Consider the following 72089-nt stretch of genomic DNA (forward strand, 5'->3'; position numbering starts at 1 on the left):
GGCATAAGGCCACCAGCCACCGCGTAGAACCCTACTACCTATCAATCATCAATAAATCTTGAAAATTTTGGCATGATACATGCACAAAACGATCACTTTTCCTATAGTGACCTGTCAGGATTATCTCAATATATGCAACAACACTCCCTATCAGAGCAGCAATCACATAATCTGTCACATAATGAATCTGGATATATATCAATACATCATCACAGGCATGTAACTCATCTGTATAAAAATCTGGTTCCCATTCCATCCATGGTCAAACCCATATCCACAACAGGATCTATGACTGTAACTATGTACACTATATACAACAGAAGGTTTATAATACACCAAAAGGGTATAAACCTCTATCTACATTATACTATACTATGGAGCGGCACAGCTAGCAGGCAATCTCTAACCCTGCTCCTCTCTATACAATACCTGCCCTGCAGTCAAAAACACCAAACTAGGGGGTGAGTATATGAATACTCAGTGAGTGGAGTAGAGAGTACTATGCACATAAGACAGAATATAATCATGGCTCGAGATGAAATCTCAAGATCAATAACAAGATGAACATGAACTCAACATAGAGAATATAGAGTAAATCATCAATATCACCACAATCAATATCAACTCATCGGAAGCATATATGCAATAATCAAGTAAACATATATGCTACTCATGAATATGCTCAACAGATCATAATGCTGGAACATACAAATCATGTGTCAATATGCTGAATCATCGATAAATCGCTATCGAGAGATGGGTCTTACGCCCCAAGTGAACCACAATAACTTCCTACTGCCATATGCATACATAGAATATGACATCACACCAATATGTAAATCAGGGTGTCAATATGCGAAATCATCACTAGACAGCTGTCGGGAGGTGGGTTTTACGCCCCAAGCGAACCAGCAACAACTCCCTACTGTCACATGCATATGCAGGATAAAACACCATATTGATAATGTAAATGCTAGACAGCTGCCGGAAGGTGGGTTTTACACCCCAGGCGAACCAGCAACAACTCCCCACTGTCACATGCATATGCAGGATAAAACACCATACTGATAATGTAAATGCTGGCCAGTATCCAGAACAGAAATCCATCTCACATCTATATACTAAACGGCACCTCGCGGAAATTCTATATCCGCGGAAAGCCATACTGCACCTCGCGGAGTCTTACTATGCCCGGCGGCAAGCAGAATATAAGTCGTAGAACCGGCCGATCCTACGCCTAGGGCCGTGTCCTCCCTAGGAAGGAACTGGGCTCCGCCCACCCAGAAGGCTACTATGTGCACAAAGGCCGATGTTCAACCCCATCGACTATAAGTGTCATGCAAATACTGCCAAGCCATGCATAAATGCTATAATGCACCCTCCCAATACTCTACTAAAAAGGAGTATGATCAAGACTATCACTCACTTGACTCCGACCCAATCATAAACTAACATCAGGGTTGGGAGTGAGGGGTCAAGGGTGTGCAATGCAACTCAATATACCATGAGAAGGGCTCTACAAGTCTTTGAAATGGAGGAAATGAAATCAATTTACAAAAGAAGTCATTTCACAATTTGGAACCCATTTAATTACTCATCTACCCCTCATAATTTCTCTCAATGTTCCCTCAAATGCATGTACAAAATAATCAAGCATGAAGAACAAAACACAGAGGAATCTACCACAATATCAATCAATAAGTTCAGGTGGAATCAAGTCACACTTGGCAACATTCATGAAAATGAATAAGGAATGTGCTCATGGTGCAAAGTACAAACTCCCACTCACCTGTCAATCCGGCACAGCCCTGATACGCCTCCAAAAAATCTACAGCAGGCAATGGGGAACTTCTTTCTCTTGTTTCCTAGCTTTTTGCCCAACTGTGACATGCATTTACAATACATTTAGTTTTGTATCAAGGGCCATAATCTACGTGCCAATTATAATATAGGGAACTTTAATTGATTCAACTCTCCCGTTCCCTAAATCTTTTCTTTTTTTTCTTTTTTTTTCTTTTTCTATTAATTAACTCATCATTTATGTGTATTAGGAATTCTCTTGCATGAGTACAAGGTCTCCCTAAAAGAGGCTTAATACCCTATTATAGCATGAAATCCCCTATTTTTCCACCCGGATGAACAGTAACCTGGACCGACAGCCGGTTACTTCATCCCGGGTTTGATCCACTTTCTGGACTCCAAATTTGATAAAATTTTTACCTAACATTCTACACTCATAGGGGATTCCAAAAAGGTAACATACATCACCATCGGAGGCCGATTGGCCTCCAAAATAATTCACCGAAGTTGGGACTTCGACACGGTTTTTCCGTAGTGCCGGAAAAATTTGTCGAAATCCGATTCTTCCTCTTTTAACACCCTTTACAACTGTCATCTACCCTTTTTATAGCATAAATTCTTTAGAATACTAGGTAGGGACAGGTATTTACCTTTTTCTTCTTGTGAAACTTGGATCCTTGCGTAGAGGAGAAGGAGACCTACATTTTTTCCTTCAGCTCGCAGTGCAACCGGAGCTACCTTCTACCTCGAATCCCTCTTCCTTCTTCTTTTTTCTTCTTCTTCTTCTTCTTCTCCTTCTCTTTTTTTTTCTCTCTGTTTCACGCCTGAGACTCCCTTCCTCTCTCTCTGTTTCATTCCGTCTGAGACCAATTCAAACCCTCCAATTAAGTCACATCAAACACTATCATCCTTTGTTTAATATTATTAAATTCTCATTTTGCCCTTGCCACTTCGATATATCTGCAATTATGCCATTATCTTTTGATTCCTTCCAATTTTACCCCTAACACTTCAACGCATCTACTGTTATGCTATTAACTTTTAATTTCTTCCAATTTTACCCTTATATCAATTTTAAAAGACTATTCTATCCTTTGTTATATATAAAAAAAATTAAAAATTTTGGGGTTATTACATCCTCCCCCCCTATATAAAATTCGTTCTCGAATTTTAAAGAGTAAATTACCTGATTACTCAAAGGGGTGAGTGTATCTGCTCTTCATATTCTGCTCGGTGTGGTATTGAAAATCAAATAAATTGGGAGTGTTTTACCTTCTATCTCTACCACACAGGTAGGATACACATACTTCGCTTTTATACTATCCCCTACAGGTATACTAATAGCTAAGGGAATATGCATTAATATCTTATCCTTAGCTAACTTTTTAGCAAAATAAGGGGACACAAATGAATGGGTAGCTCCAGAATCAAATAATACTCTAGCTTTAATCTTATCAATGAGGAGCATATCTGTCACAGCTGCATTCGATGCTTGTGCCTCCTGTGGATTTACCGTGATCACCCTTCCTTGCCCTCTGCCTACTGGAGCTGACAGTTGAGATGGTCCAACACTCTGCTGTGACGCTGGTGTCTGACCTCTGCCTCTGCCTACAGGCCCCCTACTACTAGGCCTGTCCATCTGCACAGAAGGATAGGATGCCAAAGGCACCAACTGCTTGGTGGCACCCTGCGGGCATTCTCTAGCAAAATGACCCGGCTGTCCACATCTGTAGCACACTCCCTGACCCATTCTAATTTGCCAGGGTGCTGCTTCCCACATATGCCACATACTGGCCATGATTGGAACCCGGATTCAGTTCTAGCTATAGTGACTGGAGGACGAGGTACTGATGGTAGAAAAGTATCTTGTGATTGACCTCTTCCCCTCCATTTCCTCTTACGTAGGGCAGGTGGAGCTAAGCGTACAGACTGCTCTGTCGGGCCCTCCGAGAGATCTACTCCCTCAGATCTACCTCTACTGCTTTGCTCCTTCCCTACACTCATTTTCCTCTGGTCTCTTTCAACTCTTTCCTCTTTGTTTCTGGTCTCCCACTGTTTTGCTTTATCTATCAGCCTAGACAAGGTGGGGACCTCTACTGCCAGTACTGCATTATAAAGCGGGAAAATCAGACCCCGCCTGAATCTTTCTATCCTGGCAGCTTCAGTGGGGATGATGTAAGGAGCATACTTCTCCAATCTAGTGAACTCACGAACGTACTCAGATACGCTCATTCCGGGCATCTGCTTCAGCCTCTCAAACTGAAGAGCCTGATTTTGCCTCTCAGCCGGAGACAAAAACTCATCCATTACTGCTTGCCTGAACTCTTCCCAGGTTGGAGGATTCCTACTGTACAATCTGTCCTCCACTTGTCTCTGGTACCAGTCCCAGGCATCTTCCTTCATTGTAAGCTCTACAAGTTCTATAACTCTTGCATCAGAACAGGGCAGTCTCCGTATCATCTTTTCAGTCTCCTCCAGAAATCTCTGAGGATCTTCACCTTCTTCCCCCTTAAACTCCGGGGTTCTGAGCCTAAGAAATTCCTGTACAGTAATCCCCTCATCATCTAGAGCCCGCCTGGCCAAACTTCTTAGCACAGGTACAGGAGGTGGGATGGATACTACTGACGGGGCAGGAGATTTTCCCCGAGCAATTTGCTCCCTCAGAGCCTGATTATCTGCCAGTAACTGTTCCATCAATGCATCTCTACTTCCTACCTCTCCTTGATCATCAACTCTCTGCCTATGTGCAGGAGGAGATTTTTCTCTTTGGGGCTCGACATGTGCGGAACCCGCATCCAATGCTATATCTGGCTCCATCCTCTTTCCAGGACGAGCAGGTCCTCTCCTTGGAGGTATTCTTTATATGTCTCTAAAAGAGTTAAAAAGAGAGGGCAGTCGTTACACACTGAGTCATAATATATTTTACTGAATTGTAAATGACTCATAAATTAACATACAGAAAAACCTTATGCTCCATAGTATAATCCTATACTTAATCCTGACTCACCCTATTGCTCTGACAGGACTCTTCTTAACCTTTGCTCTGATACCAAGCTTTGTCACGACCCCCGCCCCGTTTCCGGCGGGCCGCCGCAATGGTCCTAGGGTGCGGGTAGGCATAAGGCCACCAGCCACCGCGTAGAACCCTACTACCTATCAATCATCAATAAATCTTGAAAATTTTGGCATGATACATGCACAAAACGATCACTTTTCCTATAGTGACCTGTCAGGATTATCTCAATACATGCAACAACACTCCCTATCAGAGCAGCAATCACATAATCTGTCACATAATGAACTTGGACAATATATATCAATACATTATCACAGGCATATAACTCATCTGTATAAAAACCTGGTTCCCATTCCATCCATGGTCAAACCCATATCCACGACAGGATCTATAACTGTAACTATGTACACTATATACAACAGAAGGTTTATAATACACCAAAAGGATATAAACCTCTATCTACATTATACTATACTATGGAGCGGCACAGCTAGCAGGCAATCTCTAACCCTGCTCCTCTCTATACAATACCTGCCTTGCAGTCAAAAACACCAAACTGGGGAGTGAGTATATGAATACTCAGTGAGTGGAGTAGAGAGTACTATGCACATTAGACAGAATATAATCATGGCTCGAGATGAAATCTCAAGATCAATAACAAGATGAACATGAACTCAACATAGAGAATATGGAGTAAATCATCAATATCACCACAATCAATATCAACTCATCTAAAGCATATATGCAATAATCAAGTAAATATATATGCTACTCATGAATATGCTCAACAGATCATAATGCTGGGACATACAAATCAGGTGTCAATATGCTGAATCATCGATAAATAGCTATCGAGAGGTGGGTCTTACGCCCCAGGCGAACCACAACAACTTCTTACTGCCATATGCATACATAGAATATGACATCACACCAATATGTAAATTAGGATGTCAATATGCGAAATCATCACTAGACAGCTGTCGGGAGGTGGGTTTTACGCCCCAGGCGAACCAGCAACAACTTCCTACTGTCACATGCATATGCAGGATAAGACACCATATCGATAATGTAAATGCTAGACAACTGCCGGAAGGTGGGTTTTACGCCCCAGAGGAACCAGCAACAACTCCCCACTGTCACATGCATATGCAGGATAAGACACCATACTGATAATGTAAATGCTGGCCAGTATCCAGAACAGAAATCCATCTCACATCTATATACTAAACGGCACCTCGCGGAAATTCTACATCCGCGGAAAGCCATACTACACCTCGGGGGGTCTTACTATGCCTCGCGGCAAGCAGAATATAAGTCGTAGGACCGGCCGATCCTACGCCTAGGGCCGTGTCCCCCTAGGAAGGGATTGGGCTCCGCCCACCCAGAAGGCTACTATGTGCACAAAGGCCGATGTTCAACCCCCATCGACTATAAGTGTCCTGCAGATACTGCCAAGCCATGCATAAATGCCATAATGCACCCTCCCAATACTCTACTAAAAAGGAGTATGATCAAGACTACCACTCACTCGACTCCGACCCAATCATAAACTAACATCAGGGTTGGGAGTGAAGGATCAAGGATGTGCAATGCAACTCAATATACCATGAGAAGGGCTCTACAAGTCTTTGAAATGGAGGAAATGAAATCAATTTACAAAATAAGTCATTTCACAATTTGGAACCCATTTAATTACTCATCTACCTCTCATAATTCCTCTCAATGTTCCCTCAAATGCTGTACAGAATAATCAACCATGGAGAACAAAACATAGAGGAATCTACTACAATATCAATCAATAAGCTTAGGTGGAATCAAGTCACACTTGGCAACATTCATGAAAATGAATAAGGAATGTGCTCATGGTGCTAAGTACAAACTCCCACTCACCTGTCAATCCGGCACAGCCCTGATACGCCTCCAAAAAATCTACAGCTGGCAGTGGAAAACTTCTTCCTCTTATTCCCTAGCTTCTTGCCCAACTGTAACATGCATTTACAATACATTTAGTTTTGTATCAAGGGCCATAATCTATGTGCCAATTATAATATAGGGAACTTTAATTGATTCCAACTCTCCCGTTTCCTAAATCTTTTCTTTTCTTTCTTTTCTTTCTTTTTTTTCTTTTTCTATTAATTAACTTATCATTTATGTGTACTAGGAATTCTCTTGCATGAGTACAAGGTCTCCCTTAGCTTAATCTAGGCTTAATACCCTATTATAGCATGAAATCCCCTATTTTTCCACCCGGATGAACAGTAACCTGGACCGACAGCCGGTTACTTCATCCCGGGTTTGATCCACTTTTCAGACTCTAAATTTGATGAAATTTTTACCTAACATTCTACACTCATAGGGGATTCCAAAAAGGTAACATGCATCACCATCGGAGGCCGATTGACCTCCGAAATAATTCACCGAAGTTGGGACTTCGACACGATTTTTCCGTAGTGCCGGAAAAATTTGTCGAAATCCGATTCTTCCTCTTTTAACACCCTTTACAACTGTCATCTACCCTTTCTATAGCATAAATTCTTTAGAATACTAGGTAGGGACGAGTATTTACCTTTTTCTTCTTGTGAAACTTGGATCCTTGCGTAGAGGGGAAGGAGACCTACGTTTTTCCATTCAGCTCGCAGTGCAACCGGAGCTCCCTTCTACCTCGAATCCCTCTTCCTTCTTCTTTTTTCTTCTTCTTCTTCTCCTTCTCTTTTTTTTTCTCTCTGTTTCACGCCTGAGACTCCCTTCCTCTTTCTCTGTTTCATTCCGTCTGAGACCAATTCAAACCGTCCAATTAAGTCACATCAAGCACTATTCACTCTTTGTTTAATATTATTAAATTCCCATTTTGTCCTTGCCACTTCGATATATCTACAATTATGCCATTATTCTTCCAATTTTACTCCTTATATCAATTTTAAAGGACTATTCTATCCTTTTTTTAATATAAAAAAATTAAAAATTTTGAGGTTATTACAATAATATTATTCTAATATAGTTAATATAATATTGAATACTATAACATAATTCGATATTATATAATATAACATATTATAATATAATATTATATTATGTTTATAGTATAATACAAAATATTATAATTATTATCATTATATATTAATATTTTATTAATATAATATTTTTAGAAACTAATTTTTGGAAAAAATATAGAATTACAATATGATTATAGTTGCGACATGATTTTAGAATTTCAATGTGACTACTTCCCTATTTTGCATGATATACAATATCCGTATGGATAATTAACTAATTGTTAATGTAGCTTGGAGTTTGGACCGGCAAAACTATCAATCATTTTGGGTTTATTTGGATATCCCTGAGGAACGAACTAAAAAGGCTGTAAGATTAGTAAGATTTTGACCTTTAAGGCCATGCTTAAATAACCCAAGGTTGGGTGAAACTTGGTTGATATAGAATCACCCTGATTATCTAATTTTCGAATCAATGTAGAACTTTCAGCTCAATCTTTCGGTAACAGCCGAACTCGCTTTTTTACTCATGCAAGAAGACTTCCCCTGCACCAAAGGAGGAATGTAAATGAGTCGGGTCCGGACTCCGGACTAAATTTTTCCAGCAAACCCTGTGTCCACCAAATCATGGCGATCAGGGTTTCATCCCGACGACCTCTCCATTGCATCCTCTCCGATTTCCCTCGAATTCCATCACATCACCCTCAAAAAATTCGATCTTTCTCCAAACCCACAGATCCCCCAAGAAGAATTCCGACGGAATCGCCCGCAGATCGTCGGTTCTCACAACAGAGTTCCCTCGCCAATATCTTGCAGAGGTACTGTTTTCCCGAACCGAAGCTGCACGAATTCATCCAAAAGAACCGATTTTTATTGAATTATAGACCTTCGGACGTCGAGAAATGCATTGGGATTCTCCAATCCTTCGGCCTGCCGATGAATTCTCTCCCATCGATCCTTCCCTCTTGCCCCAGTGCTCTGGAACTAGGGTTTCTGAGGAAGTGGCAGACGGGCTTCTCGAAATTAGGGTTTCCCACCGTTTCCTCTTCCCTAGTCCAGAAAGTTCTCGAACAATCCGGGAGGTTTCAGATTGAACCGGAGGAGCTCCGTCGAAGTGTACAGTTCATGAAAAATGTCGGCTTTAGTGGTGAAACAGTGAGCGAGGTTTTCGAGGAATTGCCTCTATCCTTAACGAGTAATTCTACTGACATTAGTCGTAAACTTGACATCTTGAAGAATGTTGGACTCAAGAGGGCTGAGATTGATAAAGTCTGCTGCCAATTTCCAGGTTTCTTAGCGCTCAGTTTTGAAGGTAGGTTAAGGCCCTTGTTTGAAGAGTTACGGGATTTGGGTTTCACTGGAAATGAGGTCAGAAAGACGATACTTGATTATCCAAAGCTTCTTCTTGGCATGGAAGTAGGAGAGCTCTCTCGATGCATCGAATTGCTGAATAGTTTGAAATGCAGGCCAGCAATCAAGGAGAAGATTCTAAGGAAGGGCCTTCTTAGAGCTGGGATCGATGTGAAGCTTAGAGTGGACTGCTTGTGCCAGCATGGTTTGATCCACAGAGATGCATTTAAGGTTTTGTATGTAGAGCCCAGATCGATAATATATGATTTGGAGGATATAGAGAAGAAGATTGAGTTTTTGCTACACAAGATTGGGCTTTGTATTGAGTATCTGGTTGAATTTCCTGAGTATTTGGGAGTGAATCTTGAGAAACAGGTAATTCCACGTTACAATATCATCGATTATCTGAGATCTAATGGCGGGCTTGGTTTTGATGTGGGAATGAAGCATCTAGTAAAGCTTAGTAAACTTAAGTTTTACAACTTTTTCGTGAAACCATACCCAGAATGCGAAAAGATCTTTGGGGGATCAGTAAGAGAAGTAGAAGCTAAACCACGGCATCCGACTGGATTGTGGAAGCTGTTTAAGCCACAAAAGTTCTCTGATTCTAAAGAAGACATTAGGAACATGAAGCAGTTCATGGAAACTCTGGTTTAGCACTGATGTAACTGCCTGTGTAAATGCTTTCACAAACATATGGAATTAATGTCAAGCTAGAATACAATACTGACATTGCAACAAGAATGTTCAAAGGTGAGTATTGTGGATTTGAAGGTATCAACCTAACTGGCATTACTTAAAGCAGGCACCGGAAGTCTGAAATCTGCTGTTAAAATTTGTTAAGAGGAGTGCACTGAATGGTTTTTACGTGTTATAATGGGAAATGCTCATGCAGTCAGCATTATGTCAATTTGGAGCACCAACCAAGAATAAGTGTTGACATTTTATGGAGGTCTTTAAGTTGTTGAAGAACTCAATTGCCTCATTAAAAGGAATGAGAAATGGTGGTCGGCATGCCAGATGTAGATGTTTCTACCTCTCCTGTCTGTCTATCCAAGATCTACATCACATCTTGCCTTAACCAGTGCATTAAAACAACTACCTGATTTGATGAAGCCATTCCTCTTTGAGAGGGCCAGAACATCTTGAATATCCGAGATGATATTATCTTTGTATCTGATAAGCGGGAATCTATATATGCACATTATCATGCTTTTTCTATTGGAGGGGCGGCATTCCGTGCTCTATCCTATTTATCCAAGAGACATTGAGTTGCTTTCTTGAAGGTTACTTCATCTCAATCATTATCTTGCGACTGGCATAGACTCTATGCTCCTCCATTATGATTACAAGTAATTTGTTGTTCGTATTAAAGCAACAGGTTTACTTGTATATTTAATCCTGTGATTGCTACACCTGTCATTTTTTTTCTATATGCCCTCCTTTAGAGTGATTTTGGTCGAGATATATATATATATCAAGCTTGTGAAGTTTAGTAGATCACAAAGGATCTTTATTCTAGCATACTTTGGAAGTTCTGGAGCATGCACGTATTCAAACCCCCCATCAGACTGCCAAGTGGTTTTGAACAGTTTGCCAACATATATTATGAAGATCTGCCTTTTTCTTGTTTTACTTAAAAAGTCTTGTTTTCATCTCGCATAAAATTCCTTGTGAAATCTTTCCCAGGGTGTCTGATATTTCCAGGAAACTTATTAAGATCAACAATGTCATATGTTTTGATGAGAAAAACTGTATTCATGCAGCACCTGTTCGATCCCTACTCAAGGTATATGCCCTTTTGTTCCCTCCATGATGAAAACATAATCAAATGAAAAAAAGAAGCCAGTATCCTGCAAGAGGGAAATGAAAACAACACTCACTTGAGCAATTAAAATTTAATCCTCACTTTTGCTACTCCAAGATCACTACATTGACTCTTCCATTGAAGATTTCTAGTGTTACCCACTGCAGGTAATTTTAGTATTTTGGTTTTGAGCAGACAGGGCATTGTCATCTCCTTGCAATTTATTTGAGTTGGGTTACTTAAGAACAGCATATAAATGGAGAGCCATCCAGAGGAAAATATCAATTAGGAGGTTTCCTAGTTTGCATGGTTGAGACTTTTTTTTTAAAAAAAAAAGCACTATGTAACTTATCAGATCATGCATGTTTATTTTGAGCTTAGGAGCAGCTATAATTGCTTAGGCAGTTCAACAGCAGCCAAAACATCTTTCCACTGAGATACATGCGCAAAGATCTGTTGCGTTTCATTCAAATTAGGAAAGTAGGCTCTGCGCAAAGAGCTTATAGTAGTTATGAGTTCTTGGCCAGAGTGGCCGGTAATGATTCAACTAGAGAGATTTTCACTGATAAAAAGTTTGTATGGACCATGATTGTTCCTGTATCTATTTGAAAATAATCAATATATGCTTTTTCTAGCAAGCCTTGAGGCTTCATAATTGATGCTAAACAGTAGGTTACAATTTGAGGCCTCTGGCCAGAGCTCTACCCTGAGTAGATGACATACTTGGTATTTTACATTTTGGATTCTGGTACAAATGCTGTAGCGTAAAAATTATTGAGTGTGTTCCAGTTCAGAGTTTTCTTGATTTACTTCAGTTGTGGTGCATGTGGTGGACTTCTACAAAGATTTTAACAGACTACCAAGTAGTGTATACTATTTAGTAGTTCTCGCATTACCAATACCAGTTTAGATTGTTTTACCTAAGGTTCGCCGCTTTGGTACCGGATCCTGTATCAGTGCCACACTAGCATAATATTGGTACGATACGGTATGTAGTATGATTAGCATATCAAGTATCGATACACTACCAACACCGGTACAATATGGTACGTCCGGTACCGTTCGATTCGGCACGGCACGGCATACCATAATTTTACCCAGAACATCTTAGTTTTTCTCTAGATAATATTTCATAAAATTCCTTGGAAAAATGTCTCCATTTTTGCAGTAATTTTATCAAGGTCAACAGTTTCATGCGTCTTAATGCAAGTAAAATTGTACCCATCAGCACCTTGTCATTCCTGGCTCTATTTGTAGGCCCATTTCTTCCCCTCACTTACGAAAAATAGAATCCAATGGAAGAAAGAAGCCAGTAGAGCAATCAAAATATAATCCTCAACTTCATCATTCCAATGATCGCTGCCTTGACTCTTGCATCAGAGAAGAGGCTATGTAACCACTTCAAAAAGAAGCTCATACGTCCTGGTTGAATTGTCAAGCAAACAGCATTTCTTCATCTCCCTGATTTGGATGTTTCTAAACAGCATATGAGACTGGAAGTTTCATTGTTTAAACCGTCGAGAATTTGAAGCAGTTGCATGATGTGGTTCATCATATCACTCACGGATACTTTAAACTTAAAAAGAGCAAGCATGGAAGCTTATAGTTTAAGAGCAGCACAAACAGCCTTCCACTAAGATACATATAGAAAGGCATGTTGAGTTTCATACAAAAGAGTAGGCTGAGCACAAAGACAAAAATAGCAACAGCTTGACTTTGAACAAAGAAACATGTTCTTATCCCGGCTTCTCGGCCAGACTGACCAGTATGATTCAATCACTACTGCTGTGATTGGCAAACAGTTGGACTGGAATGCCTGATTGTTCCGGTATCAATTTGTAAATAACCAAAATGATGTCAAATAGTCCAGAGTATAATCTGAAGGCATCTAACCAGATCTCTGCCCTGTGAGCACATGAGATTCCTGGTATTTACATTTTTGACCTGCACAATTCTTGAGAATGTTCCAGTCCAGTTGTCTTTCATTGGTGGGCATTGCTGTTGAAAGTTGGACACTGGGATTGCTTAAGAAAATGCAGCAGAAAGCAGGTTCAAAGGCTGAAGTGTAGCTCAATAAAATCATCCAACAGTAAACCTGTGGCACCATTACATTGATATTGCCACCAGAGGGTACTTGTATGTATATGGTTACTGAATAATGCATGCTACTTAACAAATTATATTTGTTGTTTTGATGTTTAGTAAGGCATGGACAAACCAAATTAGTCTTTAATTCTGCTCATCAGGTGCTACACTAGATTCATATCTAGGTCCTTGCAGTTGTCTCTTCACCAATGCAGTATAGATGCCATTTTTACTCAGAAGTTCATCGTGAGTACCACTTTCAGCTATCTGACCATCAGATATCACAGCTACAGTGTCTGCACTCTTGACAGTTGAGAGCCTGTGTGCTATGACAAGAACAGTCCTTCCCTTCATTAGAGAATCCATCGCATCCTGTATCATGTAGATGTACTCAATTAGTAAAAACAAATAAATATGTCAGGAGAACTCAGAAAAAATCAAGCAATAGTTTTTTTTCCTAAGCTTTTTTAGTATATCCAGAAGGATTTTTTGCGTACATACCCTCCTAACTATTAAAATTTGCATGAATACCCTCCTAAAATTGATATTTGCATGTATACCTTTATAAAATACTTGTTTTCTGTGTATAGCCTTTATTTTCCTTTTTTTTCTTGCATATGTGCCCACACCATCTAACGCCGTCAAAAAAAATAGTAGTTTAGAATTAAAAATTACGGAATATCCTTGATAAGTAGATATGCAAAATTAAATATTTATCAGGGTATATATACAGATAATATTTTGCGAGAGTATTCATACAATTTCACATATTTAGGAGGGTTTACATGCAAAAAAAAAAATTATATTATTTTATTTATTTTAGTCTATTTTAACATTCGGATTGTCTAGGGTGCCTTCTACCACATGGCCGTGGAGATTGTTAATAAGTCTGAAAGGTTCGAAGTCCTTCGATAATTTTACTTGGGGATGATTGATGTTGTTCTTCCGCCCATGAGCATCGCAGTAGCAAAGAAGCTTGATCATTACAATCTATCGTGTACCTTTAAGAGATTCTAATCCTTTTCTATATTTCAATGTATGTTCCCATATATGCATCTATAACAATAAATATTATAAGCTATATTTCGATGAAATAAGATATAGAGGATGCTATAAATGAAGAAGAATAAAGTAGAATAATCTCATAATTAGTGAAAAAACTTTCATAACTCTTTTTATTATCTAATTGTCGAATCAATCTTTTTTTAAGCAATATTTTTATGGAAAACATTAAAGAACAAGCACTAAACAAATCTGAGTGTTAGAAAAAAATAAAATTAGAATTTTTTGCATGTAAACTTTTCTAAATATGTGAAATTGCAGAAATACCTGCACAAAGTATTATTTGCATATATGCCCTTATAAATGTTTTCTTTTGCATATCTACCCATTAAAGATATTTCAGTCATTTTTAATTTTAAACTGCTAATTTCTTGACGATGTTAGATGATGCGGGCACATATTCAAGAGAAAAGAAAAATAAAAGGTATACATGCAAAATAAGTATTTGGCAAGGGTATACATGTAAATATTAATTTTAGGAGGGTATTCATGTAAATTTCAATATTTAGGAGGATATGTATGCAAAAAACCCTACCCAAAAACCATGTTCAACGAAAATGCCCAAACCACATCTCAGAAAATTCCAGGTGACAAGAGATGTAATACAATCATGCAAATCAAAATTATGTTCTAATTATTCATGATACAGCAGCCCTTGTCTTCAGAAGAGCAGTAACCAAAATAATTTATAAATATACCTGAACCAGATGTTCACTTTCAGCATCCAATGCACTTGTAGCTTCATCCAAGAGAAGAACCCGTGGGTTCATCAATAAAGCTCTTGCAATTGCTATTCTCTGTTTCTGGCCACCAGAAAGTCTTATCCCTCGTTCCCCAACATGGGTCTTATATTGTTCAGGAAATTTAGATACAAATTCGTGTGCATTTGCCATTTTCTGCGGTTGCAGATTAAGAGTAGAATTAGCAACATATGTCATTCAGAAGAAATATTGCTTGAGGAACGATGTTAAGACTTACAGCAGCATTTTCGATGTCAGTACTGCTGGCTTTGCCATCAAATCCATAAGCTATATTTTCTTCAACAGAGCAGTTAAAAAGGACAGGTTCCTGGCTAACAATGCTAACCTGCATTTTTACAATTAATAATAAAAAACTTTTCAATCAAAATCTGCAAAAGAACTATGATTCTCAATTTTATCTCAATTTTATATTTTTATAGCAATAAAATCCAGAAAATGCAAAGGTGAAGCAAGTGGTAGATCTGTTTTTTTGTGGGAGCATACATCTTGAAACAGAGCCACAGTGTTATTAAACGTGGTTACTGACTTGCTGTCAAATGACAAAAGGATACATCAGCATTTTTTATATGTTATTTTTTTCTTTGCCTGAACTTATTCTGATTGACACTAACAGCTACAAACTACTGCAACAGTTACGTGGACATGTGACCAATCTCCACATCCTGAACAAAGCAATCCACTAGCATGTCAGCGGTTCTCTTTATATAATTGTAAAATCCTACCATCTCTACTTGAAGAACTGACAAAATTCATGATTCATTTATAACTCTAGCAGCATCAAAATATATACTAGCTCTCTTTATTGTGGGTGACTGTGAGGACACTGGGGAAGCAATAATAATAATGATATCTGATTTTCATTGTGGTTGTGGTATTTAAATCCAATAGAACTTTGGATTCTGTAGCTTTTTTGTTTGTTTGTTTGTTTTTCTTTTTAGTACTTTTTCATGTATATGCCCATATACAAACTTACAAATTTCATGATCAAAATTCTTATGTCCGATAGACTCTTATCACAGATCACTAACCATCTATATTGATGCATTGCATTATTTAGAACTGCATATGTGCATCTCCGAGTCAGAAACTTGATGTGTGAAAGGTGGGATGATCTTCTTGTGTATCTATGCAAATGAATCTTAAGATGTTTAGGAAGTTTGGTGACAATACAACAAATATCATGTCGAGTACCTGTCTGTGTAGATGCTCGTGTGATACTTCTACCAATGGAACTCCATTTAGTAAGACCTTTCCCTTTAGAGGGTCATAGAACCGTTCAATTAAATTTGCTATAGTAGTCTGCAAGTTCCATGCAACAAGAATAAGTAGTGAATATCCTACAATTCAAGTTTAAAAAAAATTGCAAAAGCTAACTCCTTTGGCAGCATCCAATTACTAGAGAGACAAATGCTGCTGGTTTGTAAATGAAATTACTTTTCCACCACCACTTGGCCCAACAAGGGCAACCTTTGAGCCAGGCCTCAACTTCAATGTAATTCCCTGCAATTGAGAAAGTAATTCATCAAAATGAATTAAATGAGAAATCAGGATCAATTGAGAAATGAAAGTTAATAGAACTTCTATTTGGATTGTGTTTTAGAAACAACACATAAGATACCTTAAGCACCATATGAGTGGGGCGAGAAGGATAAGCAAACCAGACATCATCCAGCTCAACATCTCCATCTTCGTCACTACCACCAATCCACATTGTAAATTGAAAACATCAATAGCTACCAAAGTAGCTTAAATATTGTTAGTGTCAGCATGTACTGGTTTATATCGGTAACCAACCCTAGGGGGCATGTATCTCCTGATTTTGGCATGGAGGAGACACGATCAAGAAGCTGAAAAACTCTTCGGCTTGCACCTGCAGCTTTCATTGTTGTTGTATATAATCCTGATAGAGCAGACACTGACGAACCAACTGCAGTTGGACAAGAAAAAATAAAAGAATCATCTCCATCTTGCATTAAAAGTTAGCATCTTTGCCAAAAAATCTTTATGGTTCAGATGTATATATCTGCATTATCAGAAGATAACTAAACCATTTTCGGATCTTGTTTAAAGCTAAATAACTTGAAGCATATTTAAAGCCTTCAAGAATAACCTGTAAGGCTGTAAAGAATGAATGATGTAAGAGCACCAGTAGTCATAGACCCAGTGATGGTCAGATTAGCTCCATAAATTACTACAGCGACAACTGACAATGTTGATGCTGCATTGAGTCCTCCAGCAAAAAGACCAACAACTTTCTGGAGCAAAGGTGATTAACAGTTCAGCAATCAACTAATTATCTCGTATGCATATAACAATTGCAAACCAGAAAAGGAACTCACAGCCTGTTTGAGTCCTAGCTTCAATGTTTCATCCACTTTCTCAGAGTATCGTGAAATTTCATAAACCTCCTGAGCAAAGGACCTGACTGTGCGTATGGCTCCAAAAGATTCCTGAATTGGAAATTCACTTTTCAGATTGTGACTTCATTTGTCATATGACCTGCTGAAGTGTGTAAAATAATACAGCCTACAGATCCACCTAACGGAATCAGAATAAATAAGTTTCGACTTTAAGATCTGCTTCATCCCCAGTGTGTTTCAATGTCTATAACTCACTTAGCACCTTATATGATTCAATCATCATAACTGGAACATGTTAGGAAAAATTCAAAAATTATAAATTGTGTATTGAAAGCAAAAAAAAGAGATTATGTTCGAAAAATTTAACAAAAAAAATTAAAAATAGCAATTAGAAAACAGGAAAATAACAAAATTTGAATATTAAAAAATAATATTTAAAAAAATCAGAAAATGATGATGAGAAAAATATATAAATTTAGGTATAAAAATATGCTCCTGTGTGCATTTTTAGTTTTCAATTGCAAATATGACATACCTATAAACACCTATCTACCATATATGGGGCAAAAGCCTCAAAATCCAGCACATGGGGGTGGCCTTTGAGGTTTCTCGCATGGATTCTTTTCTTTTTCAATTTTTCATTCTTATTAGATTCCTAAATCTTCTATTATGCAAAGCATGAAATGCCGTACCGGCCCGTACCAGCCGGTACGGGCCGGTATGTACCGGTCCGGTCCTAGACCGGTACCGGAACCACAAGAAATCCGGTATCTCTCGGTTCTTTTAGCCGAACCGGCCGGTACGGAGCCCGTACCGGCCGGTACCGATCGGTTCGCACTGGTACGTTTTTTTTTTTTTATGAACCACAGCGCGAGGAGCTGTGGTTTTTGAAACCACCGCATGGCGCGTGATTTTTGAAACCACCGCGTGGCACGTGGTTTTCCAAAGTGGCCATGGGCCACTTCTTTCAAAAAAAAAAAAAAAAGCTGTGGCCTGTGGCCTTTGATGGGAAAGGATCCGGCCACTTCTTTCTTTCAGGAAACAAAGAAGTGAGAAAAACATAACATGCATCATCTATGTTTCAAATTTCAACCCTAAATTTAAACATAAAAACATCAAAAATCATTAAAAAAGCAATAAAAAAACATCAATCTTCACTTAATTTAAGATCCAACAGAGACAATATTTAAAAAAAAATCCAAATGTCTGGCTCGCGGTACCGGCCGGTACGGTACTAGTACCGGCCGGTACGTACCGGACCGGACCGGTACCGTACCCGTCCGGCCGGCCACCGGTACCGGTACGGCGGACCTTTGCAAAGGCTTTCTAATGTGATGGGAACCACATAGAGTCTCATTGCTTCCCTTCGTGTGAAAGTCTTTCTAATATGGTGCCCACATGGCTGGAAGAAAACAATAGTACAAGATGTCGGTTAGCTAGCTGATAAACTTTGATCTTGGGGGTTGTACCAAAGACTCGCAAACAGACCCCATCTTTGTCAGGGTTGGGTGAGTTCAATCGGGAAGGGCTATTCCATGTCAGAGCTGGAAATTGCTCATTGCCTCATCTACCAAAAAATTGTAAATTGTTTATATAATGTGCACTACATGGAACAGAGCCTTGCAACAAATTTCAAGTTGTTAATCATGTAATAAAGATAATTACATTTTAGAGAACTCCGAACAACAGAGAACCTTATGTTGTATGGCATTTAATTGTTTTAATAGTTTTGAAATTTAGCATGCAGGGCCATGTAAAAGGGGATTCCATATGTGCTTCCTTGTGATGAATGGGTCCCAGTTGGATAACTTATGGCAAATGATTGTGTTTTTATTGAACCCTCCATCTTCACAGATCAAGTTTGTTTGGAAACAGATGAGGCACTGACTGGTATGGCATTTTGTTAAACCTTTATATAAGCCTATAACTTTGTGCCTGTGTGTGAAAGAGAGATCATTTGATCCACCAGGAATGGAGGCAGACATATCAATATGCAACCACGGAAACCAGTTGTTTTGCACATTGGATTTAGAATCAGAAAAACTCTTCCAATTATCATGCATTGAGCCTGCACAGGAGATGCTAGAACGTAATTCCATTTTCACTGATATTAAATAGGGCTCTTAACATGGTTTCATGCAGTGTAGTGGGATGTGGCTGTTTGTTTCTCGGTGTCAACTAACCAACACTATATACAAGTATAACAATTTTTATTATTTACTGACCCAAAGGAATCAATTAAGTTTGAATTGTATTATAATTTTAAAATCAGAATTGCATTCATCATTAAATTCCAAATGAAAACCATGGGATCGATTACAACATCCAAAAATCTATGGATCAACCATGGTATGCTGAACCGACTGGCACCGGTTCGGTATGGCATATAATTTCGGTTCCGGGGTCGGAATCGAATGGTTCTATACTTGTACCGGTGGGAACCGGCTTGGTTCGCACTGGTATAAGGGTGGATCCGACTGCCACGCGCGGCCTTTTGTTTGAAGCGGCCGACAGCGCATGGCCACAGTGGCCACACGCTGTCTTTCTTTTGGCCACAGCAAGTGCTCTGGCCGAAAGTGGCACAGGGCCATGCATTGTCAGAAAAACGCGTGGCCGTCCACTCAAAGAGGTGAGAGCCTCTCCCTGCTCGGCTATAAAAGCCGAACAAGGAGCTCAGAGGCGAGGCAAGAAATTGAGAAAGGAAAGAAAATTGAGAAAGAAAAGAAAAGGATAGGGATTAGCCCAAAAAAATATTAAGGGAAGGAAAGGGAAAGGTAGGGATTAGCCAAAAAAAAGACAGAGAAAGGGAAGAAAAAGGAAGGCATCCAGCAGAGAAAGGAAAGGTGGATCAAGCAGGGATCCTGCAGAAAAAAATATGTCAAAAATTGCTTAAAAATATGTCTTTTTTAGCGCTTACAAACTTTTTTTTAATATTTCTTTTTTAGTGCTTAAAAAAATGTCAAAAATTGCCAAAAAATAGGAAATGATGCCTACAGTTCCCATTTCGCCTTGAATTTTTTATGTCGTTGATTGGTGACATTATTTTTTTCAGAATACATATGATTTATATTATAATTAAAAACAAAAAAATTTAAAAATTAATTTTGTAATAAAAAATAAAAAAATTTAAAAAATAGTAGTACGTTGTACAAATCAGCAAGAATTATCTTCGATTATGAAGCCATCATATATGTAATTATCTTTAATATTTTTGCAGCTGAATGGTGGATTTATTTTGGTGGATCTGCGAAAAATCTTAAGCAGATAGCTATCTGGATCCTCTCTCAAACGGTCTCCTCGAGTGGTTGTGAGCGCAACTGATCTACCTTCACCCTCATCCACAGCAAACAGAGAAGCCGTTTAACACAAAAGCACCTCAACGACCTTATTTATGTGCACTACAATTTGCGGTTGAGGCTAAAATGCATTTAGAAGGACGTGGAGCTCAAGTATTCAAATCCCATCTATAGTACTTTCACAGATGATGACAATGATCTAATTCTCGGCGGGCTTGTGGGCCAGCAGCAAGAGCTCGAGCTTGACGAGCCAGGATCGCTTCTACGACCAGCTGACTTCATATCCAGTGAGGTTAGGATCGATCCACGGCAATGGGCTGAGCACAATATTCCACGCACTGCCACAGTTGATCAACTGCAACCAAAGAGAAGCCAGTCACCACATGACTGGTACGACACACCTCAGAGAGATGATCGAGAGATGCCTAGACGAGGACGCTCCGGTACGCAGTCAACTCAATCAGGAGGGCGTCAATCCAAGCAAACTAAAAAAGGAAAGAAAAAGAGCCCCAATGGAGAGAGTCGAGGAAACTTGGACCAGCAGCGATGAAGGTTCTGGTAGTGATGGAGGAAGTGGACGACAGTAGGGTACTACTTATGAGACACAGCCGGAGGCAGGTCTTCGATACACCAGTGAGTCCCAGTTTACGCATGCTATACATGATAGAGACCACAGTAGGCCATCTGATAGACCCCGATCGGATACCATTGCATATCGAAGACAGGCTCCTTGAGGTCGTTCAGGAAGATAGGATGCAGCTGCAGATGACCTCGCATATGGAGTAGGATCCATAGATGTATCAAGTTCCGAATTTTTCTATTATCCACAACCTTAGGCAGCCTATGGATATGATGCATCGGAGTCATCTTCCGGTGGCTACTATCCTGCGGAGCCTGAAGGGTCTTACGAGTCGGATTTTGGTGCCGGTATATTCGGATGGGCTCCTCCACCGCAATGTTATCAACAACAGGATACCTCTTAGAGCCAGAGCTTCAGCAAGAGATCCGAGAGTTCTTATGACCTGACACGCATTTTTCGGGGACTGAGCATACAAGACTACAACGCTGCTTGGTTAGAGCGATGGGTTGATTTGCCTCATTATGCTGATGATCCGGATATCAGCGACAAGCATCACTACTCGATCCGATTTTAGATATTCGAGAGTGCTTTAAATATATGTAATTGATATTATCTTAATTTAAAGATATTTTATGTTCTTCATCTTATAATTTGAATTATTTGGAAGTAATAAGATATATTTAGTTTAAACCTTAAACCTAAACATAAAAACATCAAAAAAAGATCCACAAGTGAGAGAACTCCTCCCCCCACTAAAAAAAAACGACGCCAGGGCCGAAACCAGCACCACTAGTAGATACTGGTTCGGCTCGGTTAGGTACCGGTACCGTACCGGTACCAATGCCCACCGGTACGGTAGGTACGGTGGACCTTGGTTCAACCATCTTTTCCTTCCTCTTGCTTCTTCTGTTCCATTTGTTTTATGATTCAACCATTCTTTCCCTTTGTCTTTCTTCTTCCTTTCATTCTATCTCTTCTTCTTCCACACCACCACCCTGGATTAAGTGGGCTGAACGCTTGAACCACACGTACCCAAGAGTAGCAGCCTAGGTTTAGGAGCTAAGTGGTTCAAACCTTCCTAGGGGATTGCCACCTAGAATGTGGGTGGGGTACTGGAATAACAACGCCAAGGCGGCCACCTATGAAGACTAGTTTTTTGCATACTGGATATAGAAACTAAAAGATTTTCTCCATTATCATGTGTCAAGCCCGTGCAAAAGATGCTTGGTTATAATGGAATGGTCCTGTTGGTATTTTTGGCATTGCTATTAAAACACAGTACTTGACATGGTTTCTTGGCAATGAGAAATAGACCCTATGCAAGTCATGCATGGTAACATGATGCTGCAGTTGGTTTCTCGGTGTCAAAGTTCAATGTTCAGAAGACTGTTTCACCACCATTTTAGTTTAGTGGACAAATATCTATCTTTTGGCTCTTCAGATTATCCATGTCCTACACTTCTATGTGCGCTGCCATCTGAGATCCTTGTCAAAATAGACCATACAACAACTGGTCAAAAGGGATCAACTTGAGTTTGCTTGAAACAAGATTAAATTGATTTATAAACTGAATCAAGGATCTTGATTAGGAATATATGACTAATTATCAAACTATAATACCTATCCATTGAGATATAGAGCAAACAAATAAATACTTAGGCTAGATGAATCTGAAAGGTTGTCCAAGATTCATATCTCAGTCACTATCCTATCCTAAATGGTATAAAGAGAACAAATTATGACATTGAAAAAAAGGTTTTGCTATGGGTTTCAGTTCCAAGTAAAAAGCTTCACAGAGATAATATTTGCCAGACAATATAATTATAAATTTATAATTAAAAGTGGAGCATCACTGTTTTATTATCGATCAATTACTCCTGCAGATATGCAGCAGTAAGAGCAACAGGTTGATATTATTTTATGACTGTCTTTCAACATATGTCCCGATAAATGTATATTTAGAAGTAACTAACATGGTTCATACCTCAGCTATTGATGAAGCTACAGCTGCTGCAGCTTGAGTTTTATGAGAAAGTTCACGAAGATAACGCCCAAACTTACGCACAGCAACAGATATAGCCGGCACAATAGCAAGTGCCAATACTGTTTGAAAGGAACATCATCAGACAGTTTTATTCATGTTATTAACCATATTTACAAATCAAGAATTATTTTTTAAGATATACAGACCCAGAATTCATACAGTTCTTATCACAATATAGAGTTAGGAACTTGGAATTCAACAAAACCAGTAGCTAAGGCAGAAAGCAAGAGAAAAAACACTACTACTTGTATGGCATAGCAATACTCACTTGTGTAATATTCATTTTACATCAGTATATCTAGAACAATTGCATTCTTACCATTTATTTTACATTTTCAAATTTTTAATTAATTTGTACAGCTTATTAAATGGAGAAAGCCAATAAATTATGTCATCACCACATGCTAATCAGGAACATAACACCCAAGAGGGATCACATGAGCCAACGTCCATAAATAGGATTCCATTCTCTACACTTGACACCCATAGTGCTTCCAGCTTTTCGCAGGACATAGGAGATTTCCTTATTCTAAGCTAGTATCGTTCTATTTAATATGCAGCATGAATATGTTATCTTCTGTAAATTTTCCCGGTTATTTACAGTTCAGTACTTCAGTTCATGAATCAAATGTGCTTTGCCAAAATGTCATATTTTTATTGCTTTTTTCATATATTTTAGCATGCTTTTCAGATAAGCAGAATAACATATTTAATCTTTGGACAATTTAACTATTTAGCCACCTAGATCAAATATGTATTGGCTACTTCTTCAGGAAAGGTTAACTAGCAAGTTTCCTACCTGCAGTGTCATAATTTAAAGGATGTTAAACCCCTGCAATACATCAAAGAACAATCGCATCTCACCACTATTACAAGAACCTTAAACATGAACCATGCAACTCACATATTAAATAGCCTTTCACAACTCTCCAGAAATTTAAAGCTTACATGTTAATTTCCACGATGTTGAGAACATAAAACAAAGACCAATAAGAGTGGTAGCAATACTACGCAAGGCCTCTGACAGATTGGTTGTTGCCGCATTTTTTATAATTTGTGTATCTTCAGAGAGTCTACTTAGGAGCTCCCCTGTTCGGGTCACATCATAAAATGCTATTTCCTGTCAAACATTTCCAAAATGTTGATGAAGAATTTATGCATTTGGATGGGAGTAACAAAATGACATCAAATATGAACTAACATTTAAGACTCACTTGGTTTATAAGATGACTAAACAAATCTTTTCTCAATCGAGCAACTACCCTTTCACTGGCAGAATTAAACAACCATGCCCGTAGTGCACTGCAAATTGATCTAAAACAAGAAAACAACATGTTAATCTGATAAATGTCACAGCATTATAGCCTTTATTCATTGCTATAAAGGAAACAGCACTAAAAATGGGCCACCATGGTATAGGTAATTTAACATCGTATTTTTACAGGTTTCCCTCGTAAATTCTATTGCTCGACTCTTGAATAAATAAAATGGAAACTCTGGTAATCTTTCATTCTGCAAATTGATCATCAAAAATTCAAACTAAAATTGACAGCAATTCTATGGTCATCTCATTTCTTTAGGTTTGAAATACCAGTTACCACAGAAAATTTCACTGTGCTGCATATTAAACTAACATGACAGCTTTCGACATTTTCTGCCTTTGTCAGTCATCAGTGTCCTCACAGAAAATCAAGATTGAGTAGGTTAGAACTGATTTTAAATATATATAATTATGTCTTGAGGGCATGTTTGAGCGGGAGGAGGAGAGAGATAGAGAGAGAGAGAAAGAACAAGAGAGATCTATAATCTTTTCTTTTTTTTTTGTGAAATGGATCTGCAATCTTTTCCATATGGACAATGCTTCCAAATATGCAAAAATTAGCTTTAGGCTGATAGTGAACAGGCTAGCTTACATCTGCTGCATAGATGCTATTCAAAAGGAGGGGTTTTGACATGTGACATTCCAAGAGGACCTTAGATGGTGACAATTGACAATTTATTGAGAATATTGAATTACAAAAATGGAAAGTGTTAAGATAAAAAGCAGATCAGATGAAGGTAACTACAACTGAAGTTTGCAATGTGCAACAATTATTTACATCAAAAATTACGAACCAAACATGTCATTATTAAATATACCCTATGACAACGATCAGCACGATCTCTAATATGGTATTCTTGACAGCATCTAAAGCTTCAGCTTGTTGTTCAGGTTCTCGGATATCTTTTGATACAATGTCTATAATCATACCACCGTACTTTGGCTGCAATGTACAAAGGAAAATTCTTAAGAAATGTTGCAAGACATGAATCTTACTAGAAAGCAAGATATGAAATGTAGAACGTGTTAATTTCAAATCAAAAGAATCTGCTAGTGCTGGCAATTATTCCCTTAGGACCTGATCCTTTATTTAGCAAAAATGATGAAACAGATAATGTTTGAAGTCCAAGATATGTAGGCAGCATACAGGCAAGAATATAAAAAGAAATGATACAAGACTAACCTATGGAGAGTCATACAACATCTCTTCTTGCCCTTATTCCAGGTTTCTTTTTCTTGCAGTGAAATTTATTGGTGTTCTCTGGATAAACACAGTGGGATCACTAGAGTTACAACCAAGTACTCTGATTAATGTGTATAATAATAGCTTATTCTTGTATTCTCCTCTATAAGCAGACTTTTAAAGGGAAACCATGCTAGACAGTTCCAGCTAGTAAGGAGGTTCTTCCCAGAGATTTTTTTTTTTAATTTTAGCAGCCTTCAGCCATTCTGCCCCTGTTTCTTCCAAAAGCCCCCACCAGGCCCACCCCCTCATCCTCTAGGTCCCATTTCCTGCCTGCCCCCTCTTGCCAAAGGTCATGGCAAGCTTTTCCACTGCAAGTCCCACTCCCAGAACCTGGAAATGCCGAAATGACCTTTCCACTGAAAAAATCAGCCCTATTTCCCTCCATTTCTGGTCCCACTCCAATCCAATATTCATCCCTTGGAATTCTCCTATTTTGAAGGAGATCATCACTCTCTTTGTTAAATGATGTTTCTTAAAAAATAAATTAGAATTTTTTAAATCCTAGCTAATCTCCTTCTCTCAATGTTTTTAAGTCTCGTGGACCCTATATAGGTACATTACCAATATGGGTAGGCACGGTATGGTACGCCCCATAACAGTATCTGGTACCAAGGTTCACCATACCGTACAGAGCGTACAGAGTGTATCGTACCGTACAGGTTCGATACCGGTACACGATACAAAGGATGTACCGATATTGAGTACGCCGAACTAGCCCCATAGCGTATCGTACCGACACAGTGATAGTATAGCATTGGTATAGGGCCCGGTACCGAAACAACATATCTTGCATGATACAAAGGTTGGAGTTAGTACAACACTTGCACCATGTGTTCGAATGAGGGTGTAACAAGCTATGCTATTATACTGGCCCCTCACCTCACAAGTACCATACCAAGGTAATATGGTATGTCATGTACCCACTAGTATGGGTCAGTACTTAAAACCTTACCATGTCGACCATTATAACCAAGATTCCCTTCAAGAATGGAGCATAAGGCCCCCTATCCCATCTTTTAAAGCACTCATTCATCAAAATCCTATTGATATATAACTAACCCAAATCAACCAATACTACTCTTATATTGAATAAATATACTCAGCATAGTTCATATTTTACTCCTAAGGAAGAGAAAAAGGAATAATGATACATAACAGCTTGCATGAATAACAGAAAAGACTTCCATTAAATCAAGGGATCCTTACAACATTTCACACCTCTCACAGTTTGAGGACATTGCAAGAATAATTATTTTACAATCAGAGCAAAAGATCCTACATTGTAGTGGTTAGGTCTAGTTTCATTATAAATACATTTTCTTTAAGTAAACTACACTCCCACATTAGTAAATGACTATGGATAGTATATAGACTTGAATAATTGGTACATCAAATTTATCACAAAAAGAAAAATGATTGATGGGGCCCTTTACCAAGTCTCCTCCTTGAATGAACCATGTGCATGCCTAAATAACATCACACGTGTTAAATGTTAAATGTCCTCTCACCTCATTCAGTTCTTATCTGATGATTACCTCCTCCCTGATCCCCTGCTCAATCACATGCATTGGTTGCTCACCCCTTTCGCGCACAACTCATAGCCATACAAGTCAGGTAACTACTAGCTCATGGTTGTTAGCCACTAAATACCTCACAACAGTAGCAAGAGTCATGGCTTCAGCAAGTCCCATGATATCTCCCAGTACAACTCATGCACTTGCCACCCCTAAACAACCAGGAAAAAAAAACTGCTACATTCCTGAGCATTATCTCGAGTGTATACTAGTGCAAAACAATCTTTTTTCTTTTTAATTAGCAAATAGTGCATCAAAATCTTCGAGCCAACTACTAGCACGATAAGCAGCATCATGAACATCGCAGTAGCACCCTAGTGTAATGAATGGAAAGTAGGTGAGAGCAATAGAGTTCTGAAATTGATTAAAACACAGAAGTGAAGTTATGGCATGGGATAATACCCTAGTGCTATCTGTAGTTTGATTATGTGGAACCTCTGCAAACAAATCATCTCGGGTATGCTCAAGAGTAAAGGGTTGATGATGATCCAGATCATATCACAGTTGGTATCTTGCTACCCTATCCAACAATCGGTTCAATATTCTAATTTTAACTTTTCAGTTGCAAGTTATCTGGATTTAATATACCTTGCGACGTCATATGTAGCATAAATCCTCAAAAAACTGGCATTTCCTTTTCTTCTTTTGTCTAATTTCAACTCTAGCCAAGCCCTTGCCAATGAGATCCCCGGTCTTGAAATATATTCATACATACATATACACACATACATACATACATACCACATGCGCAGGCATGCACAATAAAGACATAAATGAAGCATAGGGCTTGCATCAATTTGTAAGGGGAAATAATAGCATTGCTAGTTGCAGCTAAAGCTGATGGCTTTAAAGATAGAAGTTACACATACCAAAGCCAATGACTCATGTTGCGTTTCTTTGTCCATAAAAAATAATAGATGCATCGGAAAGAATTATACTCGAAGAACAAATGCACAAACATCAGTATAAAAGGAAAACCTACAATCAGAATACTGGTTGTAGATGCTATCAGCAACGCTATCGTAGCAAAAACCAGTTTTCCCGCATCAGGTTTTGCCTGCAAGTGGATGATAAATCAATGAGTTTCGATATATGATAATCTTTTAAAGGAACGAGCAGAGAGCAAACTTTCAGCTCACCAGCCGTAAAACCCTACAAAATCCAACATTCGCCGGCTGCAGTTTACATTGCAATAGCATCAGTAACATTTTCATCGAATAGGTATGAAGCAAAGCACAAGAAAAGGAAGAGCAAGCATAAGTAATCGGACATGAAAAAGCACCTGAACAGAATCACCATGCTCAAGATCTGAGACAGCACGACTGGATGGTTCCTATAGAACGAAACTTCGTTAGTTATCAAATAAACATGAACATAAAGAGAAACAGATATCAAGAAACCAAAAAAGAAAAAAGAAAACAACAAAACAAGAGACCAGAATACTAGATTTACCTCGTGGTTCAACAAAGGGACTCTCTGGCTCGCCGCGGTCTTGATCCTTAGATTCTTTCCCATCGAAAGCCTTCTTATCTCCTCCCAGAACCGATGCCCTTCCTTTCTCTCCTCTCTCAAGAGGCCACACGGAGAGTGGAGATTATATGTAACTCTGGATCCGGAGACATAGTTGTTGACTTGGAGTCCGGGCAAGGAGAGGTCGGGAGTGGATTCCAGCAGAGAGCTAAGTTCCAAAAGCACGCAGTCGCCGACTTCCTTTTTGATATTCCAATTTAATGGGACCACCCGTACCTTCTCAGCCGCCGGAACTCTCACTTTGTTCCGATCTATGCATCAACTTTAGAGGGATCTGCAAAAGGATCATGTTGGGGAAAAACCCAAGTCATACCATCACGGAAGCGCTCGGCCAAAGAGCGCCGACCAGGAAGGCGCCCGACTAAAGAGCGCCGACCAGAGAGCGCCAAGAAGAGGCGCTCGACCAGAGAGCGCCGACCAGAAAGACGAGAGCGCCAAATAGAGGCGCTCGGCTAGAAGGCGCTCGCCCGAAGGGCGCCGACCAGAAGCACTAGAAGCAACCCCGCCACAGGGCGCCCCGCTGGGCGGCCAGCTCGGCTCGGCACCCCTGCCGAGCCGATGCCTTAACCAATACTCATCCCCGCCTAAACCTTTTGAAAGATCTGGCAGCTATATACGCGACTCCACTACAACTTGCCACCTGCCACCATCTTTGAGCCATCAAGGCACAAGATCTCCGCAGGTATTCTGGCACAACCTGTCATTAATGCATGAGACCCCCTCAGGTCTCCGATGCATTCAGTCATTTAATGAACACGGCCCAAGACGATTTCCGGATCACGGAACCATCAGAGCGTATGGCTTACCCTGACCACCGGTTCACTCGGTAATAAATGCACTTACCGTCTACGAACCCCAGGCCCACTACGGCCGACGGTTCAACCACTCCAACGGGTCTGATCAACCGCGACAACTCCCTGACTCCGGCCTGATTCGGCCTTATTCTCCACTACGCCATTAATGGGCCAAATCGTGCCCAATTATCACAAAAGAAGACAAATTCCCCTGTCACCTCCCAGGTAACATAATGCCCTTCTATAAAAGAGAACCTGGGAGGAAAGAGGAGGGAGGGGAGGAGAAAAAGAAACAGCACAGACACAATTGAACACAATATTCTCTTTATTTTCTCCACATATCTCTTCCTTGCTCTCTCCACATATTGGCCCCCTCTGACTTAAGCATCGGAGGGCCGGCGCCGGAGAGCCCGGCCACCGGCTTTTTTGCAGAACAGGACAGGACGCACTCTTCTCCGCTCTCTCATCCCCACGGAGGACACAGTCGGTCGGCGCACCGCCGTCCGCCCTCCCGGCAGCGGAGCTCCTCCTCCCCTGGTTTCGCGGCGGCCCCCGGGTCCAATTTCCAGCAACAGTTGGCGCTAGAGGAAGGGACCGAGTTGCTGCCATGAAACTAAGAAGCAAAGGGGCCTCCAATGTCTCTCGACGTCCTCCACCCAGTCCTGAATATTCTGTCCAAAACTCGCCGCCTCCGGCCAAGTCAACCCCTCAAGTTCGGCCGGAGCAGTTTGATGCCCTGGTGCAACAAGTGCAAACCTTGGCTACCGCTGTCCAAAGCTTGCAACCCAGGGGCATCCCAACGGCACCGCTTCCTCCGGCTCCAGTCCAACCGGAGCCCCCTACAAGCGGACTTCCTCTTCGAGGTCAGGACTCTCAAGTCCAAGCCTCCTTCTGGAGAGAGCACCCAGTCAGAGGCCACGGAGGCTGGCCACAACCTTCAGAAGCTGAGTCGGTTCCGGGGCAACTTACACCCGAACGAACCGCTGCAGCGGTCCTCCAGAATGACGAACTCGACAAGAAGGTCGAGAAGCTGGAGCGCCAAATTCAGGCGCTCCACGGAAGAAAATCAGGACGTGATGGCGACTTCGAGTTCACTACGAAGTCGCCCTTCTCTCCGGAGATTGAAGATGAACCGGTTCCACTACGGTTCAAGATGCCTCAGGTGGAGCCTTACAATGGCAAGGCTGATTTCCTTGACCACCTGGAAAGTTACCGGGTCTTAATGGCCCTACAAGGAGCCTCGGAGGCCATGATGTGCAAGGCTTTTCCGGCAACACTCCGAGGGCCAGCCCGGCTTTGGTTTACCGGGCTGAAGCCGAGTACTGTCTCTTCTTTTGAGCAGCTCGGCAGACAATTTGCTGGCAATTTTGCCGCCAGCCAGCCCCAGCGGCGGACATCGGACTCCCTCCTTGATATCAAACAGAAGGAGGGAGAACCCTTCAAGGAGTATTTGGACCGGTTTACCGCCGCAACATGGGAGGTCCGGGAGCTTGACCAGTCCATCGCCATGTCGGCGCTAAAGACTGGAGCCCGGTCTTACAGGTTCCTCTTCTCAATCGAGAAGAATTTTCCCGCGGACCTCACCGAAATGTTCGCTCGGGCGCGGAAGTACGCCAAGGCTGAGGAAGCCGTGGCTGTTAGGCGGGGTGGGACCGAGCAGAACCCCAAGAAGAGACGCCGCGAGGAGCGCGGCCAGCCCAGAAGCCCGTCTCCGCAACGAGCCAAGAATCCGCCCCGCCCGAAGAGTCCACCCCGGTTGAGGGGACCGCCACAGCAAAGGTCACCATTCCGCCCGAGGTTCCCACTGCGGGCCCATGCACCCGAAGGGAGGTATGAAAACTACACTCCCCTCAACGCTCCTCGGGCTGAAATCCTCATGGAGATTGAGGGTCGGGATCGTATCCGGCTCCCACCTCCAAAACAAGATACCAGAACCCGGCGTGATCCCCGGAAGTATTGCCGTTTCCACCGGGATCACGGCCATGATACCGAGGATTGCTATCAGCTCCGAAATGAGATCGAAGCACTCATCCGCCGAGGGGTGCTCGATCGGTTCGTGCAAGGCCGACGTGAAGAGAAGAAGCCAGTCGAAGGAGCTGCACAGCCTGAAGGTTCAAATGCCAACAGGCCCATCGCCGGCATCATCAACACCATCCGAGGCGGGGCCTCGGCTGGAGAAGCTTCGGGGGAAGAAACCTCCTCAAAGCGCCTGCGCGCCTCTGAAACCATCTCCTTTTCAGATGATGATCTAGAGGGAGTCGAAACTCTCCATGATGATGCCGTGGTCATCTCCATGAACATAAATAAATTTGATGTAAAGCGCATCTTGGTCGATAATGGAAGCTCGGCGAATGTTTTGTATTTTGGTGCATATTATAAAATGGGGATGACAAATGAGCAGCTACGGAGAATGAATGCTCCGTTAGTTGGATTTACTGGGGATTCAGTCCCAGTAGAAGGCGAAATCGACCTCCTGGTCACAGCCGGGCTCGCCCCCCGTGAAAGTACCGTAGGGATGAGCTTCCTTGTAATACGCCTGCCCTCAGTCTACAATGCCGTCCTTGGAAGGCCGGGTCTCAACGCCCTCCGGGCAGTGGTCTCGACCCGCCACCTGCTTATGCGATTCCCCACCAGCCAGGGAGTCGGCGAAGTTCGAGGGGACCAAAAGGTGGCAAGGCGATGCTACCTGGCAACCCACGAGGCAAAACGGCCAGCCGAGGTGCCTGCCCTAGCAACTGACCAACCCTCAACTAAGGTTATGGAGGCACGGGTCAACCCTCAGAAAGAGCGGGTAGAGCATGGTGAGTTATTAATTCAAGTTCCTTTACGAGAGAACTCTCCCGGGCTAACCGTGCAGGTCGGCTCTGGCCTCAACGAGCATGAGAGGGGTCGCCTCGTTAATTTTCTACGAGACAACATGGACGTCTTCGCATGGTCGCCTGCGGACATGCCAGGGATAGATCCGGAGGTCATGGTCCACCGGCTCCAAGTGAAGCCAACCAGCAAGCCCGTGCGACAAAAGAAGCGAGGCGCCGCCCCTGAACGACAGCGAGCAGCAGCCGAGGAGGTCAGCAATCTCCTTGAAGCTGGCTTCATCCGGAAGATATCCTATCCGGAGTGGCACGCCAACGTGGTCCTCGTCAAGAAAGCCAGCGGGAAGTGGCGTATGTGCGTGGACTACACCGACCTGAATAAAGCCTGCCCAAAGGACAGCTTCCCACTTCCCAGCATCGACCAGCTCGTGGACTCCACCTCGGGTCACGAACTGCTGGCATTCATGGACGCCTTTTCCGGATACAACCAGATCCGCATGGCGCCAGAAGATGAGGAAAAGACAGCCTTCATCACCGACGGGGGAACCTACTGCTACAAGGTGATGCCGTTCGGCTTAAAAAACGCCGGGGCAACTTATCAAAGGCTGGTCAGCCGGATCTTTAAAAACCAAATAGGCCGAAACATGGAGGTCTATGTAGATGACATGCTGGTGAAAAGTAGGGTTGCACAAGATCATGTGGCCGACCTTGATGAAGCATTCTCCACACTCCGAAAGTACCAGATGAAGCTCAATCCAGCCAAATGTGCATTCGGAGTCACCTCCGGCAAATTCCTCGGCTTCATCATTACGCAACGAGGAATTGAGGCCAATCCTGAAAAGATCCGAGCCCTCCAGGAGATGACACCTCCTAGGACGGTCAAGGAGGTACAACGGCTTACGGGCCGAGTAGCAGCCCTCGGAAGATTCATCTCCCGCTCGGCCGAGCGCTGCCTTCCATTCTTTACTGCCCTCAAGAAGCCGAAGAACTTTTTATGGTCGGACAAGTGCCAGCAATCTTTTGAAGAGCTCAAGCACCTTCTGGCTTCCCCTCCCCTGCTCACAAAGCCTCAACAGGGTGAACTCCTCTACCTGTATCTAGCTGTCTCCCCTGTAGCAGTAAGCTCGGTCCTGGTCCGAGAGGAGGGTAAGCTCCAAAAGCCAGTATATTACACCAGCCGGGTCTTGAGGGATGCCGAAACCCGATACTCCAAACTGGAGAAGACTGTCTATGCTCTGGTCATCTCAGCTCGGAGGCTCCGACCCTACTTCCAAGCCCACACAGTGGCCGTACTGACCGACCAGCCGGTCAAGCAAATCCTGCAAAGATCAGACCGTGTGGGCCGGATCACGAAATGGGCCATCGAGCTCGAAGAATTCGACCTCGAGTACCGACCCAGACCAGCGATCAAAGCACAAGCGCTCGCAGACTTTATAGTCGAGTGCACCATACCGGACGAGGCGGAGCCCAAACCTGAGCCACCAACGGAGCCGACCCCGAGTTTGACATGGACCCTGCATGTCGATGGCTCTTCAAACTCGGGGGGTAGCGGAGCGGGACTTACCCTCACCAGCCCGGAGGGGGTGGTCGCCGAGCAAGCCTTGCGCCTCGAATTTCCTGCTTCCAATAACATGGCGAAGTACGAAGCGCTTGTCGCCGGGCTCAAGCTAGCCAAAGAGCTAGGAGTGAAGGACTTGAAGGCCTTCAGTGATTTTCAGCTCGTCGTCAACCAAATTATGGGCGACTTTGAAGCCAGAGACCCGACCATGCAGAGGTATCTTCAGAAGGTACGGGATCTCGCCTCGACCCTGGACACTTTTCACATTCAACATGTTACCAGGTCGGAGAATCTCAGGGCCGACCAGCTATCAAAGCTGGCGTCCTCTCGCATGAGCGAGCTCCCCAAAGTGGCCGTACTGGAGTATCTCCGAAAGCCCAGTACAGACGAGCCCGAGCAGATCCTCTGCGCTGAGTTCGAGCCGAGCTGGATGGATGAACTCATCAGCTACCTGCAAGACGAAGTCCTCCCCACTGATGAACGAGAAGCTCGCCGAATAAAGCGCTCCGCCACCCGGTACACACTGCATGAGGGAAAGGTTTATCGGAGATCTTTCACATCTCCCCTCCTCAGATGCCTTCGCCCAACGGAGGCTGATTACGCCATGCGCGAGGTCCATGAAGGAATTTGTGGAAATTATCTGGGAGGACGAGCATTGGCCCATAAAATTCTACGCCAAGGATACTATTGGCCGACACTCCAGAAGGATGCTGTGGACTTCGTCCAAAGATGTGACCGGTGCCAGAGGAACGCCAACGTTCAACGCCGGCCCTCGGCTCCCTTAACTTCAATCAGCTCCCCTTGGCCTTTTGCCCAGTGGGAAATCGACATCCTAAGGCCATTTCCACTGGCCACCGGACAGAGGAAGTTCCTGGTAGTTTCCATCGACTATTTCACAAAGTGGGTGGAAGCCGAGCCCCTTGCCCGAATCACCGAGCAGAAGATGCAGGATTTTATCTGGAAGTCCATAATCTGTAGATTCGGGCTCCCCCGCATCCTTATCTCTGACAACGGTCGCCAGTTTGACAACATTCATTTCAGAGAATTCTGCTCCGAGCTTGGCATTGACCACCGCTTCACCTCGGTCGCGCACCCTCAGACGAACGGAGAAACAGAGGTAACAAACCGTACTATTTTGCAGGGGCTCAAAGCCAGGCTCGACAAATCTAAAGGACAATGGGTCGAAGACCTATACAATGTCCTGTGGGCTTACCGGACCACGTTCCGCATCCCCACCGGCGAGACTCCCTTCAACCTAACATATGGGACGGAGGCTGTCATTCCACTAGAGATCGGACTTCCTTCTCCAAGAGTTGAGTATCACGATGCCAGCTCCAACTCTTCGCAACTCAGAAGTAACCTCGACCTAGTCGAGGAAACAAGGGAGGCCGCTCGAGTTCGTATGGCGAGGTACCAGCAAAAGACAGCTCAGTACTACAACGCCAGGGTCAAGGTCAAATCCTTCAGACCAGGGGACCTTGTCCTCAGAAGAGCTGAAGCCTCCCGACCAACTGAGCAAGGGAAGCTAGCCCCGAATTGGGAAGGACCTTACCGAGTCACGCGCATCCGCCGACCCGGAACTTATAAACTAGAGTCTCTAGACGGGACTCCCATTCCACGAAGCTGGAGCTCTGAAAATCTCCGCGCGTACCACCAATAGAACCCCAAGGGGTCCCTCAATATTCAACTATAAATTTCATTTTGTGAATTTCGTTTTATGATGGTCTGCGTGCTTACTTCGAGCTCACCAATTCTCCTGATTACCCCATGGTGTCAGGTTTATTTTCCCTCCCTTGACCACGGTTGGGATGCCCCGATGTCTCGGGATGATGGAGTATCTACGTGGACTCCCTGAAGATGTTCGTGAGTTCGTGATGCGCTCTCCGTCGGCCAACGAGCTCGGCTCGTTCTCCATCGACCAACGAGCTCGGCTCGTTCTCCTACCCTGAGACGTCAGGATGCCCCAATATATTGGGATGCCCTGTTACAACGGGATGCCCCGATACGTCGGGAAGCCTCGAGACGTCGAGGTGCGGTCTTTATTGACCAGACGAGCTCGGCTCGTTCTCCATCAACTAAACGAGCTCGGCTCGTTCTCCTACCCCGACCACGGTCGGGATGCCTCGAGACGTCGAGATGCCCCGATCCGTCGGGATGCCCCGAGACGTCGGGATGCCTCGGTTATAGGGATGCTCGAGACGTCGAGATGCGGTCTTTATTGACCAGACGAGCTCGGCTCGTTCTCCATCGACTTCCACCGACGAGCTCGGCTCGTGCTCCATCGGCCAACGAGCTCGGCTCGTTCTCCTACCCCGACCTCGGCCGGGATGCCCCGAGACGTCGGGATGCCCCGATTCGTCGGGAAGCCTCGAGATGTCGAGTTGCGGTCTTTATTGACCAGACGAGCTCGGCTCGTTCTCCATCGACTTCCACCGACGAGCTCGGCTCGTGCTCCATCGGCCAACGAGCTTGGCTCGTTCTCCTATCCCGACCTCGGCCGGGATGCCCCGAGACGTCGGGATGCCCCGATTCGTCGGGAAGCCTCGAGACGTCGAGTTGCGGTCTTTAGTGACCAGACGAGCTCGGCTCGTTCTCCATCGACTTCCACCGACGAGCTCGGCTCGTGCTCCATCGGCCAACGAGCTCGGCTCGTTCTCCTACCCCGACCTCGGCCGGGATGCCTCGAGACGTCGAGATGCCCCGATTCGTCGGGATGCCCCGATACGTTGGGGTGCGGTCTTCACTGACCAGACGAGCTCGGCTCGTTCTCCATCGGCTTCAGCCAACGAGCTCGGCTCGTTCTCCATCACTGAATCTCTGTCGACGCCCTCAAAGAACGGAGTCCGAGCAGAGGAGCGTCTTCAGTCGCCTCGGCGCGAGAACGCTCACGGTACAAGGTACCCATTTATTTAATGTCTTTACATTATTTTACCTATTCTTGGATTTCTCTGCCGACGTCCTCAAAGAACGGAGTCCGAGCAGAGGAGCGTCTTCAGTCGCCTCGGCGCGAGAACGCTCACGGTACAAGGTACCCATTTATTTAATGTCTTTACATTATTTTACCTATTCTTGGATTTCTCTGCCGACGTCCTCAAAGAACGGAGTCCGAGCAGAGGAGCGTCTTCAGTCACCTCGGCGCGAGAACGCTCACGGTACAAGGTACCCATTTATTTAATGTCTACATTATTTTACCTATTCTCGGATTTCTCTGCCGACGTCCTCAAAGAACGGACCCCGAGCAGAGCGTCTACAGTCGCCTCGGCGCGAAAACGCTCGCGGTACCAGGTACCCATTTATTTAATATTTTTACATTATCTTACCTATTTTTGGATTTCTCTGCCGACGTCCTCAAAGAACGGACCTCGAGCAGAGCGTCTTCAGTCGCCTCGGCGAAAAAACAACCGCGGTACCAGGTACCCATTTATTTAATGTTTTACATTATCCTACCTATTCTTGGATTTCCCTCTGCCGACGTCCTCAAAGAACGGAGTCTGAGCAGAGGAATATCTTTAGTCGCCTCGGCGTGAAAACGCTCACGATGCCAACAAACTTGGTATAAACCAAGTCTGTTGAATCCCCGTCACGAGCCGACGAGCATTCGACCCAATCGTTGGAAAAAAATCCGGTCCGCCCCGGCAACACGAGGCTCGAAGTTCACTAACCTCGCTGAAGTTCGAGTCCTAATGACCGCCCTAGGGCTTGGTCGAATTCTGGACTAGGCTCGAGAAGACTCTCCGAGCCCAAATCCCTTGGGCATAAGCCTTGCTATACCTCTGGTCGAAGGACCGAGCAATGGAGCTCGGCAAGCCGAACCTAAATCCGAACCCTGTGGCGGACGGAGTTGAGACCATAGAGCCCATATCCTTGGAACCTAAAATGGATCCGAGCAGAGAAACTTCAGTCTACAACAGACGAGTTTCCAAAAACATATATATTTCAAAAGAAGGCCCGTAGGCCAAGTACAAAGATTCGGGCTCGGCCCTTACAAGTGTGGGGACCATCCCGACTTAACAAAACAACAAAAATTACATTCAAGGCTCGAGCTCGACTACTTCGGCTCCAGCAGTGTCGGGAGCAGCTGGCTCGGCGGTCGGGACCTCTTCAGCGGCCTCGGCAGCAACAGGAGCAGCCTCAGGGGCGACCTCGGCGACTTCAGGGATGGCTTCGGCCGCCTCGGCCAGACCTCTCTGGTCGGCCTCCGGGGTGTCTGCCTCCGCTTCCGGCCTCTCGACCCCTGCTCCCGGTTGAAGCAGGTTCACGTCAAAATCCGGGAGGAGCCGCCGCAGTTGGTTGCGGAAATTCCGGAAGCCCTGAATCAGCCCATTCACGCCCTCCTCTGTTAGGAGGTCGTGAAACTCCTCCGACTCGCGAAAGAGCTTCACCGCATTCTGGGCTTGCTCTTGGGCTTGCTCCCGAGCCTCGTGGTACGCGGCCTTCCGCCCGAGATTTCTCTATTCCCGCTCGAGCTCCAAGTGGCGAAGGCGGGCGTTTCCCACCTCCTGCTCGCGGGAGGCCAGCGCCAGCTCGGCCTTGTTGGGAACCCGCCCATGCCGCTGATATTTCAAAAATTTTTCAGATGGCAGCGGAATCGGCATGCACGGGTTCGACGTTCATCGCATGAACGCTTGTTTCGAGACCTTTCGTAATTAGGTAAGAATTAAAACTTTTAGAACTAATAGGAAGATCAAATCTTCACCTTGCGCGGGTAGATGATCACCGCGAATCTGAATTCGTGGTTTTTGGAAGAGGGTTCGTTTGAAGCCGTTCAAACGTCCGGCCTCTACGGGTATCCACACGAAGTAGAGAACCGATCAAAGCTTTCTTGTCTTCCCGGGGTGCTAGCTCCCTTGCAAAGACTCCTTTGATGGCTGATCTCTTCTCTTTCTTTCAACTCTTGAAAGTGCTTGAGAGGAGGAAGAAGAAGAAGGATGAAGAAGAGGAAGAAGATCAAATCCCTTCGCAGCTTTCTTCTCTTCTCACGCGCTGAAGTCAAGGAAGAAGACCAAGAGGAGGGAGACGCCTCCTCTTCTTTTCTCCTAGCTGATGGCGGCTGAACCAAGGGAGGAGAGGGAGAGGGTGGCCACGGCTTGGAGGAAGAAAAGGGCTTCATCTAGGGCGCCGGCCCTAGTCCTCTTTTAATAAGGTTTGGAGCTCCTAACAATTAGGAGCTCCAAGACAATTTTCCAAAGAGGGGGCGCCGGCCCCCTCTTCTTCATGTCGCCCTAGCCATGTGAGAGGGGCTGATCTCCCTCTTACTTGGTTAACCTAATCCTCTTCCAAAGAGGATTAGGTGCCTCTCTCATGGTTTAATCCCAATCCAATTAGGATTAGCCAATTGGGTTCAATCTATGCTAGTCCTAATCCAATTAGGACTTGAATGAACCATGACTCAATTGAACTCTTCAATCCTAATCCAATTAGGAGTCATGTTGATTCATTAGATTAATAATTAATTTAGACTTAAGGAATCCTAATCCAATTAGGATTTGTTTAATTTTAGTCCTAATCCAATTAGGACTCTATTTGAATCCGTAGTCCTAATCCAATTAGGATTTCTAGGAATCCTACTCCAAGTAGGAATCCGATTTTGATTCAAAATTCCTAATCTCATTAGGATTGTAGGAATCCTATTCTAAATAGGAATCCCAGTCCTACTCCAACTAGGATTCCCAGTCCTAATCCAATTAGGACTCTAGGAATCCTACCCGAAGTAGGATTTGTGTTTAAGTCCAATTAATTAATTCCCTTTGTTCCTTCTTTAACTTCTTATCAATCAAATTGATTTCTTGTGATTCCTAATCACGATTTCAACCATCGGATCGGTCAATACTTCTAGTGTGTGTGACCCCATAGGTTCTATTCTGACTGGTAGTGAGATATATTGTGATCTCTATCACTATATCATTGAAAACTCCTTTCAATGGGTTGGAACGATTCCAACTCAACTCATTAGGGTTTATCGATCATCAAGATAATCCCTATGAGTCCCACCATCCACCAGTGACACCTAGCAGCATGTAGTGGCTACCCAGCAGAATGGAATGATGAACCTCTAGGTGCAGTTAACATGTGATACAGTCCTACTATCGTGGATCCCTACAGGACGGAGGTCATGGACAACTCGTCAAACCCCATCGTCTGTCATATGTCAAGATTTATTCGACTCGAGTTCGATAGTGAAAAACTCTTTCTCCACTGTGCATACTGCCCCGGCCGAGGTCTTACGAACTCAGTCTTATAAATCACATAGGATCTCTCCTTATCTATCAAGGTCGATAGATTCCATATAGGTGCATACCCTACTCCTACAGTGAACTTACTGCAGCCAATCTACACTGCATGGACCCATATGGCTAGAGACCATGTATGTGTACAGTCAAACTACAATAACCTCACTGTGAGTAGCCGAAGCGCCGCAGGTCAAAGGACCAGTCACACTACTGCAACATCAAGCAAGTCACTGACGAGTGGATAGACATCCAAGTGACTTCTTGTATTGGTCACGCTCAGTACCCTTGTTCTCTAACAAGCACCTGCACTATCACTTCAGTGTCCCTACACTGTGGACTCAAGTCTCGTCCATCCAGAAGGAGAGTGATCTGTGCACTGATCGGATCGATCACCGTCCTCGTGATGATCCTTTGATCAGGAGCATTTAGAAATTAATCACCAATGATACATGGCTCAAATTCTCAACTCTTGAGAATATGTATCATCATCTTATTAATTTCTTGGACGATTCATAGACACATAAACAATATGAATGAAAAAGATGCCTTTTATTTATTCAATAATAAATAGTCAAGTACAAAATTATGTCCCTAGAATCAACAATGTGTCAGCCAAATTGGCTTCTAGGGCATACATCTAACAATCTCCCACTTGCACTAAAGCCAATTGGTCATATATCTTAGGCCCATCTTCTCAAGGTGGGCTTCAGTCTTTTGCTGACTCAGCTGCTTAGTGAAAGGGTCTGCCACGTTATCCGCGGAGTCTACTCTCTGCACCTCTACATATTTCTTCTCCACATAGTCGCGTATGAGGTGAAAGCGCCGCTCTATATGCTTAGACTTCTGATGAGACCTTGGCTCCTTAGCAAGGGCTATGGCGCCATTGTTATCGCAGTAGAGTGTTATGGCATCTGATGTCATCACATCCAGCTCTGCAATGAATTTCTTGAACCAGAAGCCTTCCTTAGCAGCTTCAGAGGCGGCGATGTATTCGGCTTCCATAGTCGAATCAGCAATGATCGGTTGTTTAGAACTCTTCCAATTCACCGTACCACCATTGCACAAGAACACGTATCCAGATGTTGACTTCCTGTCATCGACATCAGTCATGAAGTCTGAATCTGTGTACCCTTCTACCTTTAACTCTGATGATCCTCCAAAAACCAAGAATAAATCTTTAGTTCTTCTCAAGTACTTAAGAATATTCTTCACAGCTGTCCAGTGTTCTTCACCTGGATTCGACTGATATCTGCTTGTGACACTCACAGCAAGAGCTATATCAGGTCGTGTACATAGCATGGCATACATGAGGCTTCCTATTGCCGATGCATAAGGAATCTTGCTCATGCGTTGAATCTCCTCAGATGTGTTGGGGCACATCTTCTTGGAGAGATGAATTCCATGCCTTAGGGGTAAGAGACCCCTCTTGGAGTTTTCCATGCTGAACCTCTTCAGCACCTCCTCTATGTACATCTTCTGTGAAAGGCCAAGCATCCTTTTAGATCTATCTCTATAGACCTTTATTCCCAAAATATAGGATGCTTCCCCAAGGTCTTTCATGGAGAATTCTTTTGACAACCAGACCTTGACCGAGGTTAGCATGGGAATATCATTCCCAATCAGGAGAATGTCATCTACGTACAGTACGAAAAAAATGACAGCACTCCCACTAACCTTTTTATAAACACATGGTTCCTCTTCGTTTTTGATGAAATCAAACGTTTTGATTGCATCATCGAAACGAGTGTTCCAACTCCGAGAGGCTTGCTTTAGTCCATAGATGGACCTTTGCAGCTTGCAGACCTTGTGATCTCCATCACTGGAAGTGAAACCCAAAGGCTGTTCCATATAGATATCTTCATCAAGATATCCATTCAGGAAAGCAGTTTTCACATCCATCTGCCAGATTTCATAGTCATGAAATGCTGCAATGGCAAGCAATGTCCGGATGGATTTTAGCATGGCTACAGGTGAAAAGGTCTCCTGATAGTCAATACCTTCGCGCTGACTATACCCTTTCGCCACAAGCCTTGCCTTATAGGTCTCTACCTCTCCATCCGAACCTATCTTCCTTTTGTAGATCCATTTGCATCCAATAGGTACAATACCTTCTGGTGGATCTACTAAGGTCCAGACTTGGTTGGAATGCATGGAGTCTATCTCTGACTTCATAGCTTTCAGCCATTTCTCGGAATCGATATCAAATATCGCCTCGTTGTAGGTTTTGGGATCCTGTATGTGATCCCTATCTCCCACTAGGAACATTTCCTCGGTATCCTCTTCTAGTATACCTAAGTATCTATCGGGAGGATGGGAGACCCTACTAGATCTACGAGGTGGTTGAGGGACATCGTGTACTGGCTCCTTATGAATAGGTTCTATAGGATCCATGACTCGTTGCTTTTCAGAGACTTTCTCTTCAAGCTCAATTTTCCTCCCACTGCCTCTATCAAGGATGAACTGATTTTCCAAGAAGATGGCATGACGGCTCACAAACACATTGTGATCCTCTGAGACGTAAAAATTGTATCCTAATGACTCTTTAGGATATCCTATAAAACGAGCACTTATGGTCCTAGCCTCTAACTTGTCCGCCTGTAGTCGCTTGACGTGGGCCGGACACCCCCAAATCTTGAGATGACCCAGACTTGGTTTCTTACCATGCCATATCTCATACGGTGTGGTAGGAATGGATTTAGAGGGAACTCTATTCAATAAATAAATCGCTGTGAGTAAGGCATCTCCCCAAAGGAACATAGGTAAATCAGTGAAGCTCATCATGGATCTGACCATATCCAATAGGGTCCGATTCCTCCTCTCTGACACCCCGTTGAGTTGAGGTGTACCCGGAGGTGTCCATTGTGAGACTATGCCGTTTTCTTTGAGATAGTCCCGAAATTCCCCACTAAGGTATTCTCCTCCTCGATCTGATCGAAGAGCCTTAAGAGGTTTTCCAGTTTGTTTTTCTACTTCATTCTTGAACTCTTTGAACTTTTCAAAGGATTCAGACTTGTGTCTCATAAGATACACATACCCATACCGTGAATAATCATCGGTAAAGGTAATGAAGTAAGAATAACGTCCCCTGGCTAGCACATCGAATGGGCCACATACATCTGTATGTACTAGGGTAAGTATTTCAGTGGTCCTCTCCCCATGTCCTACAAAGGGCAGTCTAGCCATTTTTCCTTGAAGACAGGACTCGCAAACTGGATATGACTCGGAAGTCAATGAGCCTAAAAGCCCATCTTTATCCATTTTGTTCATTCTGTCCTCTCCAATATGGCCAAGCCTAAGGTGCCACAAATACCTTTGGTTTATCTCATCTCTGGATCTTTTGGATCCTTTGGCACTCACATCTTGCTCGGTAATATTCACAGATACATCCATATGTAAATGGTAGAGACTGTCAATCATGAAACCACGTGCGACTATTTTATTTCTTAAATAAATAGAACAGCAGTCTTTGTCAAATGTAAAAACATGACCTTCCTGTGCTAGACATGAAACAGAAATTAAATTTCTGCTAGCAACAGGTACATAATAACAGTCTCTAAGTATTAAACTAAATCCAGACGGTAGTCGCAGATGGTAGGTGCCCACAGCCACAGCAGCAACTTTTGCCCCGTTGCCAACCCGAAGGGTTACCGCACCTTCCGCCAGCCTTCTACTTTCCTTTAGACTCTGCATGGTAGTGCACAAATGAGCACTAGAACCAGAATCTATAACCCAACTAGAAGTAGAAGAAACCGTTAGATTAGTTTCAATAATGAGCAAGTCTATACCTTCTGAAGGTGTGTCACCTTTCTTGTTCTTCAGGCTCTCGAGGTATGAAGGACAGTTTCTCTTCCAGTGGCCTTCGACATTGCAGTGGAAACATTTTCCTTTGTCGTTAGCCCTTTTCCTTTGAACTTCCTTCTTTGGCTTCTTGTCTTTCTTCTGCTTCTTTGCAGGCTTCTTTTTCTTCCAAGTAGACTTTCTCTTGGAACCAGAAGTCAACTCAGCAGCGAGGACATTGCCCCTTGAACCTTTCAAGGCTCCCTCAGCAGTTACCAACATGTTGATTAGTTCAGTCTTAGTGCATTCAATCTTATTCATGTGGTAGTTTACTATAAACTGACCAAATGAATCAGGAAGTGACTGTAGGATCAAATCCACTTGCAATTCCTTGTGCATGTCCATACCGAGCTTCTCAAGCTCCTCTAGGTCCTTGATCATGGTCAGACCGTGATCATGGACAGACTACCCCTCGCGCATCTTCGCTTTGAAAAGCCTCTTGGACACTTCAAAACGAGCTGTGCGACTTTGCTCACCATACAACTCTTGCAGGTGTGCCAGTATGTCCCTAGCAGTCTTTATATTTTCATGCTGGCATTGGAGTTCATTAGACATAGATGCCATCATATAGCATTTTACTCTAATGTCATCGTCCAACCACTTTTTATGCATCTCACGCTGAACATCAGTGGGACGTGCTGGTAATGTGGGGATATCTGAATCGAGTATATAGCCTATCTTCTCACAGTCCAAAACTATTTTGAGATTTCTAAGCCAGTCCTTGTAATTGGTTCCGGTCAGTCGGTTGGTCTCAAGAATACGGGTCAAAGGGTTTGAAGCCGACATTGTATCTGCAGAGAGTAAAGATTCTAGTTAGACTCTTGTACTTGATCCTAATCTGTCCTAAGGTCTTTTAGAACAAATGTGACTCCCACTATTTTCTCGAATTCCTCACACTCCCCTGGTAGGAAAACGGAAATCCCACACGACTAGGGTTTCTAGTGGGTACTGCGGTCCCACCAATTTACATGCCACCTCACCTAACAGTTATTGGTGACACATAGATGGATGAGTGTACAACTCTTGTACAATGCTTCTCAAGCATGTTGCAGTGCAACTTGGTCTCTAAGCCATGAAGACCTCACCTAACAGTTATTGGTCTCATTTCTTAGTTAAGTCAGACCCACTGTATAACCGTAGGAATAAAGTCGTCATTGGGTCCTCACCTAACAGTTATTGGTGCCCAACCCCACCTTTACCCTACAACATCTCATGTCTATAGAGAGGTCCAGCCCCCCAATGCAACTTGACCACTGTATCCAGCCGAGACAAGTCAACATTAGAAAGGCCTTAGCAGCTCTACTACAGTGGAAGACCTATTGACTTAATATTGGTTAATCAGGTCTTAGTGTTTGCAACTTGAGCCTTTCATAAGAGGTAATCGAACAATTGGCCAGGTAAGCAGGTGGGAGGCTCCCCTTACTCAGAGAGTAAGGTCCTAATTAAGTAACCACCTTTCATGCTTTCCTAGACACCAATTAGATCAATTAATCTAATATGACTTGCTCATGTCGGTTCACTCTCGACTTGATTGAGGAGGTTTTGATTTAGGTCTCAATTGGGTTTGCTACATCACATGTAGACCTATCTACCCGACTCTCATTCACATCACATGCAAACGGCGCATTGCAGGCAGTTATAATCGCGGCAATAATTAAAGCTAAACTTTAACTAGGTGATGATCATGGATTCTAATTAGGTCGTATTACAAGCACATGCACATCAATTGATCAAGTGGTCTTCAACTCTTGAATTGGTTCCAAGCCTCCTTGATTCGATCCTTGATCAACCCTTGATCCCATCGCCATCAACCGCTTGGATCACCTTTCATCTCATGCCTTTGCTTCAACTTGATCGTTGATGTACATCACATCACAGAAATACAACCAGATGTAAAATAAAAATAAAAATAATTTACATCTCCTTTTAGGAGGCACGCAGGCCTCTCAAAACATCAAATAAGATGCATGCAAGCATCTGAAAAATTACATGACATCGCAGATCACATCGCAGGTCATTACATTTGATACCAAAAGGGGTTGAATCCTATGATCATCACCGTATGCTACAATTATAATTTTCAGATCTGAAACTTAACTGATTATATCATGACATAGGTCGCTGATCATGCTAATCATGATTCTAAACTTTGTAATCCCATTAACAATGCAATTAGAATCATCTTTTTATCACATAAAAATCAGCATGTAAAAATCAGCACCCCTGAAAAATCTGCATGCAGAATTTTTCAGCATGCATGATCATTTAATTTTCAGATCTAATATGCCTTTAGATATTTAATTCTTACCTTAATCTACGAAGCCTAGGCTCTGATACCACTGTTGGGAACCCGCCCATGCCGCTGATATTTCAAAAATTTTTCAGATGGCAGCGGAATCGGCATGCACGGGTTCGACGTTCATCGCATGAACGCTTGTTTCGAGACCTTTCGTAATTAGGTAAGAATTAAAACTTTTAGAACTAATAGGAAGATCAAATCTTCACCTTGCGCGGGTAGATGATCACCGCGAATCTGAATTCGTGGTTTTTGGAAGAGGGTTCGTTTGAAGCCGTTCAAACGTCCGGCCTCTACGGGTATCCACACGAAGTAGAGAACCGATCAAAGCTTTCTTGTCTTCCCGGGGTGCTAGCTCCCTTGCAAAGACTCCTTTGATGGCTGATCTCTTCTCTTTCTTTCAACTCTTGAAAGTGCTTGAGAGGAGGAAGAAGAAGAAGGATGAAGAAGAGGAAGAAGATCAAATCCCTTCGCAGCTTTCTTCTCTTCTCACGCGCTGAAGTCAAGGAAGAAGACCAAGAGGAGGGAGACGCCTCCTCTTCTTTTCTCCTAGCTGATGGCGGCTGAACCAAGGGAGGAGAGGGAGAGGGTGGCCACGGCTTGGAGGAAGAAAAGGGCTTCATCTAGGGCGCCGGCCCTAGTCCTCTTTTAATAAGGTTTGGAGCTCCTAACAATTAGGAGCTCCAAGACAATTTTCCAAAGAGGGGGCGCCGGCCCCCTCTTCTTCATGTCGCCCTAGCCATGTGAGAGGGGCTGATCTCCCTCTTACTTGGTTAACCTAATCCTCTTCCAAAGAGGATTAGGTGCCTCTCTCATGGTTTAATCCCAATCCAATTAGGATTAGCCAATTGGGTTCAATCTATGCTAGTCCTAATCCAATTAGGACTTGAATGAACCATGACTCAATTGAACTCTTCAATCCTAATCCAATTAGGAGTCATGTTGATTCATTAGATTAATAATTAATTTAGACTTAAGGAATCCTAATCCAATTAGGATTTGTTTAATTTTAGTCCTAATCCAATTAGGACTCTATTTGAATCCGTAGTCCTAATCCAATTAGGATTTCTAGGAATCCTACTCCAAGTAGGAATCCGATTTTGATTCAAAATTCCTAATCTCATTAGGATTGTAGGAATCCTATTCTAAATAGGAATCCCAGTCCTACTCCAACTAGGATTCCCAGTCCTAATCCAATTAGGACTCTAGGAATCCTACCCGAAGTAGGATTTGTGTTTAAGTCCAATTAATTAATTCCCTTTGTTCCTTCTTTAACTTCTTATCAATCAAATTGATTTCTTGTGATTCCTAATCACGATTTCAACCATCGGATCGGTCAATACTTCTAGTGTGTGTGACCCCATAGGTTCTATTCTGACTGGTAGTGAGATATATTGTGATCTCTATCACTATATCATTGAAAACTCCTTTCAATGGGTTGGAACGATTCCAACTCAACTCATTAGGGTTTATCGATCATCAAGATAATCCCTATGAGTCCCACCATCCACCAGTGACACCTAGCAGCATGTAGTGGCTACCCAGCAGAATGGAATGATGAACCTCTAGGTGCAGTTAACATGTGATACAGTCCTACTATCGTGGATCCCTACAGGACGGAGGTCATGGACAACTCGTCAAACCCCATCGTCTGTCATATGTCAAGATTTATTCGACTCGAGTTCGATAGTGAAAAACTCTTTCTCCACTGTGCATACTGCCCCGGCCGAGGTCTTACGAACTCAGTCTTATAAATCACATAGGATCTCTCCTTATCTATCAAGGTCGATAGATTCCATATAGGTGCATACCCTACTCCTACAGTGAACTTACTGCAGCCAATCTACACTGCATGGACCCATATGGCTAGAGACCATGTATGTGTGCAGTCAAACTACAATAACCTCACTGTGAGTAGCCGAAGCGCCGCAGGTCAAAGGACCAGTCACACTACTGCAACATCAAGCAAGTCACTGACGAGTGGATAGACATCCAAGTGACTTCTTGTATTGGTCACGCTCAGTACCCTTGTTCTCTAACAAGCACCTGCACTATCACTTCAGTGTCCCTACACTGTGGACTCAAGTCTCGTCCATCCAGAAGGAGAGTGATCTGTGCACTGATCGGATCGATCACCGTCCTCGTGATGATCCTTTGATCAGGAGCATTTAGAAATTAATCACCAATGATACATGGCTCAAATTCTCAACTCTTGAGAATATGTATCATCATCTTATTAATTTCTTGGACGATTCATAGACACATAAACAATATGAATGAAAAAGATGCCTTTTATTTATTCAATAATAAATAGTCAAGTACAAAATTATGTCCCTAGAATCAACAATGTGTCAGCCAAATTGGCTTCTAGGGCATACATCTAACAGGCCTCGGCCAGACGAGCCTCTGCGGCGCGCACTTCAGACCTAGCCAGTGCATGCGCGCCCTTCTCTTCATCGAGCTCGGCGGCCAGAGCTCGGTTTCTTTCTTCGGATGCTCCCACCTTTGCTTGGAGCACCTGGCATTCAGCCTCGGAGGCCTGGCACCTCGCCTCGGCCTCCTCATATGCACGCTGATACTTCCGGGCCCGCTCCCGGTAGTCATGAGTGATGTGCATCAGCATTTCCGTCTCGTGCAAATGCTGTAAAAGAGACGAAAAGAAAAACATAAGGCGCTACGAGTAAAAATTTTTTACAAATTACACAGATGAAAAATTTTACTTACCCGGACGGCGTTGCAGCGGGTAGCGTCCATGAAAGCATTATAGCTCATGGACTGTATCGTGGCCCGGTCGGCCGGGAGAAGCGCGACCCGAAATACTTCGCGCGCCACTCGAGGGTTTTCGAGGGCTGAATCGCCCTCGAATACCGACCAGGTGAGTGCAAGAGGCACTCGCTCCTCCGAGCCTGATGGGCCCGGAAGGCCAGCATCGGCTGGCCTAGGCGGAGCCGACCCCGAGGCTCCCTGACTGCTCCCCAGCTCGGAGCTAGAGGGCTGGGGTCGGACAAGCGGCCGATCTGACTGCCGCACGACTGAGGCGGGGCGCGCAAGCGCGGGACCCGCGGAACTCCTCCCCCGGTCGGCAACTGAAGCATCCTGCTGACCAGGGATTTGTGCCAAGGGCACCGGGCATGGGAGCACCACCGAAGCTCCCTGGGACCCCGTGCCCCTGGAATCCGCGCCGGAGTGCGCGGGACGAGAAGGACCCGCCTCGGCCACTGCTGTCGCCGAGGGAGTCGAGGTTGCCGAGACTTTCGCCTTCTTTCTCGGCTCGGTGGGCTTGCCCGAGAGCTCGGCTGCCCTCTTCTGGAAGCGGGCGTAGAGAACCTCGCTCTTGGTCACCATCTTTGCGATATCTGCAAGAGCGAGCAGGATTAGAACATTAGAACAGTAGCAAAACGAAAAAGACATTGTAACTATCCTTACCGTGGGGACGCGCCGAGCTCAGGCCCACGTTCACTAGAGCGTCCTAACATATGAGGCCGTTCAGCAAAATGCCGTCCCCGAGGCCGCGGATGGTGTCAATGATCCCCTGCTCACGTGGAGAAAGCTGGGGGGGCTTGTTGATAGACCTGAGCTGGGCCGGCCCCCACCTAGGGTCGAACCCCCAGGTCCGTTCAGAACCTAGGAAGAAGAATTTCTTCTTCCAGTCGTGAATAGACGAAGGGGCACCGTGAAAAAGTGGCCGACCCGCCCGAAGGGCGATATAGAGCCACTCTCCGTCTCCCGGATTCGACTTAAAAATAAAAAGTCGCCGGAAAACGTTGACAGAGGTCGGAATCCCGTGCAGTAAGCACAGTGACAGGAAACCGATCACTGTCCTCCAGGCATTCGGAGTGAGTTGTGTCGGAACCAGCTGGCATACCGTCAACAACTCATTTACGAAGCCGTGAAGAGGAAATCGGAGGCCGGCCCAGAGTGATTCCAGATACACTCCGATCCGGCCTACCGGAGGATCGGTTACCCGATCCCTTCGCCTGGCGGGCTCCAAACGGAACCCGTGAAGAGGAAAGAACCACTCTTCGGTCATTTCAACCTCCAGGACGCTCATAGTAGACTCGACTTCATTGGGAAGAGAACCCATTGAGAAAAAGAGATTAAGAAGGAAAAAGGGGGACCTGAGAAAGACACCGGAGAAAAAGAACTTCGGACTGTGAAAAGCTGGAAGAAAAGCTGGAAGAAGAAAGCAATAAGAAGAGGATAGAAGGCCAGGGGAGAGTTTATATAGACCTCCCCAACGGCCTGGATCAGCGAGGAAAACGCTGTGTCCCGATTAGATGATAGCACGTGTCGGTCCAAAAGACAGAACGACGCATTTAATTAGGACTAGCGCTTCGAACACCGAAGCACCCCATCGGATCGTACGGCCCCATCATGAGCCCACGACGCGAGGACGCTTCGCAAAAGGTGTACCAAAAATGAGGCTTTTCGGGAAAGAAGAGACGCCGCCTATTGAAGGCATCTCGAAGCGTCCGATAATTCAAAACGCGCAATAAATTAGAATTTTCGGAATCCGAAATGACCCTACTAAAACTACTTCCCGCGCTCCAGCTGGTAGCCAGCTGGAACTCGGAAGTCGGAGGGTAGTGTTGGGAGAAAAACCCAAGTCATACCACCACGGAGGCGCTCGGCCAAAGAGCGCCGACCAGGAAGGCGCCCGACTAAAGAGCGCCGACCAGAGAGCGCCAAGAAGAGGCGCTCGACCAGAGAGCGCCGACCAGAAAGACGAGAGCGCCAAATAGAGGCGCTCGGCTAGAAGGCGCTCGCCCGAAGGGCGCCGACCAGAAGCACTAGAAGCATCCCCGCCACAGGGCGCCCCGCTGGGCGGCCAGCTCGGCTCGGCACCCCTACCGAGCCGATGCCTTAACCAATACTCATCCCCGCCTAAACTTTTTGAAAGATCTGGCGGCTATATACGCGACTCCACTACAACTTGCCACCTGCCACCATCTTTGAGCCATCAAGGCACAAGATCTCCACAGGTATTCTGGCACAACCTGTCATTAATGCATGAGACCCCCTCAGGTCTCCGATGCATTCAGTCATTTAATGAACACGGCCCAAGACTCCGGATCACTGAACCATCAGAGCGTATGGCTCACCCTGACCACCGGTTCACTCGGTAATAAATGCACTTACCGTCTACGAACCCCAGGCCCACTACGGCCGACGGTTCAACCACTCCAACGGGTCTGATCAACCGTGACAACTTCCTGACTCCGGCCTGATTCGGCCTTATTCTCCACTACGCCATTAATGGGCCAAATCGTGCCCAATTATCACAAAAGAAGACAAATTCCCCTGTCACCTCCCAGGTAACATAATGCCCTTCTATAAAAGGGAACCTGGGAGGAAAGAGGAGGGAGGGGAGGAGAAAAAGAAACAGCACAGACACAATTGAACACAATATTCTCTTTATTTTCTCCATATATCTCTTCCTTGCTCTCTCCACATATTGGCCCCCTCTGACTTAAGCATCGGAGGGCCGGCGCCGGAGAGCCCGGCCACCGGCTTTTTTGCAGGACAGGACAGGACGCACTCTTCTCCGCTCTCTCATCCCCACGGAGGACACAATCGGCCGGCGCACCGCCGTCCGCCCTCCCGGCAGCGGAGCTCCTCCTCCCCTGGTTTCGCGGCGGCCCCCGGGTCCAATTTCCAGCAACAGATCACAAGGCCGTAAATTAGATGAAAAGATTTTCATCTCGTCGGAGATCTCTGCAGATGTTTGATTTCTACGAAAATTAAAAATTATAGAAATGATTAAAATTGATATTTTTATCTCTTGTAAAATTCAAGGAGAGAAAATATTTGAGAGAAAATAAAAGACTGAAATATTCTCTGAAAAGTCTAATTGTTTTTTTCTCCAAAATCTAGCAATTTTGAGAGGAAATCACAAGAAGAAAAATGATTTACTACTTTCTCTACAGTATTCAAACCTAAGAATGAAAGAATTCTTTTTTTTTTTTGTCTGTTCTTCTGTTTTCCTCTTTCTTTCCTTTTATTTTCTTGAAAACTAAACATAGTCTACCTCTCTCATATTATTTAGACTAATATAAATTGATCTTTTTGTATGAGATTGTATTAATTAAGATTTTCAAATTATTTCTTTACTAAAATAGAAATTGTAATATTTTTAATAATACTAGTTAGCTAAATTTTAAAATATAAATTGATATTTTGATATCTCAATATGAAAATAAGCCAAAATTTTGAAATATCTCAATTATTTTCAAATCTTTCCGCCTTCCATCTGGACTAAGATAAATCAAGAACCTAGTTTTTTTTTTTGAGTCTAAGAACACTTATAACCTAATTTCATCAAATTATTAAAAGGGTTTACATTCAACACCTCATTAGTTAGATAACTAAATTCAAGAAATTTAGGAATGGGTTGGATCGTAAGTGGAAGGACTGGTGTTGCATAAGACAATTTGGTAAGCATATAAGCACAACTATTGTTGAATCCATATATATAGTTTGCTTTGATATATCAAGATTTTTATATTTTTTTTTAAAAAAAGTGGTATGAAATTATGTGGAGGATGCACCAAGATAACTGAGATTAGTTCACTAATAGAAGCTTTCATATAGCATTCATTAGTTTATCTCGATATTAGTTTTGCATTGAGATGGTCGAATATCTCATTTCTTTCAACAAGAACGTTAGGTGTTGATGAGAACAAATTAACTACATAGCAAAGAAAATGTTGGCTTAACCACAAAGTATTCTTTATCATAGACTGTGAACTTTTGTTATTTGATTAGTGTTTGATAGGCTTGCATGTGAAGCCAAGGCCCCAGTTGCTGTTGGCCAGTTGAAAAGAGGCATCCTTGTGTGCCTAATATGAAATATTTACTAGCATGATCTTGGCCATCCAGTTTGGTCTAAAATTAGTTAGGTTTATCTTTTTTGTCTTTCGAAATAGTGTTGAATTTGGGGTGAAGCTAAACTGATCTAGGCTAGACTTATTATTTAGATTATTAGCATTGTACATATGGTTGTTAAGATCAGCTGTTGAAGAACACGATTAAATTGAGTCAGTTACATGGATGTATTTAAGTAGATTGATTATAATGAAATGATAGGGTTAGATAATGGACATGGAAATACAATTGCACATTATCAAATGCAAATGGGCATATCAGCATGCTCTTAATGTTTTGATGATCATATCAGGAATTCCATTGAACCAAGTAGTTGGCACTTATCTTGAAGCTACTTTTTTTTTTGAAGAAGAAGAACATTGAAGCTATACTTATTCACATTGCAAAGTCAACATATGCCTTGTCCTGAAGAATGCATGGCTAGGTATATTTCCATATGGTGCACCAGGGGATAACCCAGAAATTGGAGGGAGAATGGCTTATAATATTCACTGAAGAAAGTATCACTTCATTGGAAAAATGTACAGCAGTGCCAACTGAATTCTGCACCAAAAACATTGGGAAAAAATACTCTCTTTTTGTTTTTTTGTTTTTTTTAAAGCAAAAAGGTAGAAAATCCTTCACTCCTACCACTCATTTCATTGAAGCAATCAAATGGGATACAACAAGCAAGTAGGTCCAATAAAGACAGAACCCCAAACAAAGGCCCACAATTATGGTCAAAACTTTGAGTATCTGGGGAGGCCATGACAACACAAATCCATTGGATTGGATTGGAACAAGGCCAACCCATGACTTTGAGCCTGTGTTTGAGAGAACACCACAAGGAGCAAAAGCACCCAAAAAAATTCACAGAACACACATCCACACAATTTCTTTTAATTTTGAAGGGCTAACTAATAATACTTGTAGGCATTTTTTTATTTCTGCAAGCAATCACTGGAGGCTCTTCTCACAGTCACATGTATACAACAATTGATAAAATATGACATTAATAATACACAAGATGCATCTTAATTAAGATCCTTTGCTAACTCATCCAGTGGCAATTATAATCAATTATTGGAAGTCCAAATGAATGCAAGCTCTTCACTTATTCGAAATTTCAGAACTCGTCATGCATCACAATGAATCCAATCCCAGTCCAGCCCCACCTTGCATCCAAATTTCCAGGCCTACCAAACAAAACACCAATGCTAAGCTCATTTGTTTCTTCCTCATGGACATTTATTTTTAGTATCATATATGGCTGGGCAGAGTGACATTAGTCATCATCTACATTCAACTCATCGACATGTCGTTCCTCCTTTTCAGCTGTTCCCGAGAGCCATGGAACAAAACCTAGTGCTCGGAATGGAGCAATTTGAAGCTGGTTGTGGTTGGCCTCAGTGTATGATTGGCATGGAAAATCTTTACAGCCATGAGCAGGTCGCATCGCCGGAGCATGAGATCATGCATGAAGAATTGGCAACGTCGGAAGGTGCTCTAAGCTTCTGCTAAGTGGCCGGCCGGAGGCCTCGTTTTGATCTTAATTTAGGCCAGGCTTCAGAAGTACATATGAAAACATCATGTTTAAGGCTAAAACCGGCCACCTACAGACTTACCTCCAACTCAACCCATCATGAGGCTGGTTGGAAATAACAGTGGCAATATGTCGGTTGAAACATAGATTACAAAACATTCTAAAAGTGCTTTCAACCCAACCTTAACTTGTTCTTTTGGTAACCTCAACCCTAACTTGTTTGCCAAACCTCAACCAGACCCATGTAATATTATGAGCAAACTACCCCACACTAGGAGCCAAGCTGACATGATATTTGATTTTTACCTTTTCTAATTTATTCATTTTAAGAATATGGTGGTTGCTTATTAGGTTTGAATTGGAGGTCTCTTAGGGAGAATCGAGTGCGAATTGATTGAGCTACCAGATAGTAATTACCTTTTCAATTTATCAAAGAATGTTTGCACATTATTCAAATCTAACATGTTTTGCATGATGTCTTACAAATATAAGTTTGGCATATGGACTTTAATGAGTTTATCTTTCAGCTTTCCATAATATTCATATCAAGTCAACCTGACTATTGAACGGGCAAATCCGGCTTAAACAAGTCGAGCCTCTAAACCCAAATCTAACCTATTTAATAAATTAGCTGGTCATGTATTAAATTGATCTCAGGTTGGTGGGTTGGGTCAATAGTTGCCGGTATTAACTTAGCAGCATCCCAATATAAAGATTTTTCACATGCCATACGTCAATTTGTATCCAATTATGTTCCATCAACTGTATTTAATTAATCAAATTTTAATCCGGCACGAGTAAAATTTGTTGAGCATACATTTCAAGACCCCACCTATGCATTCAATAACAAGGAAGAGTTTTTGCTATCTACAGCCCACAATTAAACTAATTCCATAATCAGACCTAAACCGCTAGTCTCCCCTGGTCCCCAAATCATACCAAACCAACTAGCTAATTTACCCACATCTCGCCCTTGGGTTAGCATGACTTAGATGGGCTGGATTAGGGCTGATCACTTCTACCATTGTAACAAGGCAAGGGCCCAAATAGGTCTTTGAACTTGCCTTTTAGCTAATTGGACCTAGTATTTAAGTAAAAAATGAATTAATTATAAAAAGTAATCCAAAATCATGTCTGTTCTAATCAGGTTAATTTAGACTCATCGTGTGAGGCCCAATAGTCCCACATCGGAAAGACTCGTTCCAGAGCCTGGGCATATGAGGCGGGTGTCTCCTAATCCTGCAGACGCGTTTTGGGTGGAAAACAAAACCGGGGAGGGATGAAGGACGCTTGCGTGAAGCCCCAGAACCGGACAATATCTGGCAGGGGAGCCCCGTGTTCCCCCCCTCATGTGGCCCCCACGTGGGCACTAGGTGCCTCACGTGCCTCGCGCAGGCGGGGGCGTGACATTTGGTATCAGAGCCGAGGACGGCTCTTGTCCGATGGTAGGAAGGGTATGAGGCCCAATAGTCCCACATCGGAAAGACTCGTTCCAAAGCCTGGGCATATGAGGCGGGTGTCTCCTAATCCTGCAGACGCGTTTTGGGTGGAAAACAAAACCGGGGAGGGGTGAAGGACGCTTGCGTGAAGCCCCAGAACCGGACAATATCTGGCAGGGGAGCCCCGTGTTCCCCCCTCATGTGGCCCCCACGTGGGCACTAGGTGCCTCACGTGCCTCGCAGAGGCGGGGGCGTGACATTTGGTATCAGAGCCGAGGACGGCTCTTGTCCGATGGTGGGAAGGGTGTGAGACCCAATAGTCCCACATCGGAAAGACTCGTTCCAGAGCCTGGGCATATGAGGCGGGTGTCTCCTAATCCTGCAGACGCGTTTTGGGTGGAAAACAAAATCGGGGAGGGGTGAAGGACGCTTGCGTGAAGCCCCAGAACCGGACAATATCTGGCAGGGGAGCTCCGTGTTCCCCCCTCATGTGGCCCCCACGTGGGCACTAGGTGCCTCACGTGCCTCGCAGAGGCAGGGCGTGACACATCGGGTCAAACCGAGCTATCTTGACACCTAACCAGAATGTTACATAATGTGGTTGATAACTTCCATAACTTTTCTTTTCTTTTTTTGATAGAACGGATGGCTCATACAATCCTGGTACGAATATATTCAAAAAAAAATAGAAAATAAAATATCACAAAGCACTGAACAACTGACCTAATAGTTCATAAAAACTCTCCAGAGTGCTCTGCTATAAAGAAGGCGACCCAATCTGCCGCTTCACTCCCCTCACGGTAGATGCGCATGGCTATGAAGGATATGCACTCTCTCGAGCTCCTCCTAATGTCGTGAGAAATTTATATTGAAAATAAGATTTGAATTACTTGTTCTATTCATGGTGCCGGTGTGCTTTATATACAAGATGAGCCTCCAGATATAGTATAATACAATAGCAAAATCTTATGATTTGGTACAAATATTAAATTTAAATATAACAATCGGATTCCAAAATTTTTGAAGATTGATCTGAGCTGATGTACCAAGATTGTGCGTGCAATATGTGGCAACTATGATATCCAATATCATATATACTATAGTAGGCTAGATTGTGCATGATTTTGACAATTGTACTACTCTTCCTCAAGTTGGTGTGTGTAAATCTATAACACCCAACTTGTGTAGAAGATAAAAAAATTGATCACGACCCAAAGCCTTACTAAAAATATCAGCACGTTGATTGTCACTTTAAAGAAACTTGGTTTGGATTGTGCTTGCTTATAGTTTTTTTCGGAAAGACATGACAATCTATCTTGATGTGTTTTGTCCACTCATGGATACAAGATTGGCAGCAGTATGAAGTACTACTTGGTTATCACAATAGAGAGATATAGAGTGAGGATGGTGAATAGCCAAATCAGAGAGTAGAGTTTTGAGCTCGACTAATTCATAAGTGGTAGAGGCCATTGATCGATACTCAGCTTCAGCAGTAGAGCGAGAGATAATACTTAATTTCTTTGAGTGCCATGAGATAGGACTAGTGCTAAGAAAGCTGCAACAACCTATGACAGAATGATGAGTAGTTGAACAAGTCGCCCAATCAACATCACAATAAGCACTGAGATGAAAGTTATTCGAAGCAGGCATGAGGATACCAAAGCTAGAGTATGATTTGAGGTATCTTAAGACTTCAAGAGCAGCATCCATATAGGGTTGGCATGGTGCGTGTATAAACTGACTAAAAAGATTGATAGCAAAGATAATATTCGGACAAGTAATTGCGAGATAGATCAAACGACTTATCAGGCGTCTATATGGTCCAGGATCATGCAAAGGTTCTCTAACATTAGGTGATAATTTTAAATCTCCATAGGGGTATGTGTTGGTTTAGCACCTAGAACAACTGCATCTTCAAAAATATCTAAGGTATATTTTTGTTGAGAGAGAAAAATACCTTTACTGCAGCGTGCAACTTCAATGCTCAGAAGTATTTAAGTGTGCCAAAATCTTTAATTCGAAATTGATCTTGGAGAAAAGATTTAGTGGAAGCAATGGAAGAAGGATCACTGTTAGTAATGAGTAGATCATCAACATAAACAAGCACAATGATGACATTTTGAGGGTAAAGAGTGAATAATCAGCAACTGATTGAGTGAAACTAGCTTGAAGTAGTATAGTGAAAAATTTGGAAAACCAGATAGGGAGGCTTGTTTAAGACCATATAAGAATTTGTTGAGGTGACAGATTGATTGTTCTCCTTTCTCCCCCTTTCGAGAAAAATATGGTGGGAGTTGCATATAAACTTTTTCATGTAAATCACAATGAAGAAATACATTATTGATATCAAGTTGGTACAGATGTGATTGTTTGGTGGCTGCAATAGAAATAAGACGACGAACTATAACCAATTTAGCAATAGGAGCGAATGTTTCACGGTAATCTAGGCCATCAGCTTGAGTATAGTCTTTAGCAACAAGCCTTGCCTTATACCGTTCAATACTACCAACAGATTTGTATTTGATCTTATATACCCATTTGCGTCCGATGGCATGTTTGCCTGGTGGAAGTGGCATCACGGTGTAAGTGTGATTAAACTCTAAGATCTTAATTTCATCGACCATAGCATCACGATGGTGAGCATGTTGTATTGCTGAGGAAAAAGACTTGGATTCCTAAGAAGAGGATGAAGAAGCTAGAAAAGTATGTTAAGAGCTAGAGAATTTATCAAAGAAAAAATATTTTTGGAGCGAATACTTAGTACCTATCATGAGGTTGTTTTGGTATGGGCAAGAAAAGGATGAAACTTGAGAGCACTGAAAATATTGAAACCATTGGGGAGGACGTCGGATCCTTGTGGAGCGTTTTGGAGGTGGATTGATAGATATTTCAAAAAGATCAACCGATTCAATGGAATCTAGATTAGAAGTGGAAGAAAGCTGAGTAGGTGAAGATGGAAGATCAATTGAAGAAGTAGAGAAGATAGGTTCATCACCATTATTAGTAATGTGAGGAAGAAGTAGTAATTGGGAAAAAGGAAAAATGTAAGATGTATTGGCAAATGGAAAAACTGATTCATGAAAAATAACATCCCTACTTGTGAATATTTTTTTCTCAAGTAGGCTGTACATACGGTAACCTTTTTGGCCATAAGGAGATTCTACAAAAATGCACTTATGTGCACGAGGTCCAAATTTATTTTTGGCTTGGATATGAGCAAAACAAAGATATCCTAAGGTGTGTAAATAGTGGTAAGAGGGTTTTTTTATTAAAACACATTTTATGAGGAGAATAATCACCTAAAATAGGAGAAGAAAGTTGGTTAATAAGATAAGCAGCAATTAAAACACAAAATTAGATTGGTAGGTTGGCTTGAAAACGTAATGCTCAAGCTACTTCAAGTAGGTGTCTATATTTGTACATAACTATACCATTTTGCCGTGGCGTGTCGACACAAGATGTTTGATGAATAATCCCTAAAGAATCAAGATAAGTTTGCAATTGATGATCCATGAATGCTATTCCATTATCACTTCTAATCATTTTAATTTTACAAGAAAATTGGTTGTCCACAAGAGCAATAAATTTCTTAAGCAAATAAAATGCTTCATGTTTGAATCTCATGAGAAAAATTCATATGCAACATGAAAAGTCTCTACAATTGTTAAAAAATAATGTGCCTCGGTATGAGATGGAATAGAACAGCCTTCTCAAATATCAATACGAATAAGTTCAAAAATGAAGGAAGTAACGGAAGTACTTGTAAAAGAAATTCTAGTTTGTTTGGCTAGAAGACAAACAACAAAAGAATCTATTTTATTTTGAAAAGTAGAAAGAAGAACAGAAATATCATGGACTAAAACCTTTAATCTTGGAGTCGACAGATGACCCAAACGATTATGCTAAAGACTCAATTGGGTGCAGTAAGCTCTATAAAGGAGAAACTGGACCCTTGTAGTAGTAATGACCATTGTTTTCTTTATTCAGACCAATCAGCTTTCTCGTTGCTAGGTCCTAAAAATTACAGAAGTCGGAAAAAAAGATAGCAACACAATTATGTGTTTTAGTAAACCTACTTATAAATAGTAAATTTAAATTAAAAGTGGATATGCAAAGAATTACTTAAGAGAAGGAGATATTTTAATAGTCTTGTTTTGGGTTATTTGAATGGTATCTCCATCAAGTAGTTTAATAGATTGACAAGTTGGTAAAGGTTCAAGTAATAAAAAAAGATTAGAGCCAGAGATCATGTAGTCAGAAGCACCTATGTCAATTACCTATTTCATAGGTTGTGAATTGAAAAGAATACCTGTCATGTTGATGGAAGTGATTGTTTTGTTGATGTTTAATATGGATAGCAATTGGACATACTACTCTGGCATGAGTTAGGGCACAATAAATGGGCTAAGAGAATTTTCACTATTGGCAATGTGATTTATAGTAAGAGTAATAATTTTGGTTCCTCCATGGTAGTTCGGGTAGCCATGCCATTTGTAACAAGTGTCACATGTATGACCAAGATTATTGCAGTAATCACAATATAGTCATCCTCGACTACCGCGACCACCACGACCTGCACGGCCACGACCTCCTCATTAACCGGAGTAACTAGAATCATGCTTGTCAAAATGTGAGGTAACCATGGCAGTACCTTTAAGAGATTGCATCAGTTTGACTTGTAGTGCCTTTTGTTTCTCCTCTTGTAAAATCAGAGAAAAAGTTTTACTTGTTGTAGGTAGTGGCTCCATGGTGAGAATTTGGCTCCGAACGGTTGAACAGGAGTCATTGAGCCCCATAAGGAATTGAAAATCCTTTTCATCTTGAGAGATCTAGTCCAACTCTTTTATTGCACCGCAGGTGTAAGTAGAAAGTGGACATAAATCATTAATTTCATCCTAATATGCTTTGAGTGTGGTAAAATAAGAAGCAACGGAAGATTGATGTTGAATATGCATTGAGATATCTCGCTTGATACGATAAATTTGGGCAGCCTTATCATGAGAAAAACATTCCTCTAGATTTCTCCACTTCTTTTGCAGTTTCAAAATAGACTATATTGCTCACATGATCTTTTTGGACTGTGTTCTAAAATAAAAAAAGCACTATTATGTGACAGCATTGTCGTGCATCAAGTGTTGCTGAACTTTTGTCAAGCTTCTCAAGTGGGCCATCAATAAAGCCAATTTTTATTCTTAGCTAAGAGAGCAGTCTTCATGGCACGCCTCCATAGAGAATAATTGTCATCAGTAAGGATTTGAGAGACTAGGACCATGTCTGGGTTTTCTGAGTGGTGGAGAAAGAACGGTGATGTTATATCATCCCTAGCATTGGAAACAGTAGTAGAAGAGGCCATGATTATTAAATAGAGAATAGAAGGCCAAGGAAAACAAATATTGAGAGGATGATAGGAGAAAAAGAAATAGAGGTTGACTAATCAAGAAACAAATCACTCTAATACCATAAAAAATTTGTATTAGAAATATAATTTGAATTGCTTTTGCTATTCATAGCACTAATGTGTTTTATATATAAGTTAAGCCTGCAGATATAGTAGAATACAACAATAAAATTACATGATTATGAAAAAGATACTAAGCACCGGATATAATATAATACAATAGCAAAATTCTTTAATTTGATATAAATATTAAATTTAAATATGACCATCAGATCTTATGATTTTTGGAGATTGATCTGAGTTGATATACCAAAATTGTGCATGTAATATATGACAGTTATGATATCCAATATCGTATATATTATAATAGGTGAGATTGTACATGATTTTGAGTTGTAATATATAACTTTTGGAGAATGTGGCTTCTAAATGTTCTGTTCCTTTATCTCTCATTCCCACAATCACCAACATGGAGCAGTCCAGTAGTGCAACAACAAATATGGCTTCCAAGTTGCTTAGGGAAATCGAGGATTCATGTATACCTGAAGTAGATGACTCTGCTCTAATTCTTTATACGAGTGGCACAACTGGTTAAAAACCAAAAGGTGTAGTGCCAACACACGAAAGCTTAATTTCTTAGGTCCAAATTCTGACAGGCATGGGAATATGCATGTTCGAATCAGCTTCTGCATTGTCTACCCTTACACCATTAATTTGCACCATCTCTTTAATGCCTTATTTGCCCGTCTTTATGCGGGAGCTATGGTTGAGCTCATGTCAAGGTTTAGCGTTTGTGGTGTATGGCAGAAATGGCGTGATTCATACCCAAAAGATGGAAGTATAGCAGATGATGTTATTACTTTGTTTCCAGGAGTTCCAACGATATATACTCAAATGCTACAAGGCTGTGAAACAATCGACTCCGATCTACAAGCAGCTTCAGCTTCTACTGCAAGTAAATTATTTTTCATCATGTGTGGGTCATCGGCACTTCTATATCCACTCCTGAAACAGTGGGAAAAAATGGCAGATCATTGTTTTTCTGGCATGACCGAATTTATCATGGCACTATCCAATCCCTTGCGTGGTACTCGAAAGAGAGGCACGGTTGGCAAACCTCCTCCTCGAGTAGAGGTCAAGATTATTCCGGAAGATGGGAGTGGAACAGGAACAACCAAAGTGGGTGAGCTTTGTGTTGGAAGAAGGCACACTGGAAACAGCCAAAGGTAACAAAGTAATCATTTATTGATGGTGGCCCTCGTCTCTACATAGTGACCTTGAACAATTACTCTTTTGTTCTCAAAGTTGAACATGATGCCCATTATCTAATAGATACACTTGGTGAGAGGCTCTACAAATGGTGTGACCAAGCTTGCATCCTGAAGTTTAGTGGGAAGCACAAGAACTCCTACGATAAACATCTTGTTTATCTTCTACCACGAGAACGCCGGTCTAGTTTAAGTCAGGATTAAAGATTGTCTAGATATTCGGTGGCTCCATCGCTACACCTACAAGCTGATGAACACCGGTTATGGCAAGACTATTTGCTTGGCATAATCAATGCTGCGATTAATAATCAGCTCTTCATTAAGGTAGCGGGGTACTCCTTCACTATTGTCATTGTCGGCCGGGCTTGGGCACAGAAAAAGGTCAAATTTTAAATAGGCTAGACGCCATGCACGATTAAAAATGAATAGAGTTTCGGTCCGGAGCCCGGCCCGTAATCAGCTATAGTTGAATTGGATGCATGTGATGCTGCTCCGCACGAGACGCAAGCCCCGTCCGTATGACACCGGTTCTAGCTGCATAGGTCGCAGGTCACATATGCACAAGTCTTGAAACACGACTAGTTTTTGATGATTAGTTATTCTTCTATCATAGAAAAGTTTGATGTTAGTTAATTTTAAGAAGTTTTGATTTTTGTAGACTTTCTTTTTGAGAACTTTTGATGTTATTAGAAAAGTTAATAGGAGGATTCTCTGAGTTAGAATAGAATTTAGAATCTTATATTGACAAGTTGAATAAAAAGGACTTCTTGTACTACTTATAAATAGCCTCATTGGGGCTTCTTTTGTAATTATTCTTAAGATACTTTAGCTATTAATTAGTGGAGATTTTATTGTGGGAGCTATTCGTCTCTCGCCTTCTCTCTATTTTGTTTTTTTTTTTAATTTTGGTGGATTCGTAGGATTTACAAGGGAGCGTGTGAGAGTTGTATCATTAGAGGCCAGCTGAAAAAGACTGATCTGGCTCTGCTCCTTTTTCAACTACCATCTTCTTTATATTATACATACCTCGCTATAATCTATTGCACCAACGTATCCTTTCCCTTCAAATTTTGAGCCTAAGTTGAACCCCTTCCAGCATTAAGGTCCAAGGTTTTTCAAGCTCTAAGCCTTCTCAAGGTGATTTCATGGGCACTAGGTGTAACATGGGAAGTAGAAAAGGAAGAGCCATCCCTGGTATATATAGCACATTTAGGAAGGTGAAATCTGGGATAACCAGGATCCATGGCTCTTATCCCCACTTCTTATCCTCTTTAATTAGTGCAAATACCCTAGAAGTATTTAACTAACAAATTTTACCGAATCTCTCCAAAGAGACAAAAGATTGGTGATGGGGGTACATCCCCCTTCTCAGCCAGTGGTTGCCCCCGGGTCCAATTTCCAGCAACAGTAAGGTTCTCTGAGTTAGAATAGAATTTAGAATCCTATATTGACAAGTTGAAGAAAAAAGTCTTCTTATACTACTTATAAATAGCCTCATTGGGGCTTCTTTTATAATTATCTTTAAGATACTTGAGTTATTAATTAGTGGAGATTTTATTGTGGGAGTTATTCTTCCCTCGCCTTCTCTCTATTTTGTTTTTTTTTATTTTGGTGGATTCGTAGAATTTACGAGTGACCGTGTGAGAGCTGCATCATTCGAGGCCAGCTAAAATGATGCTTTCGGCCTTAGAAAAGACTAATCTGACTCTGCTCCTTTTTCAACTATCATCTTCTTTGTATTATACATACCTCGCTATAATCTATTGCACCAACGTATCCTTTTCCTTCAAATTTTGAGCCTAAGTTGAACCCCTTCCAGCATTAAGGTCCAAGGTTTTTCAAGCTCTAAGCCTTCTCAAGGTGATTTCATGGGCACTAGGTGTAACATGGGAAGTAGAAAAGGAAGAGTCATCCCACCTTACCCTGGTATATAGCACATTTAGGAAGGTGAAATCTGGGATAACCAGGATCCATGGCTCTTATCCCCACTTCTTATCCTCTTTAATTAGTGCAAAAACCCCAGAAGTATTTAACTAACAAATTTTACCGAATCTCTCCAAAGAGACAAAAGATTGGTGATGGGGGTACATATATGATATATCAAACAACGTCAGGACCATCTCAACAATTGTACAAGCCTAAAACAGATCCTATTCAAGCAAAGTCGTTTTAATTAACAAAAAAATAACCAAATATAAATATATTTATCTTTTTATCTAAATTATAGCTTACAAATGCGAGATATACTATGATATTGGCCTAGTAGATAATGGTTAAATGGGATAAAATCATTTACTCCAAGCACAAATTTTTTCATATCCTCACTTATCCAACTTTATTTCAGAACCGGATGGTATTCATCGAGATAACAATAAGTTATCCCTGAATTTTTCTTCCTGCTTCCGAACTATGCCCCACTGCCTGAACCTTTGTCCGATTGAGAGTGAGTAGAGACAGAGGGGGGAAAGGAGGTAGGGTTGCTGCACAGTATGAGTTATAATTTTGTATGGTTACAGGTCACACTGCACCCACTGACCTGACACACAACAATATGAGTAATGTCCACTGACTTGCCAAATTAAGGTCCTGTGGCTGGGTCACACCAAATTTTATGGCTTGCATGGCTAGGCAAAGACACAATATGATGTGGAGCCACATATTAAATGATTGCACCTTTCACGCCAAATCACATGACTAACTCGCGTTTTGCACGCATGAATTCTTTTCCCCCGAAAGAATTGGTGTAATGTATGATCATTGCAAGGCAAATGATTTGATATGAACATTGAGTGGCCAAATTTGCATTATGTGAGATTAACAAAGCGCTAACTCGCCGTGCTAAAGCATTTTCTGAATTTTATTAGCTGTTTCATTGATTTCGATGATGAATCTGAATTTATGAACATAATTGTCCATAATTTAATTATTATAAAGTAAAATTTAAATGCAAGATATTTCTCTGTTTGTGCACAAGAAAATTTCTTCTATCCCGTTCATGTGAACAAATGAATTTGTGGGAGTTGCAGATCTTATTTCGATATATGAGGGTGGTAGAATGTTAAGTTGCTAAATTAATGCTATATGAACTTGAGAATTTTCCATGTGCACTAACTTGCCATCTCAAATAGTTTTCCAATCTTTATTATTTTTTTGATGATCAGCCTCAATATGTAGTCGTGATGATTTGTATCTGTTATTGCAAGGATAGCATAAAATACAAAATAATTTTCTTATCTTTGAGAATTTTCAAGCATGGTCATCATGTTAGTTTGTTTACTTCTATAAATAAAATGCTGCCTCCTATTCTCATAGATATTACCATGCGCTAATTAACTTGCCTTGGTTGCTTTGCATTTGGTCAATAAATTGTACAAATGAAGCCAAGATATTGTCAAGGGGATGCTGGATTATTAGATTAGCATCCATTTCATTGAAGAATTTATTATATTTTCCTTCTAGAACTATAATAGTGATGCTATACACAATTCACTTCTATTTTAATCTCGACTATTGACTACTTGATTTCCTCCCTCACGGGAAACCCTAACTTGTTATAGACGACTCAAGAGTTACACCTAGTACATATGTGATCTAGTTCTTTCATATTAATTATCACTTAATAATTCCTAACTTGGTAAAAGGACCATATCAAGCCTCCCATGTGTTCATTGAGTCTGATGATCAATTTCATTTTATAAAAAAAGCCATGCTAGTACGGGAACATTATGACAAAAAGTTACATTGATATGACATCTTTTACCATATTGGAAGAAATATGTAAACATCCAAGACTAGCTTCTAGGCTACTTTTACCCTTAGTTTGCATTACGATTTCTTTTCAAGATCAATCGTGCATTTTTTTAACAGTTATAATTAGTGTGGCATGGTCGCAATGTTTATCTCACAGTATAGAGCTTATACAGATGCCATTATTTAACAACTGCAATGGCAATAAAAAACAAACCATGACCAATTTGGCAATAGAAGCGAATATTTCATGATAATCTAGGTCTTCAGCTTGAATATAGCCTTTAGCAACAAGCCTTGCCTTACACCATTCAATACTACCATTGGGCTTGTATCTGATCTTATATACTCATTTGCATATGATTGTATGTTTGCCTGGTGGAAGTGGCATTGTAATGTCCGGGCCCAGAACCTACTAGGCCCAATAAGAAATGGGCCCAGTTAAGGGTTGGGCCCAAATTTCACTGTGGGCAGTGCTGTATAAGGATTGAAATAAAAAAAAAAAATAAAAAATGAAGGGATAAGACCGACAGGGAGGGGTGACCCTCACCCCTGCTGACAGCCGCTGCCGGCGCGCCGGAGACAAGGGGGGCGGCGGCCAGTCCCGAGGTATGGAGGAATGGAGAGGGAAGGGACCTCTCAGAGGGGGTCTCATCCTTAAACAGTCCTTTAAGCCTATGCCGGCAACCCCAAAATGACAGACCCCCTAAATACCGAACGAGAGAAAGAGAGAGAGCCCGGAAGCTCCAAGAGGAAGGAGGAACCCCTAAGTCGGCAGAGGTGTTGGAGAGGAGGCACCGCAGGTCATCCTCGGAAATGGTAAGCTCCTGTTACCAAAATAAAAATAGAGGAGGGACTCCATGGACCTCAGTTGCAGTCACTGCCGGCTCTCGGTAGGGGGCTGCAGTCGGCCGGAGTCCATTCCCCTTCTTCTTCTTCAGTGGGATAGGGGGTCTCAGTGAAGAAGAAGAAGGGAGGAAAGAAAAGAAAATGAAAGAAAGAAGAAAAAGGAGAGAGGGAAGAGGGGACTCACCCGTGTGTGGCCGCGGGCATCGGCCGCAGGCGCGGATGTGGACGCCGCGAGCTCGGCCGTGGCACTGCCGACTGTGGCTCGGCCCTCCCAAAACCCCCTTCTTCCTTCACAGGGGAAGAATGGAGAGAGGAAGAGAGAGGGTTTGGGAGTGAGAGAGAGAGAGAATAGGGGGTAGTGCCGGAGGGAAGGACCAAAGAAAAGAAAGAAAGAAAGAAAGAGAGAGGAGGAAGAGGCCGTAGATCCGGCCGGAGGAGAAGAAGAAGACCGGAGGACCGGCCGAAATGGCTAGGGCTTCCGATCGGAACCAAGGAGAGAGAGAGAAAGGAGAGGAGGAGGGGACTTGCCGTGTACGGCCGTGAGCGTCGCCGGTGCGGGCTCGGCCGGGGAAGCCGAGAGCTCGGCCGCGGGCTCGGCCGGGGATGCCGCGGGGCTTGGCCGCGGACGCCGCCGGTCATGGGCCGTCTCCCTCCGCTCGCCATCCTCCCCTCCGCTCGCCGTCCTGCCATCGTCGGAGAAGAGAGGAAGGGGGAGATCGGGAGAGAAGGAAGGAAAGAGAGGAGGAGGGGAGGAAGCTTCGGGAAGGAGAAGAAAAGAAAGAAAATGAGAAGAGAAAAGAAAAGAGTGGGTTAACGGGCCGGAGTCGGGTTCGGATCCGAAACACGTTAAGCCCAAATTAAATTGGGTCCGAATCCAATTAAGCTGAGTTGGTCTCAGCATACCTAATTGATTGTAAATCAGGCCCAATTCAAGCCCAATTTAACTGACAGAAGGTCGAATTGGACTTGGGCTAAATCCTTGGATAGGACCCAAGCAAGTAAGTTCATAGTATGATGAACTAAGAAATTTTATAATAAATGAAGGGGGAATAATGTAATCCCTATGATGTTGTTTTAGGTGATTGAGGATTAGTCACCTGGACTTGAGCAATTTGGAAAGCGAATTGAGGTAAGTAATCTGTCTTAATCCTATCGTAGATCTTGTATTACGTTTTATAAGATGAACCAGTGTTTTTCATACAATTTGAATTGTATGCATGATTAGTGAAGAATGTAAGTAACCTGTTCTAATCCTATTATAGATCATGTCATGTTATTAATGTTTTCCTAAGCATTTATTTTAAGTACATATGTTTCATGCATGATATGTTACAATGCATATGTAACTTGCATGATCCCAGAAGCTATGGCTATTTATGCAACATGAGGATGCTGATATTTTAATCATGCATGCAAGTTAGTATAATGAAATACTATCTAGCCAAGAGGCACTATAATGGGCTCAAAGATGCTACTGAGAATGACTGAGCTGCCAGTGGCTGAATAGTAACTGAGCTGCCCCGCCAGTGGCTGAATAGTAACTGAGCTGCCCCGCCAGTGGCTGAATAGTAACTGAGCCTGCCCCGCCAGTGGCTGAGTTGGAATTGGGCCTGCTCCGCCAGTGGCTGAATAGTAACTGAGCTTGCCCCGCCAGTGGCTGAATAGTAACTGAGCCTGCCCCGCCAGTGGCTGAATAGTAACTGAGCTGGCCCCGCCAGTGGTCGAGTCTGACTTCGCAGTAGCATCCGAGAGAAAAAGGACCACGGCATGCCGGGGGCACGGTTTCATGTGCATGTTTTATGAAAATTTTTGTGATTTGCACTACTGCTTTGTTTAAATTGCTTACATGTTATGCCATGATGATCATTAGATAAACATGCATGTCAGCTTCTCAAACCCTGATTTACATGTTTAGCATACTGGTTGATCCGATAAGATTATGCAGGATTACTTACTGAGCCGTGTAGCTCACATCTGTTTATGTTTCGTTTTCTTTCAGATCCTCATCAGTGATCGCCATCAGATATGTTTTTATTTTGTTACAGAGCTTCGTATTTTTGGAAGAAGCTTATATACTTTTGTATATTTGAATAGTATAGAAGTTCTGTATTTTTGGTTCCAACCAGTTAAGGTTGTACTGCAAAACTTTTAATATATATATAAGGATGAATCCTTTTGGCTACCTGCTACCCCTGTATGAGGCTGCGTGCTACTGTGGGCGATAGTCGGCAATAGCACGGCCGTGTCACGGATCCGGGTCCGGGGCGTGACAGCATTACGGTCAAAGTATGATTAAACTCTAAGGTCTTAATTTCATCGGCCATAACATCACGCCAGTGAGCATATTTTATTGCCAAGAAAAAGGACTTGGGTTATTGAGAAGAGAAAATAGAAGCTAGAAAAGTACGGTGAGAGCTAGAGATTTTATCAAAAAAAAGATAATTTTGGAGTGGATACTTAGTACCTGTCACGAGGTTATTTTGTTATGGGCAAGAAAAGGATGAAACTTGAAAGTACTGAAAATCTTGAAGCCATTGGGAGGATATTGAACGTTTTGAAGGTGGATCGATGGATGTTTCAAAAAGATCAACCGGTTCGATGGAATATTGATTAGAAGTGGAAGAAGGCCGAGTAAGTGAAGATGGAAGATTAATTAAAGGAGTAGAGAGATAGGTTCATCACTATTATCAGTAATGTGAGGAAGAATTGGTGATTAGAAAGAAGAAAAAATGTGAGATGTGTTAGCAAATGAAAAAACTAATTTATGAAAAATGATATCCGTACTAGTAAAGATTTTTTTTTCTCAAGTCGGTCGTACATGCGGTAGCCTTATTGGCCATAGGGATATCCTACAAAAATGCATTTATGCGCGCGAGGTTCAAATCTATTTTTGGCTTGGATATGAGCAAAACAAAGACATCCAAAGGTACATAAATGGTGGTAAGAAGGTTTTTTAATCAAAAAGCATTTCATGAGGAGATTTACCACCTAACATAGGAGAAGAAAATTAGTTAAAAGTGGCAGCTAAAACACACTAGCCCCAAAATTGGATTGGTGCGTTGGCTTAAAAATGTAATGCTCGGGCTACTTCAAAAAAGTGTCTATGTTTGCGCTCAACAACATCATTTTGCTGTGGCATGCTACCAGAAGATGTTTGATAAATAATTTCTGAAGAATCAAGATAAGTTTGCAATTGATGATCCATGAATTCCATCTCATTATCACTTCTAACTATTTTAATTTTACGATAAAATTGGTTGTCTAAAAGAGCAATAAATTTCTTAAGCAAAGAAAATGTTTTATGTTTGAATTGTATGAGAAAAATCTATGTGCAATGTGAAAAATAACGCGCACTAGTATGAGATGGAATAGAATAACCTCTCGAGATATCAATATGAATAAGTTCAAAAATGGACGAAGTAACAGAAATACTTGTAGGAAAAGGAACTCTAGTTTGTTTGGCTATAGGATAAACAGTATAAGAATCTATTTTATTTTGAAAAGTACAAAGAGAAACCAAAATATCTTGGGCTAAAATCTTTAATCTTTGAGTCGACAGATGACCCAAACGTTTATTCCAAAGACTCAACTGGGTGCAATAAGCTATAGAAGTAGGAGAAACTAGACCCTTGTAGTAGTAAAGACCATTCTTTTTTTACCCAGACCAATCAGCTTCCTCGTTGACAAATCGTGAATAAAAGAGAAGTGAAGAAAAAAGATGGCAATACAATTATGTGCTTTAGTAAACTTACTAATGGATAATAAATTTAAATTAAAAGTGGTATGCAAATAATATTTTTTAAACTCAAGAGAAGAGGACATTTTAATAGTCCCCCTTTGGGTTATTTACCCATGTCGGAGATCATATGGTCATAAGCATCTATGTCAATTACCTATGTCGCTGGTTGTGAGTTGGAAGGAATATTTGTCATGTTGATGGAAGCAGTGGTTTTGTTGATATTTAATATAGATAGCAATTGGACATATGCTCTTGTGTGAGTTGGGGCACAATAGATAGGCCAAGAGGATTTTTACTATTGACAACATGATTAGCAGCAGGAGTAGGGATTTTAGTTCCTCCAGGTGGTTGGAGTAACCATGTAATTTGCAACAGGTATCACAGATGGGACCAAGATTATTGTAGTAATCACAGTATGGTTATCCTCAACCGCCATGACCTCCACGGCTACAACCTCCTAGTTAGTTACCGAAGTGACTAGAATAGTGCTTGTCAAAATGTGAAGTAGCCATGGCAGGGCCTTCAAGAGACTACATCGGTTTGACTTACAGTGCCTTCTATTTTTCCTCTTGCAAAATCAGAGCAAAAGTTTACTTATTGTAGGTAGTGGCTCCATGGTAAGTATTTGGCTCCAAACGGTGGAACAGAGTTATTGAGCCCCACAAGGAATTGAAAAACATTTTTATCTTGAGAGATCCGGTTTAACTCTTTTATTGCAGTGCAAGTACAAGTAGAAAGTGGACATAGATCATTGATTCATCCCAAGATGCTTTGAGTATGGTAAAATAAGAAGCATAAGAAGATTGATCTTAAATATGCATTGAGATATCTTGCTTGATATGATAAATTTGGACGACCTTACCATGAGAAAAGCACTCCTCCAGATCTTCTC

At 42.4% G+C, this 72089-nt stretch overlaps 2 protein-coding genes across 2 annotated transcripts; one reads left to right on the forward strand and one right to left on the reverse strand.

The window, feature by feature from the left end:
• Nucleotides 1-8280: 8280 nt before the first annotated feature.
• Nucleotides 8281-10680, forward strand: LOC103698269 (Mitochondrial transcription termination factor family protein). Its single transcript, XM_008780261.6, has one exon. The coding sequence runs from the start codon at nucleotides 8434-8436 to the stop codon at nucleotides 9811-9813; it is 1380 nt and encodes a 459-aa protein (XP_008778483.4). The 5' UTR covers nucleotides 8281-8433; the 3' UTR covers nucleotides 9814-10680.
• Nucleotides 10681-12569: 1889 nt separating this feature from the next.
• Nucleotides 12570-29110, reverse strand: ABCB27 (transporter associated with antigen processing protein 2). Its single transcript, XM_008780263.6, has 17 exons — nucleotides 28745-29110; nucleotides 28575-28625; nucleotides 28432-28467; nucleotides 28275-28349; nucleotides 25291-25415; nucleotides 24366-24465; nucleotides 24100-24271; nucleotides 23092-23210; nucleotides 17211-17321; nucleotides 16982-17126; nucleotides 16666-16798; nucleotides 16490-16565; nucleotides 16306-16371; nucleotides 16063-16170; nucleotides 15089-15196; nucleotides 14809-15006; nucleotides 12570-13420 (listed from the first exon to the last, which is right to left on the reverse strand). Exons 1-17 carry the CDS (start codon nucleotides 28805-28807, stop codon nucleotides 13193-13195), a joined length of 1914 nt encoding a protein of 637 aa, XP_008778485.4. The 5' UTR covers nucleotides 28808-29110; the 3' UTR covers nucleotides 12570-13192.
• Nucleotides 29111-72089: the final 42979 nt, after the last annotated feature.

Source organism: Phoenix dactylifera, chromosome 1, assembly GCF_051530095.1.
Source record: "Phoenix dactylifera cultivar Ajwa chromosome 1, Ajwa_hap1_PhDact_Kaust_v1.1, whole genome shotgun sequence".
Classification (NCBI taxonomy): domain Eukaryota; kingdom Viridiplantae; phylum Streptophyta; class Magnoliopsida; order Arecales; family Arecaceae; genus Phoenix; species Phoenix dactylifera.

Coding starts and splice junctions, on each gene's coding strand:
- LOC103698269 (XM_008780261.6), top strand. CDS start 8,434: ATGGCGATCAGGGTTTCATCCCGACGACCTCTCCATTGCATCCTCTCC.
- ABCB27 (XM_008780263.6), bottom strand. CDS start 28,807: ATGGGAAAGAATCTAAGGATCAAGACCGCGGCGAGCCAGAGAGTCCCT. Junction 17,127..17,210: donor AGCTAGGACTCAAACAGGCT/GTGAGTTCCTTT, acceptor CCTTTGCTCCAG/AAAGTTGTTGGTCTTTTTGC. Junction 15,007..15,088: donor CTGACATCGAAAATGCTGCT/GTAAGTCTTAAC, acceptor CTGCAACCGCAG/AAAATGGCAAATGCACACGA.